Genomic DNA, 72,089 nt, shown 5'->3' with positions numbered 1-72,089 from the left:
TATATATAAAGGCTACCGATTTATGAATGTTGATTTTGTAACCTGAGACGCTGCTGTATTCCTTGATCACTTCTAAGAGTTTTGTAGTAGAGTCCCTAGTGTTTTCCAGATATACAATCATATCATCCGCAAAGAGTGAAAGTTTGATCTCTTCTGACCCTATATGGATACCCTTGATCGCCTTTTCTTCCCTAATTGCAGTGGCTAAAACTTCCATTACAATGTTAAAAAGCAATGGAGACAATGGGCAGCCTTGTCTGATTCCTGATCTGAGTGGAAATGATTCCAATTTAACTCCATTCAATATGATATTGGCTGTGGGTTTGCTGTAGATGGCCTCCATCAGTTTCAGAAATGTCCCTTCTATACCAATTTTCTTAAGTGTTCTGATCATGAAGGGATACTGGATATTATCAAAAGCTTTGTATGCATCAATTGAGAGAATCATATGGTCTTTGTTTTTTAATTTGTTCATGTGCTGGATTACATTTATAGATTTACGTATATTGAACCAGCCTTGAGATCCTGGGATAAAACCGACTTGGTCATGATGTATAATTTGTTTGATGTGTTGCTGGATTCTGTTTGTTAGGATCTTGTTGAATATTTTTGCATCTATATTCATTAGTGATATCGGTCTATAATTTTCTTTTCCTGTTGGGTCTTTTCCTGGTTTGGGGATCAGGGTGATGTTTGCTTCATAGAACGTGTTGGGTAGTCTTCCTTCTTTTTCTACCTTTTGGAACAGGTTAAGTAATATAGGTACTAATTCCTCTTTAAAGGTTTGGTAGAATTCAGACGTGAAATCATCTGGTCCTGGGCTTTTCTTTTTAGGGAGGTTTTGTATGGTTGATTCTACTTCCGAACTTGATATGGGCCTGTTCAACATTTCCACTTGATTCTGGGTAAGTCTTGGAAGGTGACGTGCTTCCAAGTATTGGTCAATTTCCTTCAGATTTTCATATTTCTGAGAATAAAGTTTCTTATAATATTCATTAAGGATTTTTTGGATTTCTGAGGAGTCTGTTGTTATTTCATCTTTGTTGTTTCTGATTGATGAGATTAGAGATTTTACTCTTTTTTTCCTGATTAGGTTGGCCAAAGGTTTATCTATTTTATTGACCTTTTCAAAAAACCAGCTTTTTGATTTATTGATCTGTTGTATTATTCTTTTCTTTTCAATTTCATTTAATTCTGCTCTAATTTTGGATATTTCTTTTCTTCTACTGGGTTTGGGGTTGGAATGTTCTTCCTTTTCCAGTTGCTTGAGATGTCCCATTAAGTTGTTAACTTCCTCTCTTTCCGTTCTCTTGAGGAACGCTTGCAGTGCTATAAATTTCCCTCTTAGAACTGCCTTTGTGGTGTCCCAGTGGTTCTGATAGTTCGTGTCTTCATTGTTGTTTTGTTCCAAAAAATTGGCAATTTCTCTCTTAATCTCATCTCTGACCCAGCTATCATTCAGCGTAAGGTTATTTAACTTCCATGTTTTTGTATGAGTTTGCAGATTCCTGTTGTTACTCAGCTAAAGTTTTATTCCATGGTGGTCCGAGAAGATTCATGGAATAATTTTATTCCTTTAAATTTACTGAGGTTAGACTTGTGACCTATGATGTGATCGATTTTGGAGTAAGTTCCATGGGCTGATGAGAAGTATGTGTATTCAGTTTTGTTGGGATGAAATGTTCTGTAGATGTCTGCTAAATCCAAATGTTGGATGGTTAGGTTTAAATCTAAGATTTCTTTGCTCAGCTTCTTGCTGGAGGATGGATCCAACACTGCCAAAGGAGTGTTGAAATCTCCGACGATTATGGAGCTGGAGGAAATCAAGTTGCTCATGTCTGTTAGAGTTTCTGTTATAAACTGAGGTGCATTCTGGTTGGGTGCATAGATATTAATAATTGAGATCTCATCATAGTGAGTACTACCCTTAACAAATATGAAGTGACCGTTCTTGTCCTTCCTTACTTTTGTTGGTTTAAAGCCTATTGTATCTGCAAATAAAATTGCAACACTGCTTTTTTCTGATTACCATTTGCCTGAAATATGGACGACCATCCTTTCACCCTGAGTCTGTATTTGTCTTTTAGGTTAAGATGTGACTCTTGTATGCAACAGATATCTGGCCTGAGTTTTTGTATCCAGTCAGCTAACCTATGCCTCTTTAGAGGACAGTTTAAGCTGTTCACATTAATGGAGAATATTGATAAGTCTGGTGAAATTTTGGGTATCGAGTTTTTCAAAAGTCCAGTGGCCATTTTTAATCCTTTCGCCAGTGTGGAAATTGGAGTTTGATCCGAAGTTTCTGAGTGAATTTACTTTTGTGGTATAGGATTGGGTTGGTCATTATAGAGGATAGGTCTGAGAATATCCTGAAGAGCTGGTTTGGTTATGGCAAATTTCTTCAACATATGAATGTCATTAAAGTATTTCATTTCTCCATCCTAAATGAAACTCAGTTTAGCTGGATACAAGATCCGGGGTTGAAAGTTATTTTGCTTTAGGAGATTAAAAGTCGGTGACCACCCTCTTATGGCTTGAAAAGTTTCAGCAGAGAGATCTGCAGTCATTCTAATATTCTTCCCTTTGAAGGTAATGGTTTTCTTTCTCCTGGCAGCTTTGAGGATTTTCTCCTTCATATTAACTTTAGTGAAGTTAATTATGATATGCCTGGGGATGTCTTATTGGGGTTGAGTCGTGCTGGGGTTCTGAAGCTGTCCACTATCTGAATTTCAGAATCTCTAGGCATGTCCGGAAAATTGTCTTTCATAATTTCATGCAGAAGGGCCTCTGTGCCCAGAGAGGCCACTTCATCTGTTTCTGGAACTCCTATGATTCGGATATTCGCCTTCTTCGAATTATCCCAGAGCTCTCTGAGTGAGTGATCCATTTTTGCTCTCCATTTCTCTTCCTGTTTGAGAGTTTGGGAGCATTCAATGGCTTTATCTTCAATGTCAGAAATCCTTTCTTCTGCTTGCTCCATTCTGTTACTGAGGGATTCTACTGTATTTTTCATATCTTTGAGGGCTGCAAATTCTTGCTTCAGTGTGTCTAAGTCTTTGGTGGTTTTGTCTTTAAATTCGTTAAATTCTTGAGACAACTTTTGATTTTCTCCTCGAATTCCTAATTCCACTTTGTTAATCTTGTCTGCAATCCAAATTCTGAATTCGATTTCTGACATCTCAGCCAGTTGTTTATGAATGGGATCTTCAATTGCATCTGCCATATCTTTCCTTGGGGGGGTTGATATATTCTGGTTATTCATGTTACCAGAGTTTTTCCGCTGATTCCGCCCATGGTTGTTTTACTCCCTCTGATGTTTTCCCCTGGGGCTTTGTCGAGGGCCCATACAGTGTTGTGGCCTGAGAAACTGGGGCCTTGTCTGGTGTGGTGGGGCTAAATGGTTCTGCCTTGTTTTCAGCTGGTTTCTGTTCCACCCTAGTGAAACAGATACTTTGGATTGAAGTCTCAGCTGTGGAGAAATATCAGCAATTAAGTCACCCCGCCCCCCACCGGCAAACAATTGGCAAAGAAAAATCAAACCTTCCTACCACCGTGCACCTAGGGCACCACCTGATTTGTCCTCAGGTGATTGGTTCAGTTCAAAAATGTCCAAATCAATTGTCTCAGTCTGCACCTGTCTCGGGTGAGAGAGTTTAAGAGGTCTCTGGGAACTGGATCACAGGGGTCTGGTGACTACTCTGGTGTGGCTTGCTCCAGTGCTGTGTGGATTCAGGAGAAGCCACCCAGCCTATAAATCAGTCTGGGAAGGTTGCCACCTCCTTCCCCACCTTGCTCCACTTCACACCCAGTCACTGATAGCCCTGCAGTTGGCTGACCCAGTTGCCTGTAGTGAATCGGTACTCCAGGAGTTTGTACCTGCCTGAATCACAAGGAAGTCTGCCAGGCCGCTGTGCTCTGCCTCTCTCTAGCAGGAGGAGGTGAGGCCTGACAACCTCGGGCGCTAGATGAAGGTTGAGGGGTTTTCACTCAGGTCCAGTCTCGCCCCTGATTAATGTTACTGACAGAACAGAACAGAACAACTCTGCGTTTCCCCTGCAGAAGAGAAGCTGAATTGAGTTCCAAATCAGCTTGTCTTTGCTCTTGTATTGTCTATAGGCTGACGATCCCCTGAGGGCCAGGTGCGTCTTAAGTTTAGTAAAGCGGACCTGTGGGTCAGCCCCGCCCTGGGAGTTTCCCTGGTTTGCAAGTTGGAGTTGCCTGAGGCAAACTCAGAGTCTCTGGTTGCCCAGGGAGACAGGGGGTGTGGCTTCAGAATATTTTGTAGTGAGCTGTATTGCTAGCAAAAGAGGGATGCTGCCTTATGGCTCAGGCAACCATTGCTCCAGTGTAGCTCCCCTCCAGCCAACCGTCCTCTCTCCGCTCCGTACCCTAGAGTCTGCACCGAAAGGCTGTAGCCCAGCACTGTCTACACCCCTCGAGCAATCGCCCAAGAGTCTGGACCCCTGGGGGACAGGCCTCTAGACCTTGGAGAGAGAGCAGAGGGGAGCGCGGGGAGCACTGGAAGCCTGGGGTTGCGGGCAGAGAACACACACAGCTTTACACAGCTTTATGCCTGGCCGCATTATCACCAAAAGTCTGCTGTCACACTGTGCCTCAGGGAACTGCCACTCTGGTGCAGTCCCCTCTCCACTGACTGACCAGGACTGGCCTCCAGACCCCAGTGTGAGTGAAGGAGAGCGCTGGGAGCTCAGAATTCCAGGTAGAGACTATGTACAGTTTATACAGTTTTATGCCTGGCAGGAGGACACCGTGGCACCCTAGTAGGGGAGGTAGGTCCAGTTTTTAGAGGGTCTCTCTCGTGGAGTGTAGTGGGGGACCTTTGAACTCTGAGCCGTTCTCATGGGGGAGGGGACTCCCGTCCGCTTGGTGATGGATTTTGTACCTTTTGTTTGTATCCTTGTGGTCGCAGCTCGCCTCAGCGGAGTTGACGTGCGTTCTACAACCTTCTCTCTTAGTGAAGCTCAAATCTACCAGGTTACTTGCTGAATTTTTGTCCTTTACTGTCCTTCTGAATGGGAGCCTCTGTGGAAAGCTGGCTTCAGTCAGCCATCTTGTTTCCTCCCCCCCAAGAGAGTCTCTTGAGCCCTGGAGTTTGAGGTTGCTATGAGCTATGATGCCATGGCACTGTACCTAGGGCAATAAAATGAGACTGTCTCAAAAAAAAAAAAAAAAAGCAAGGAGCAGAAGGGATGAGGGGTTGGGGGGGGGTTGGAAGGAAGAAACCTAGGTCAAAGGCTAGAGAAGAAAATCTAAAATTTTGCTTTTAATAGGCAAATAATAACCCTGTGTATGTACAGGGTATGATGTGATGTTTCATTTCGTGTGATGATGTGGGATGATCAAGTGAGGTTAACTAACATGTCCATCATCTCAAATATTTCTTTGTTTTGAGGACATTTAAAAATCCTCTCTTCTAGCTATTTTGAAATATACAATGCATTATTATTCACCGTAGTCACCATGCTGTGCAGTAGATCACCAGAACTTATTCCTCCTGTCCCACTGGAACATATATCATTGATGGACATCTCCCTCTTCCCCACCTCCCTGCCTCTGGGAAACACCTTTCTACTTTCTGTTTCTGTGAGTCAATTTTTTTTTAGATTTCACATATAAGTGAGAACACACAATATTTGTCACTCTATTCCTGGCGTATTTAATTTAACATAATGTCCTTTAGGTTCACCCATGTTGCAAATGACAGAATTTCCTGTTTTTAATGACTGAGTAGTATTCTATTATGTATATAAACCACATGTTTTTATCCGTTCATCCGCTGATGGGCACTACCATCCTTTCCATACTGTGGCCATTGTGAATAAAGCTGCGGTGGATGTGGGAGTGCAGATATCTCTTTGGCAAATTGATTTCAGTTCCTTTGAATTGAATATATACCCAGTAGTGGGATTGTACAGTAATTGTATTTTCAGTTTTTGGAAGACTTTTCATACTGGTATTTTTAGTTTTTGGAAGAGTTTTTGTTGTACTCATGTGCCACCTGCAGAACAACTCTGATCCCCACTTCAGGTATAAATCAGATGGTGATTTATTACACCTTCACAGGTGTGTCGCTGCCCTGAAGGGCAAATGGCCCCGAAGAGAAAAGCAGGCTGCCTTTTTTACCTTTTTTTGTTGCTATGTGGCAAGCAAGTGAACAAATACAGAAGCAGAATGTGGCTGGTTAGCCCAGGCGCGGGGTTACAGAGTTGGCTCAGGGGGGATACAGCGTGGTGGTTGGCACAAGGGTGGGGTTACAGTGAGTCAGGGGGTTTGGCACCAGTTACAGCGAGTCAGGGGGTTACATCGTGGCAGCTGGCATGGGACAAACTTGGCTTGGGAAATTTTGCTTGAGTAAGCTTTCCACCATTGTTCCACCATTGCTAGGGGGTTGGGGTAAGTTCCACCATTGTTTTACCTGTGGCTAGAAGTCTTTGGGAACTAAGGGAACTTCCTTGTTCTATTCTGAAAACTGTTTGAGGAATTAACCAAGGGTGTGTGTGTGTTGAGACATGCAGGGGACTCAGGTTGAGACAGTTTGGGGCCTTTAGAGGTCCTTTGGCTGGGTACTACATTCCCCACTGGTCTTTTTGGGAATCAAATCCTTGATTCATCTATGTTGCTGGGAAGGGGCTGATAAGACATTACTCTCCTCTCCAGGCACAAACTTTCTGAGCCTCAGCAAGGTCATGAATAAAGTAGTTCTAAACATTTTGGATGGCTCCACCCTGACTAAGGAGCACACGCCTTATTTCTTTTCCTAGACAAAAACTGCAGCAAAGACTTAATAACCAGGGGGGACAAAGTTGGATCAGGGAAGAAGGGCACACTTACACATTCGTTTCACCCATGAATGGCAGGGGGGCGGGGGGCAAAGTCCCACCTATTGTTATCTGTTTTAGTTATTCTCTAAGCACTCACATGTATACAATTTTAACCCAATTTTTAACCAAGGCAGCCTCGATTTTTACTTGAGCTGCTATTTAGCCATAGGAGGCAAACTAACACTCTCTTAGACCCTGTGAAGGGAGGTCTAACTCTACCTTCAGAGTTTTGTCAGTCATATTACATTTATACACTTTTTGACAGACTTGTTGGTGATGAGATCCTAATGTCTAAGGAGTTGGTTATACCTTGTCTTAATTTAGGGTCTCAATATCAGCTTGTTTCTGCAGGTGCTGATATTTTAGCACTGAGGTTTTAGTGGCTGTGACTCTTCTTGGGTTCTTTACTCAGGCCTTAATAGTACTGTGGTTGTGGGTTAATATACATATGGGTTTTTACTTTTCCCTGTGACATTTCCACCTTTTTCCCAAAGTCCAAAAGTCCAATTAAGACCAGTCCCTCGAGGAGTTTCCTCAGGCTTCAGCCATGCCTTGACCAGCCAGCTCTCAGTATGTGACCAGAGCAGGGCATGTTGACTGTCTCTGGATGTCATCTTTTAAGTCCAGGCAAGTGGGTCACTTGGTTTTTGTCAGCAGCAAACTCAGCAGAGTATACAGATTAGACACAGTAGGATGCAGCGTTACAGTTACATTATTTACTAGGAAATTAACATTTGATACTGTACAAATTCTCCAGTGTAGCCAACAAGTGATATTTGTTGAGTCTTAAGGCTTCAGAGTAAATATAAGTACTATATATAATTCTATACTCTTTGACCAGTCTCTGAGCCCCATTCAACAAATTAGTTTAGTAAAACAGTTATGTCTCATTTTATGAGTTGACATTACAGACAAGGCTGGGATTTAATACAGGTGGGTCACAGCCTTTTTTGAACCATTTTTCTCTCTCTAATCTTTCTCTTTACTAAAAACAACATATAGTAAAACTAACTTAGTTGCCAAAACAAACTATACTTTCCGTATACTGGGTCTGACTATTTGCATAGAGTACAGTAAGAATAATTAATTATTAGTTATTTAGGCTCTCTTTTAAAGTTGGCATTGCTGGACTTCTTTTTAAGGAATCTCAGGTGGACTTGAAGTCTTTCATGAGCCCAGGTTTCATCTGTGCCATTTGATACCTGTATGCATTGGGTAAATTCTTCTTTACTTGAGGTCCCCAAGCATATTTCAATTCCTGAACCCGTCAGCAAGTGACCTTCGTTACTTACCACAGATCAGAAAATGTTACTGATGGGTATCTGGCTGGTTTTCCAAAGGGCTTTTTTATTGGCTTTATAAAGTCAACCTCAATTCCTTAATGCAGTCTGGATACCTCTGGAAATGCTATTCCAGCCAAAGCCTTGGTAAAGTAACCAGTGCCTTTATCATGTCCTATTGAACAAAACAGATTCTTACTGAACTTATGCAAATAACTGTATTGTCAGGAATTAAGAATACTTACAAATAGCTTTTAAACTCTGGAGAAATCGAAGAGAGAGAAAAAAATACATGTTTCAAACCCTGCTCATAAGTACATACATTGCTTGAAAAATTACAAATAGCTCAAAAGACAGAAAATTATTTTCTTGACTTCTGGAAAACAGACCACAGAAAGAATCAACAATATTTTAAACAAAAAGCCATTACAAACTAGGCCAGTCCATGTAACTGATTTCTGTTCTGTTTGAAGTTTAGGTTAGCAATACTCATAGATATGTTATCTTTCCAATGAAAGTTAAAGGAAATACATAGTTAACTGGATTACGTGCAAACTTCTTTGTAAGTTGTATTTAACCTGCACAGACATTTTACAAATATTTTAGACCTTTTTAACCTTTGTCTTGCCTTCCATTTTTCTATACAACTACTGTTTCAGGACAAATTTATGACATAAGATATAAAGTTTCAGTAAAGTTTCTCTAAAAGTCTGTGATGTTAGAGGAGGTAGGTGTTTAACTTAACCTTAAGATTCTATATGAACAGTGGGGGAGAGTAGTTCAAGTGGCTGCTGTTTTAAGGAAGTAAATGGGTAATTGACTTTGGGTCTTTTGTTGAATGCCAGCACCTTATCTCAAGACTATTTGTAACATAGCAACCACAGTTTTCTAACAATACTTGAGAAGTGGGGGAGCAGTTTTACTAAACTTTTTAGTAACTCTTTAATTGCCAAAAGAGAGGGTTCCAACCTGCAAGTGTGGGCTATTTTCAACTCCCACCTAGAAAGCAATGTCAAGAGCAGTGGGAGACATAGGGGATACAAGAGAGAGGGTAAACAGGCTAGTTGGCAGGGTGAGGCAGGGGTACAGAGTTGGTCTTTCACCAGGGGCTGAGAAATTCTCAGCAGCCACCCCCTGGGTGAAAATTTGCTTTTGTGCCCTAGCCACAACGAGTGGCTGTAGCCTGGGTTTGACAGACAAGAAAACAGAGATGTTGACACCCAAACTTGAAACTGACCAATCTTTGAAAGGAATTCTGACAAAACTTTGGAAACAGCAAATACAAATTTGACAAACAACTTACACACACAAGGCTAAACAAACCGAAGACCCACCCTCTGTGAGTCCTAGGAAGAGACAAGACCAACAGACTCACATTCTGTGAGTCTAGAGAAGAGAAACTAACAGATTGGCACAAAAAGACTGACAAGTTTCACACCCATTCATTCATTTACTTGGAGACCTCAGGCTCACTCTTGTGAGTCCCCCCCCCCCAAGGACCTGGGACCTAAGTCCTACCAGAGACCTGGGACTCACCACGCTGTGAGTCCAAAACCCAGACAGACTCGACAGACCAGAGACTCCTGAGTCCAAAACTCGAACAGACTGGAGACAGACAGACAGACCAGAGACTCCTGTGAGTCCAAAACCCGAACAGACTGGAGGCAGACAGACAGAACAGGGACTCCTGTGAGTCCAAAACCCTAACAGACTGGAGGCAGACAGACAGACCAGAGACTCCTGTGAGTCCAAAACCCGAACAGACCAGAGACAGACAGACAGAACAGGGACTCCTGTGAGTCCAAAACCCGAACAGACTGGAGGCAGACAGACAGAACAGGGACTCCTGTGAGTCCAAAACCCGAACAGACTGGAGGCAGACAGACAGACCAGAGACTCCTGTGAGTCCAAAACCCAAACAGATTTGAGACAGACAGGTAGACCAGACTCACTCCTGTTAAGTCCAAAACCCAAACAGATTTGAGACAGACAGACAGAGACTCCTGTGAGTCCAAAACCCGAACAGACTTGAGACAGACAGACAGAACAGGGACTTCTGTGAGTCCAAAACCCAAACAGACTGGAGACAGACAGACAGACCAGACTCACTTCTGTGAGTCCAAAACCCGAACAGACTTGAGAGTCCAAAACCCAGACAGACTTATAAGTCCAAAACCCAGACAAAGATCCACCATGATGTCCTGTGGGGGCCTGGGAGGGGAAGTTAATGTCACGTCTGATCTTCCTTCATCCCCCAGATACCAGATGACTGCAGTCCCTAGACAGAAGCATAGAGCCGGCATTTTCTTACCTCTGGAGGTCAAATGACTTAACAGGGCTGTTGGTCCCTCCTCTAAATCTCTAGAGAACAGACAGATCTTACAAACTCACCCAGGTGTTACTGATTAATCACCAATTCAGAAGTTTTGGAAACCTATGCGCTGGCTCCACACGTCTGAGGACTCTGGGGGTGGAGGAACATCTCTCCAAGGCTTTTCCCTGGAGCCAGCGGGCAGTGGCGGGCCTAGGTGGGAGTCCGGGGGTGGAAATCTCACTGGGGCCTCCAGAAATGTTGTACTCATGTGCCATCTGAAGAACAACTCAGACCCCCAACTTCAGGTATAAATCAGATGGTGATTTATTACACCTGCATAGGTGGGTCACTGCCCTGAAGGGCAAATGACCCCGAAGAGAAAAGCAGGCTGCCTTTTATACCTTTTTTTGTTGCTATGTGGCAAGCAAGCGAACAAACACAGAAGCAGAACGTGGCCGGTTAGCCCAGGGGTGGGGTTACAGAGTTGGCTCAGGGGGGCTACAGCGTTGTGGCTGGAATGAGTGATTATTAAAAATGACTAAGTGCAAATGTTGTCACGTGTTAAATAAAGGTAGAGAGCAGTTGTTTTACTGTGCTCAAAGATGTATACATATATTCCAGAAAAAATGGTACATGTATTATTTTGTTGTTGTTACTAGAAGACTCCTCAAATCTTCAACACATGTGTATATTCCTGTAATTAAACTGTTAAAAGACAGTTTGGTTATTTACTATCAAAAAAGGGTGTCTTCATGAGAGTGTTGTCAGAGGGCTCCATTGAAATGAGCCAGCAGAGAAGAATGTGGCTAATTTCTTCTTTCAGAGAAGCTGGCTAAGAATGTACGGGCTTAGGTGGGTTTTCATCATCTTCTCTTTGTGTTTGTTTTTCACTTTTCTTGTAATAAACACAGAAGACTATAAAAAAAGAATGACTGATACCCCTAGAATTAACAAATACTTAAAAAATTAGCATCATAAAATTATTATGAGATTCAACTACGTCTTTAAAGTAACAAAACAATTGTGATAGAAAAAAATTAGCCACTGAGTACTCTTGAGGATGCACTTAGATGATCGTACGCAGGAACTGCAGAGGGAAGGCCAAACTGATGTGAAAATTTTGAAAATAATTGAGCCATATTTTAGCTCACTGATCTAGTAATTATACAACAGGAAACAAATCTTAATTCATTTAGAGACAAAGGTTTATATACAAACCTTTGTATATAAACAAAGGTTGCGTTGTTGAATTATAAAATGGCAAAATTGCAAAATTATCTCACAGTTGGGATTAGTTAAATGAATCCTAGCACATTTTTATGATGACATGCAAATCAGCTACTAAAATCATATGTGTGAATAATTATTGATTAAATTCATAAAATAAGCTGTTATTAAATATTTTTGATGTTCCAGGCACTGAATAAACATTTTACACTGGTTATCTCGAATAAGCTTGTCAAGAAATCTATAATAAGATTGTAATAATTATACCAGTTGTTTATTACACATACTTTATAGATGAGGAAATAGGCACAGTGGTGTTAACTTAATATGCAGTTAGATAACAGAGGTGGAATCAGGATTTAAACTCAGCAATTGTGTTTGCAGCACCTGGACTCAACCACTCTACCATATGCTTCTCCATGGTTCTCTCTCTCTTAAGCATTAAGGCTAATAATTATTAAAACCAGGTCCTGTGTCTGAACAGTAGCAAATTCAAAGACAGGTCCTGTAACCTGGTGCTTACAAGTGTGTCTAAAAATCTCAGATGAAGAGAAATCTGGTGGCTAAATTTAGGAACCAAAATACATGGTGTGGAAGATGGACTGGACAGGAGAGCAGAATTCCTACATGTAGACTGAAATTTTAAGTGAATTTTAACAAAGTGCATGCCATTCAGAAATCCGTCTAGGTATCAGGCGAGATGTTGTAAAAAGAAGCATAATGGACACATTTGGGTCAGAAGTAAAAAGATCTTCTTTTAGAGATTCTGTATTAAGAATTTCTGCTGAATTAATTTCAAAGGAAGGTGGAGCAAGATGGCAGCCGAGTAACAGCTTCCTTGCATCTGGGCACCGTGAGTCTGGGGAGATAGGACTCCAGGCATCTCTGGCTGGTGGGATCTGCCTATCATCACCCCTCAGAGGATACAGGGAGTCAGCGAGAGACTTCTGGACCCCAAGAGGAGGACTAAAACAGTGGAAAACCAGCAAGTGGTCGCGTGTGTTCAATCCGTCTAAACCCGCCCGCAACTGTAAGTTCAGTAGCAGCGAGACTGCAAACCAGAAAGGCCTTACCTGTGAACTGTTTTGGTGTCTTTGGACTTGGCACTCAGCTGAACTGCCTTGGGGAGAGCCTGAGCGGGAGTGCGGAGAACTTTGGCCTTTGTCTAGGGCCCCAGTCTGAGCCGTTGAGCCAGACGGAGCTAATGGTGTTTGGCTCTGGGTCACAGGCAGCCATTGTGAGCCATCTGCCCTGGCAAGCTCTGCCCTCAGGGTCGCAGAGCTAGAATCGGGTGGGAGCTGGTAACCCAGTGACCAAGTAGCCTAAGGGCGGGGTCTGAGCCGCCTTGCAGCCCTAACCCTTGGGGGCAGAGGGAGACCAGTTTTGGCCCACAGGGTAAGTGGATAGCCACTTCAGCAGTGATTCCAGCGACAAGCACTTCCCCTGGGAAAGCTTCTGCTCAGCAAGTGAACAAGTTCAAAGTGCCTTTTAAGTGGGCTGAAGAGAGATTTAGGGTGTCTACCTGCTGGGGTTTGAGAAACTAGCAGCCTCCAGTCGTATCAGAACTGTAATTAACATCTCATACCCCAGAAGACCATGTGTTGCCCAGACAATATTCAATAACATATACATACTGCTTTGGTTTTGGTTGTGTTTTTTTTTTTTTTTGTTTGTTTTTTTGTTTGTTTGTTTTTTTTGTTTATTTTGATGTTGTGGATTGTTGTTTTGTTTTTTAAGTTCAACCTTTTCCATACAGATCCTTTTTCTTTCTCAATTTTTCTAGTTTAATTATAATTTCCCATTGCTGCCTATTTCAATAATTAGAACTTCATTTCTGTTAGTGTTTCTACCACTATTATTTGGTTTTTCCAGCCAATTTTATCCCGTAAAGTTTTCTGTTTGCTTGTTTTGGTGTGATTTATAGCATTTTTGTCTTTCCTCTCTACTTGGTGGAGGTGGGGTACTGTGTCTGATCAGGTTAGCAAAGAGCTGCTGACCTCAAGGGAACCACCCAACTGGGCACCCCCAGAAGGTGGTTTTTTTTTTCAAGGTTGTATCAAAGTACCCTACTGTACACCTATATTGCTCTGTCTCCCTCTTTCTGTGCCTCTCTTCTTTTTGTCAATATTCCTTTCACCCACCCCCTTTCCTTTCTCTAGTTTTCTTTTTTTTTTTCTTATCACTCGGTCCTCCTTTCTTTCATCCCTTTTTTGCTCTTCAACTTTCTCACCCTTCTGGTCCTATAACCCTTAGTCCACAGGCACGAGAACTTAAACAGCAAGGGGAAGTGCAAGGAAAATTAGGGGAAGGAAACAGATAAAGGAAATCACTCATGAGGAAGAATCAGCAGAAAACTCCAAGCAACATGAAGAACCAGTCCAGAACAACCCCGCCAAGGGACCATGAGGTAGCTACTGCAAAGGATTCCACCTATACAGAAATGTTAGGAATGACAGAAAGGGAATTTAAAATACACATGTTGAAAACAATGAAAGAAATGATGGAAACAATGAAGGAAACTGTTAATAAAGTGGAAATTAACCAAAAGGAAATTCAAAAACAGAATCAAATAAGAGATGAACGATATGAAGAATATAAAAAGGATATAGCAGAGCTGAAGGAAATGAAAGAGTCAATCAGGGAACTTAAAGACGCAATGGAAAGTATCAGCAACAGGTTAGACCATGCAGAAGAAAGAATTTCAGAGGTAGAAGACAAAGTTCTTGAGATAACTCAGATAGTAAAAGAGGCAGAAAAGAAGAGAGAGAAAGCAGAACGTTCACTGTCAGAATTATGGGACTTTATGAAGCGTTCCAACATACGAGTTATAGGAATTCCAGAAGGGGAAGAAGAATGCCCCAGAGGAATGGAAGCCATACTAGAGAATATTATAAAAGAAAATTTCCCAAATATCACCAAAGATTCTGACACACTGCTTTCAGAGGGCTATCGGACCCCAGGTCACCTCAACTCTAACCGAGCTTCTCCAAGACACATTGTGATGAACCTGTCCAAAGTCAAGACAAAAGAAAAGATTCTGCAAGTTGCCAGGAGTAAGCGCCAGTTGACCTACAGGGGCAAATCCATCAGAGTGACCGCAGACTTCTCTAATGAAACTTTCCAAGTAAGAAGACAATGGTCATCTACCTTTAATCTACTTAAACAGAACAATTTCCAGCCCAGAATTCTGTACCCTGCTAAGCTAAGCTTAAACATTGACGGAGAAATCAAATCATTTACGGATATACAAACATTGAGGAAATTCGCCACAACAAGACCAGCTCTACAGGAAATACTTCAACCTGTTCTGCACACTGACCACCACAATGGATCAGCAGCAAAGTAAGAACTCAGAAATTAAAGGACAGAACCTAACCTCCACACTGTTGCAAAAGATAAAACTAAGCAATGGACTCTCACAAAATAAGATGAATAGAATACTACCACACTTATCAATTATCTCAATAAATGTTAATGGCTTGAATTCCCCACTGAAGAGACATAGATTGGTTGACTGGATTAAAAAACACAAGCCGTCCATTTGCTGTCTGCAAGAAACACACCTGGCTCCAAAAGACAAATTAAAGCTCTGAGTCAAGGGTTGGAAGACAATTTTTCAGGCAAATGGAATTCAGAAGAAAAGAGGAGTTGCAATCTTATTTTCAGATACATGTGGATTTAAAGCAACTAAAGTCAAAAAAGACAAAGATGGTCACTTTATATTGGTCAAGGGAAAAATACAACAAGAAGACATTTCAATTCTAAATATATATGCACCCAATTTAAATGCTCCCAGATTCTTGAAACAGACCTTACTCAGTCTGAGCAATATGATATCTGATAATACCATCATAACAGGGGACCTTAACACTCCTCTTACAGAGCTGGACAGATCCTCTAAACAGAAATTAAACAAGGATATAAGAGATTTAAATGAGACCCTAGAACAACTGTGCTTGATAGACGCATATAGAACACTCCACCCCAAAGATAAAGAATATACATTCTTCTCATCACCTCATGGAACATTCTCCAAAATTGATCATATCCTGGGACACAAAACAAATATCAACAGAATCAAAGGAATTGAAATTTTACCTTGTATCTTCTCAGACCATGAGGCACTAAAGGTGGAACTCAACTCTAACAAAAATGCTCGACCCCACCCAAAGGCATGGAAATTAAACAATCTTCTGTTGAATAACAGATGGGTGCAGGAAAAAATAAAACAGGAAATCATTAACTTCCTTGAGCATAACAACAATGAAGACACAAGCTACCAAAACCTGTGGGATACTGCAAAAGCAGTTTTGAGAGGAAAATTCATTGCTGTAGATGCCTACATTAGAAAAACAGAAAGAGAGCACATCAACAATCTCACAAGAGATCTTATGGAATTGGAAAAAGAAGAACAATCTAAGCCTAAACTCAGTAGAAGAAAAGAAATATCCAAAATCAAATCACAGATCAATGAAATTGAAAACAAAAGAATCATTCAGAAAATTAATGAAACTAGGAGTTGGTTTTTTGAAAAAATAAATAAAATAGATAAACCATTGGCCAGACTAACAAGGAATAGAAAAGTAAAATCTCTAGTAACCTCAATCAGAAATGATAAAGGGGAAATAACAACTGATCCCACAGAGATACAAGAGATCATCTCTGAATACTACCAGAAACTCTATGCCCAGAAATTTGACAATGTGAAGGAAATGGATCAATATTTGGAATCACACCCTCTCCCTAGACTTAGCCAGGAAGAAATAGACCTCCTGAACAGACCAATTTCAAGCACTGAGATCAAAGAAACAATAAAAAATCTTCCAACCAAAAAATGCCCTGGTCCAGATGGCTTCACTCCAGAATTCTATCAAACCTTCAAGGAAGAGCTTATTCCTGTACTGCAGAAATTATTCCAAAAAATGGAGGAAGAAGGAATCTTCCCCAACACATTCTATGAAGCAAACATCACCCTGATGCCAAAACCAGGAAAAGACCCAAACAAAAAGGAGAATTTCAGACCAATCTCACTCATGAATATAGATGCAAAAATTCTCAACAAAATCCTAGCCAATGGATTACAGCTTATCATCAAAAAAGTCATTCATCATGATCAAGTAGGCTTCATCCCAGGGATGCAAGGCTGGTTTAACATACGCAAGTCTATAAACGTTATCCACCATATTAACAGAGGCAAAAATAAAGATCACATGATCCTCTCAATAGATGCAGAAAAAGCATTTGATAAAATCCAGCATCCTTTTCTAATTAGAACACTGAAGAGTATAGGCATAGGTGGCACATTTCTAAAATTGATTGAAGCTATCTATGACAAACCCACAGCCAATATTTTACTGAATGGAGTAAAACTGAAAGCTTTTCCTCTTAGAACTGGAACCAGACAAGGTTGTCCTCTGTCACCTTTACTATTCAACGTAGTGCTGGAAGTTCTAGCCAATACAATTAGGCAAGACAAGGAAATAAAGGGAATCCAAATGGGAGCAGAGGAGGTCAAATTCTCCCTCTTTGCTGATGACATGATCTTATACTTAGAGAACCCCAAAGACTCAACCACAAGACTCCTAGAAGTCATCAAAAAGTACAGTAATGTTTCAGGATATAAAATCAATGTCCACAAGTCAGTAGCCTTTGTGTGCACCAATAACAGTCAAGATGACAAGCTAATTAAGGACACAACTCCCTTCACCATAGTTTCAAAGAAAATGAAATACCTAGGAGTATACCTAACGATGGAGGTGAAGGACCTTTATAAAGAAAACTATGAAATCCTCAGAAAGGAAATAGCAGAGGATATTAACAAATGGAAGAACATACCATGCTCATGGATGGGAAGAATCAACATTGTTAAAATGTCTATACTTCCCAAAGCAATCTACCTATTCAATGCCATTCCTATCAAAATACCAACATCGTACTTTCAAGATTTGGAAAAAATGATTCTGCGTTTTGTATGGAACCGGAAAAAACCCCGTATAGCTAAGGCAGTTCTCTGTAACAAAAATAAAGCTGGGGGCATCAGCATACCAGATTTTAGTCTGTACTACAAAGCCATAGTGCTCAAGACAGCATGGTACTGGCACAAAAACAGAGACATAGACACTTGGAATCGAATTGAAAACCAAGAAATGAGACTAACATTTTACAACCACCTAATCTTTGATAGACCAAACAAGAACATACCTTGGGGGAAAGACTCCCTATTCAATAAATGGTGTTGGGAGAACTGGATGTCTACATGTGAAAGACTGAAACTGGACCCACACCTCTCCCCACTCACAAAAATTGATTCAAGATGGATAAAGGACTTAAATATAAGGCATGAAACAATAAAAATTCTCCAAGAAAGCATAGGAAAAACACTGTAAGATATTGGCCCGGGGAAAGACTTCATGAAGAAGACTGCCATGGCAATTGCAACAACAACAAAAATAAACAAATGGGACTTCATTAAACTGAAAAGCTTCTGTACAGCTAAGGAGACAATAACCAAAGCATAGAGACAACCTACACAATGGGAAAGGATATTTGCATATTTTCAATCGGACAAAAGCTTGATAACTAGGATCTATAGAGAACTCAAATTAATCCACATGAAAAAAGCCAACAATCCCTTATATCAATGGGCAAGAGACATGAATAGAACTTTCTCTAAAGACGACAGACGAATGGCTAACAAACACATGAAAAAATGTTCATCATCTCTATATATTAGAGAAATGCAAATCAAAACAACCCTGAGATATCATCTAACCCCAGTGAGAATGGCCCACATCACAAAATCTCAAAACTGCAGATGCTGGCGTGGATGTGGAGAGAAGGGAACACTTTTACACTGCTGGTGGGACTGCAAACTAGTACAACCTTTCTGGAAGGAAGTATGGAGAAACCTCAAAGCACTCAAGCTAGACCTCCCATTTGATCCTGCAATCCCATTACTGGGCATCTACCCAGAAGGAAAGAAATCCTTTTATCATAAGGACACTTGTACTAGACTGTTTATTGCAGCTCAATTTACAATCGCCAAAATGTGGAAACAGCCTAAATGCCCACCAACCCAGGAATGGATTAACAAGCTGTGGTATATGTATACCATGGAATACTATTCAGCCATTAAATAAAATGGAGACTTTACATCCTTCGTATTAACCTGGATGGACGTGGAAGACATTATTCTTAGTAAAGCTTCAGAAGAATGGAGAAGCATGAATCCTATGTACTCAATTTTGATATGAGGACAATTAATGACAATTATGGTTATGGGGGGGAAACAGAAAGAGGGAAGGAGGGAGGGGGGTGGGGCCTTGGTGTGTGTCACACTTTATGGGGGCAAGACATGATTGCAAGAGGGACTGTACCTAACAATTGCAATCAGTGTAACCTGGCTTATTGTACCCTCAATGAATCCCCAACAATAAAAAAAAAAAAAGGAAAAAAAAAAAAAGAATTTCTGCTGAGGGGGCAGCGCCTGTGGCTCAAAGGGGTAGGGCGCTGGCCCCATATGCCAGAGGTGGCGGGTTCAAACCCAGCCAAAAAAAACCTACAAAAAAAAACAAAAAAAAAGAATTTCTGCTGAAGGAGAGGTTCTTTCAAATTCTAGGAGTCTACCAAAATGCCAGGATTCTTGAGAATTTTATGTTTAACAGTAGACATTAAAAACAAAGAGTATTTGGAAAGCACTTGGCATTATAAATATTTACCTTTAAAGATAAAATGCATCATAATGTTAGAAACGTATGTATCAGTATGTAATATGTAAAATAAATAAATTAAATAATAATTATAAATACATACAGAAGTACATAATATTATCTTTAATAATAAGTGGCATCCCTCACACAGGTCAGCAAACTCTATAACCTAATCTGACTGCTTTTTGTGTGGTCTATATGGTCAGTGTGCTAAGAATGATTTTTATGTTTTTAAAATTTCAGATTAATATAAGGTCACGTATGATTAGTTTACATTGTTTGCATTTGTTAGGTAAAGTCCTTCACCTAAGAAGTGTGCCATATACCCCGTACCAAATAGGCGAGTGCTTACCACAACACCTCCCCCCTCTTTGAATAAAATGTGTTTTTCTTTTGTGTGGGCATGCAGTCGTTCATCTACTAGTTTCATATTAATATTCAGTATATTGGATGCTTGCTTTTCCTATATTTTAAGGAATTGCTAAAATAAAACAAAGCAAAACACAAAACAAAGTCTGTATGTGTTCTGGGGTGCCTAAAATATTTAACATATGTCCGTTCCTGAAGGCATTTGCCGACCCCTGCCTTACATTAAAAAAAATAATATCACATAACAATTTGAAATATTTTTCCTCTAGAAGATAAAACATTTCGTTTTCCAAATTTCCTTGTCTACGTACTATCCAACAGAATTGTAAAATAACAGTTTGGACACTAGACGGAGACATTCAATGTTTCTTTTTGATTTTCACACACAGATTGTTCAAAGGCACACGCTTGTATTAAACTTGAGATAATTCCGGATTTATTTGATATTATTTTTGCCAAGGCAAGACACGGAAGAAGGTACTGGTAATTACAATTTTTCTTGAGTTTGCCGTTTACAGTTTCATAACGATGGTGTTTGTTTGTTTGTTTTAACTTTACCTGACAGCATTCATTGTACTAGGTCCCACTAGTCCTCCCACGCCCACTCCTCTGCCCCAGTCTCTCACTCTGGCTCTGCTTGGGGTGGGCTGCTCTTGCTGCAGGTGCCATCTGCCTTTTTTCATCTTCTGCTCACGCTGCACTCCTTGGCCTCTGTCCTGAGAGCTCCCCAGACATTACCAGGCGTGTGTACCCAGAATGTGAGCGGTTCATGTTCTAACAGGTGGCCCTCTGACTGCTGGGACGGGGAAGTGGTAGATAGATAAATGATTCCCACTTTGTCTCCTTTGAGGGACAGTCCCAGTCAGCGGTTGGCACAGCTTTCACAGTTCGATTTTCACATTCAGCAAGGGCTGGTCGGTATGCATCTTTGTTTTGGCTCTCCCACCCTCCATGTTTCACTGACTTTGTCCCTGGCTTCTGCTGGATGGGATTGTGCTGCTAATAAATAATAAATCCTAAGCTCTCTATGTTAGCCTAGCTAGGTATTTGAGCAACCCAGGCTAACAGAGGTTATGAAGGAGAAAAAAAGGAATCCGCTTCATTGCTCTGAAATCAATCTGGTTGCTTAGATTTTAAGGGTGAGATATATCTTATTTTTTCCTTCCAGATGCCAGGCAGAGTTCACTGAGCTTTAAATGTATTGTGCACTCTAATGATAACCACTTAAGAAATAAGGAAATAAGTGAACATAAGTATAACCGAAATGAATGTTACTTTTCCCTGGGAATTACCTTTTCTGTGTTTCTCACACGCTTCCAGAAGGACTATCTGTGATTATAAAACATGATCCTGCTCCCTGGCTGTGAACTAAAATAAAATCCTAATCCTCCAGCAGACTGAGTGGGCACTCCTCCCGTGGCTAAGGAGACCTCTCACAACTGAGTTTCCTCCGTAATGAGATGGTGTCAGATCCGCCTCTTGCACCAGGCTTTCTTCTGTAAGAGCTAAACGGAAACGAAAATCTCATGATCCACTCCTCCCTTCCGGCAGTTTCAACATACAACTGACCAGCATTCTTTCCTGATAAGAGACACCGTCCGCGGAGGTTCTATTCATTCTACAGACTGTAAACAGTGAGGTCTTTCACGTCCTCTGCTTCACGTTTTGACATCAGAGGACCAAAAACATCACCCTTGGATTATACCAAGGCTGCCATGTTCTGAACTTGAATCTGGTGAGATAGCGCACATTTCTCCTTTCATTAATATTCATGACTCTTCCCATAGCTTGTTAAATATGTATATTTGGCCGTCCAGCTCAGCATAAACTCCTATTCCTGTACCCTTCCCCTAGCGTTTGGCCCTCTAGCTCATCAGAACGGCTATCTATAGGCTGCAAACATTTATGAGAAATAAAACTTTCCAAATTTATGAGCCTCCTCAGGTCTTCAGGGGACCAACCCTAAACAGCTGAACCATTCAACACTCTTGCCCAGGAATTTGGAATTGGCGTTAAGAGAACACAACTCAGTTTGTGCTTAATCCGTGGCTCAGGTGAGATGCAAGTACATGTTCGGCTCACTTCAAAGCTGGGACTTCTATTATTAAAGTGAAGCTTACCTTTTCATAAACAAGTGAACAGCTGGCATTATATATTGCTTCTGGAATGAAAAAATGTAAAATTTTGCTACCATTTACTAATCCCTCAGTGAAAAAATTGCCTTGATACGTTTTCATAGAGACTCTTTTTTTTTTTTTGAAGGATAGAAGAAAAACAGAAAATACGCTTGCATATCCAAGAATAAATATAACTTGATTAAACTTCACAAAGTGAACACCCCCTTGCTACTAGTACCCAGATTAACAAAAAGAACACCACTATTCCCCAGAAAGCTTCCATTGTATTCCCTTCTAGACACTGCTTTCTTCTACCTCTGTCCTGGAGGACAGCCACTATTGTGACCTTTCTCACTATTCTTTTCTTAAACTTTAACTGGAATTGTATTTTCTCCATTTGACTATTGAAGGGCACTTGGGTAGTTTCTGCAGCATTAGCAGACATTGCCAACATTTTGTCTGAAGTGGCTGTACCAATTTATGTGAGCAGCATGTGAGAGTTCTAGGTGATCTGCACTTCTTTTGGGTGTGTAATGGTCCTGCATTTGGTTCTAATTTTTATTACTATGATTAATGAAGCAGAGCATCTTTTCATATATGAGTGGCCATTTGGAAGTGTTCTTTTGTGAAATGCTTAGCTTTCTACTGTTTTCTTCTTGTTGATTTGTAGAAGTTCTTTACATATTCTGGAGATTACATGCATTGTGAGTTCTAACTATTGCAAGTGTCTTCTCCCACCTCACAGGCATGACATTTCACTCTTTTAATTGCTTCTGTTGACAGACAGAGGTAAACGGTAGTCCAATTTATCAATGTTTTCTTTAATGACTAGAGCTGTTAGGCTTGAGAAATCTTTGTTTACTCCAAAGTTATGAGAATGTTCTCCTGTGTTTTCTTTACTTGTTTAATTGTTTTCCTAGTCACACTCAGGTTCCCATTCCATCTGGAGATTACAGCATTTTAAAATCAGCTAGAAAGTAGAAGTCGATGCTAACTTTTTTTCCACTTGGATGTTCAGTTGACCCAGAGGCATCATGTGAAAAGGCCATTCTCCCTTCCACCCTTGTACTACACTTTACTTCTATCATAAATCTGGTGTGTGAGTCTGTTCCTAAATTTTTGATACTGTTCCTCTCCTTTCACCTACATCACACAACCTTAACTACCACAGCTTTGTAATAGATCTTCTTAAGTCCTTAGGCTTTGCTCCTTGTCATGATCGCTTTGACTTTTGTTGGCATCTTGCATTTCTATGTAAAATTTAGGTTTGGCTTATCAAGTTATACACATACAGACATGCAACTTTTCTGGAATTTGAGTTGAGATTCTATACTTTGAGTGGAAGAATTCAAAGTTTTACTATATCAAGTCTTCTGACATGTAAACATGGAATATGTCTCCACTTAGATTTTTTTAGTTTATCACCATAATACCAGGCAGAGATTATGTAGGACATTTTTTGTTAGATTTATTTCTGAATATTTACAGTATTTTTGATTACTAAAATGCATATTGCTTTTGTGTTTTGTTATAAAAGGATATGCTTATTTTTGTATGTTGACTTGTTTTAGAATCTTTGTTAACTTGTTTGTTAATTGTAACATAGCTACTGATTCTTTTGGATTTTCTCTTTATATGATGTAACATCTACAAGTAATTGTAGATACTTTCCTTTCCAGTACTTACATCTTTTATTTTCTTACTCTATTACACTGTCTCATTCTCTAATTCTAAGTGGAAGGGAATTTGTTAACGTGGGGATCCTTGATCCCAATTACAACATTTTATTATCAAGAATTTAAGAAGAAAAAGAATCTTCACCAAATCAAAGAGTTTTTTTATTCACAGGTAAGTAGGTTAACAAAATTATAAACATTAAAATTTATCAAATGCTTTCTCTCCATCTGTAATCATTTTTTTGTTATTATGATGAATAGCATTGATTGATTTTTACATGCTAAACCATTCTTGTATTCCTAGGATAAAAAAGTGTTATAATCTACTTACCTATTATTGGATTTTTTTACTAATTTAAAAATATTTTTCATTGTTTATGAAAGAGATGGCCTGTAATACTTGTATGTACAATATCCTTTTCAAGATTTTATACCAAAATTATGTTGGCTCCATAAAATAAGTTGTGAAGTTCCCTTTTCTTTTCTGTGTAATTTATGTAGCAGTGTGTTATTTCTTACTTAATTGTTTTAAAAAATCACAAGTGAATCTTTCTGAGCTAGTATGTATCTTTGTGAAAATGTTTTCAAAGTCAGATTTATTGTATTTAATAAATATAAGAACATTCAGATTTTCTATTTCTTCTTAATTCTCCTATTACAAAGGTGTAGTAATTAAGGTTGTGTGATGGAGATGGCAGGAGAGACAAACAGACCAAGAAAACACAATAGAAAACCCAGAAACAGCCTCATCCATCTAGGAAGTTGAGTTTTTTCTTTAAAGAATATTAACTAGTTAAAGTTAAGTGTTCACATTTGTTGGAACAAAGTTTCTCTTCAGGTCCTCTTGTTCACTGTTACTGGTGCTTTCATAATACTCTCTTTTTCATTCCAGATACTGAAATTTGTGCATCCTGTCTTTCTGTCTTAATGAGCCTTGCTGGATGCCTATCAATTTTATTAATCAGTTCCCAAACACAACTTTTGGTGCCACTTTTCTTTCATTCATTGATTTCTGCGTTTATCTTTATTATTTCTTTTATTCTGCTTACTTTGCTTTTAATTTGCTGTTCTTTGCTTAACATCTTGAGATGGATAATTAAAACTTGACTTTCAACATTTCTTTTCTAAATATGAGCATCGAAAGTTATACATTTTCTGTGCAGCACGACCCAGAGTTCTCACGGGTTTAAAGTCCTATTGTTATTTCATTCAGTTGAAAATACTTTCTATTTCCTGTTTTATATTTTTTCTTTAATTTTTAAATATGTGTTACTTAATTTCTAATAGTTGGGTTTTTATATGTGTGTATATATATATTTAACATAACTTTGTTGTGGTCAGATTTCAGTTTTTGTCTTTTTTGAGATTTCCTTTTTAGCTAATCTTGTGGTCATGTTGGGGAAATATCCTATGTGTATTTGAAAAAAAATTTCATGTTCTGACATGTTACTTATAGTTTTTCTATTTGTCCATTAGGTTAACTATAAATTCCTTACATTCTAATATTTTTTTTGTTAATTATTTTGTTTGGTTATTCTTTTAGCTGCTGATAAAGCCTTAATTTCTGGTTGTGTTTTTTTTTTTATTCATATTAAATCATAGCTGTGTACATTAATGCGATCATGGGGTTTTTTATCCCTCCTTTTTAGTTTTCTTAATTTTTGATTTATATATTTGGAAGTATGTTATTGGGTATATGTTGATTTAGGATTTTTAATTTTCTATAAATGTAACTATTGATACATTTGGATTGGCTTCTATTCTTGCTATTGTTTTTTATTCAATTTGTTTTATATTTATTTTTTTATTTTATTTTTTTTGGGGGGCACCATACACTGGTTTTATAGACCTTTTTGACACATTTTCATCACACTGGTTAACATAGCCTTCCTGGCATTTTCTTAGTTATTGTGTTAAGACATTTACACTCTACATTTACTAAGTTTCACATATGCCCTTGTAAGATGCACCGCAGGTGTAATCCCACCAATCACCCTCCCTCCGCCCAATTTGTTTTATATTTAATTTTCTCTGTTCTAGCCTTATTTTGGATTAGTTAAGTATTTTTAATATAATATACCATATTGCTAATTATATATTCATATTTAATCTTTTAGTGATTAACCTTGAGATTATAGGTTATAGGCATCCCTGACTAATTACAGTAAAAATAAAGTTTTACTTTCCCATGTCCTTGACTGTACTATCATCCTACAATATTTTAACTCCATTTATCCCTCCACTGTGGTGCTATTTTTATTAATCACTTTGTTCTGTATACATTTCAGTTCCCCTAAGATATTATCATTGTAATACTTTTTCCTTTCTTCTTTTTCCCCTTGAATTTCTGGTACTTTTATCTGGAAATATTGTCCTCCTGCCTATAGAGTTTTTTTTTTTTAGAGACAGAGTCTCACTTTGTTGCCCTTGGTAGAGTGCTGTGGCGTCACAGCTCACAGCAACCTCCAGCTCTTGGGCTTAGGTGATTCTCTTGCCTCAGCCTCCCTAGTAGCTGGGACTACAGGAGCCCACCATAATGCCCGGCTATTTTTTTTTTGGTTGCAGTTTGACTGGGGCCGGGTTTGAACCTGCCACCCTTGGTGTATGGGGCCAGCACTCTATACTCACTGAGCCACCCGTGCTGCCCATGCCTATTGTATTTTGCTTGACATTTCTTTTAGTTTACATTTTCTGGCAACAAATATTTATTAGTTTTTATTTGTCTGAAACATTTTGATATCACTTCCATGTTTTGAGTGATGTTTTTTGATGGGTATAGAAAACTAGGTTGTTGGCATTTTAAAGCTATAACTACATTGCCTTCTGGCTTCTGATGAAAAGACAAAAGGTAATATGTTTATTTGTCCTACTTGTTTTTGAGATTTTGTCCTTTTCTTGGTTTTTAGTAGTTTGTGGCAATGCAGAAAGGAATATTTTTCTTTGTATTCAATCTTCTTCATATTTACAGAGTTGTAAGAATTTGTGCATTGATGATTTCATCAATATTAGAAAATTATCAGTCACGTCTTCTAATATTATTTTGGAATTTTTTTCTTTCTTTTTCTTTTTTGGGATTTCAGATATAAGTGTGTATTTATTTTTAATTGATATACTAAAGAAGTTCTGCTTTCTGTATTCCTGGGTGTTGAGAGGTAATTTTGGAGGTATCCTCACCAATGTGGTTTCCAGAGTGGGTTAGTTTTATATGCGTCTACTGTTCATGATGGGGTAGCTGTGGTATACCAGCCTCCCATTGAGAATCATCACTAGAGCTCCCTTAAGTCTCCACTGATTCAGTTGGCTTCTAAGTGCCTTTTTCTTTTTGGGTGTTTTAGCTGGTCCTGGAACATTCCTAAAAAATATCTTCATGTTGCCAGGAGCTTTCTGACCAGCAAAAACAGCTTCTTTATCTCTTTCCACATCTCACAGGACTATATCTAACTGGTGGAATCAAATTCATGAACTCTTTGCTGTAAGATACGCTGGGAAAGTAGCTTTTATCTTTCCATCCAGAAATAGAATATGAAATCAATGTTCAATGAGTCATTCCATTGATGTAGAAAGACATCCTTTAGCAAGATAGATAATCTTTCTTAGTCTCAAAAATAGAATGAAACTATGTTATTATGTGGTTTACAAGAAATGGAGAAATTCATGCATGATGATTGAAGAACTCTTATTTTCTTTGTGGAAGAGATCAATAACTATTAATAATTTCTCCATCTAACTTCTTTTGCTCACTTAATGACTGAGTAAACCACATAGCTGAGAACCTTAGATGGTTTCACAACTGCTGTCAAAAGAGCTTTTATTTTGCGCGATGGCATAGCATTAAGCCAGGGTGAATTGCTTAGGTTCACAGAAGGGAATTTTGGAAATCTCGAAGGGGAAGGAAAGAAATTCAGAATCTAGTTGACAAAAAGACTATGGGGAAGACTAGAAATGGCTAATGGAAATTTTTTAAAACTGATTTGTTGCAGAGCATGAAATGTATGCCATCTTATTTATCTTGCAACCAAAACTTTAATATTAGTCACTAATCAATGCACGTAGTAGAATTAGAACGATTATAATAATTTTTGATTGTTTGTTTTAAGGGATGTGCTAAGTCCCTCAAGATAGATAGGTCTTAAGGAGGCTTTCAAGCAGGGTGGAGGTTTGCAATGGACAAGTTTTCAAATCTTATTTATACAGAGTGTTTAGGATAGAGAAAGAACTCTTAAAGCTTTACAGAGTCACTTAGTAACTTTTATTTCAAATTTGTTCCTTCCTTTCCATTTCAAAAATTCTTTTAATGTAGGGATTAGACCACTGTTTTTATAAGATAACTTTTTTTATTTGTTTGTTTGTTTGAGATAGGGTCTTGCTCTGTCACCCAGACTGGAATGCAGTGGCATCACCATAGCTCACTATAACCTCTAACTCCTGGACTAAAGCAATCTGAACCTCCTGCCTCAGTGTCCCCGATAGCTGGGGCTATACACATGCACCACTTTGCCTGGATTATGTTTTTCATTTTTTGTAGAGAAAGGGTTTCAATATTGCCCAGGCTGGTCTTGAATTACTGGGGTCTAGTGGTCTTCCCACTTTGCCCTCCCAAAGTGCTAGGATTACAGGCATGAGCCACCGCACTAGGACTAGACATCATTATTAACCTTAATGGTACACACTTTAGCCATATACACAGCCCAATCAAAATATATAAGCTATTATATTCACAAATGTGAGAAAAACATTAAAACTCTATGAATTTGTTTTAAGAAGTACTTAAATCTGTATAATTTAACTTGAGTGTTTAAGAAAGAACAAATTATTTTTCACATAAGGTTACCGTGATAAATAATTGATTTTGTTTTTCTGTTTTTTTTTTCTTTCTTTGAGACAGAGTCTCACTGTGTCATCCTTGGTAGAGTGCCATGATATCATAACTCACAGCAACCTCAAACTCTTGGGTTCACAAGCCACCCAGTATGTGATGTTTTGTTACAGCAGCATGAATGGAGTAATACAGGGTCACTAGTGAAAAGAAGGAGAAAATAAAGGGGGAGGACCCTGACTTTGTGCACAGTAAAATAAATGTATGAGGAATTTTAAGGTTTAGCTTCAGGACAGTCTTCCTGGGTCATTTGCCACTTCCATGGTCTTACTGTGTCTATATTGGTGATAGGATATAGAATTTTCAAGAAATTATCTGGTATATGAGGATTAGAATTTATTATGGCAAGAGGAACTAAAATTATTGCCATTGGCTTTCATAATATTTTATTGAATTCTTGTCCTTTCATTTTTTTTTTTTTTTAAAGGAGACAAGATAAGATGTCCTCTGGGTAGACAAGCTGGCTATTCACTCAGGACCTCACTTGGTGGTAACTTTTTGTAGGGTCTGGTTTCAGCTTTGCAGGCTCACAAATCTGGTCCAGGGATAGCTCATTCTAACCAAATTTGCAAGAATGTGATGTATACAAGATTGATTATTGACCTTCCTTGTAACACTTTCAAGAAGTCTAACTCTAAGTACATTCTCTTACTGCAATGATAAGGGTGTTAGTTCACATTTTTTAAGTTTTTAGCAGACACTATTGTGAATACTTTATGTGTACTGACTCATTTGCTCTTCACTTAGAACTTTTGCACCCAGGCTGGCATGTCATTATTCCCATCTTACTCATGGGCAGATAAAATCACTTGACCAAGGTCATAAATTCACTAAATTCACTCCCTGGGAGTCTGGTCTCAAAGCCAAGCTCTTACCACTGTGTTGAACTGGCCACAGCAATTGCTACAGTAAACACTAAGTACTGGGGGCCAAAATACCAGCTGTAGATGTTAGTGGCTGTGAAGCTTTTCTGGACAATTCACCTTGAAGGGATGACCTGTGGGTATAGTTCACCATTTCCGAATCATTTCCTTCTGCTCATGATGGTCTGGGTGAGGAATGGGGGTGCAGTGAAAATAAAAGATTGCATGGTGCTTTTTTTTTGCAGTTTTTTTGGCTGGAGCTAGGTTTGAACCCGCCACCTCCAGTATATGGGGCTGGTGCTTACTCCTTGAACCACGGGTGCCGCCCTCCATGGTGCTTTTTACAGACAGTCACATGGTCCCAGATAGCTGTGGAGGAGGTTGGGAAACTTGCTCATGTGTGCACAAGGGGGAACGTGAAGAGAGAGCATTGTCTGCTGTGTATAGCATATTTCCCTATATGGAGATATTATTTGAATGCTTGAGACTGTTTTGTGAATGTGCCATGCTTTATGTATTTATCTTACATGTGGATCTTTAGGCACTTTCCAGGATTTTCTTCTATCAACTATGATGCTAGGAACATTTTTGTCCCCATTTGCTGGTGCAAGTATTCAAGGGTTTCCTTAGGATATATATACTTAAGTGTAGAATTGCTGGGTTGTAAATTACATGTCTCATAAACTTTAAGGATGATTCCAAGTTGCTTGCCAGTGTAGTTGGTGTAAGGGACAAATGGATTGCTGCCCTCAAATCCTGATCCTGGCCAGTTCTCACTGGTCCTCTCTGGCTGACTCACCCCACTACTTGCAATCTAAGGCAGCAGAAGGAGACGGTAGCTCTTTCAGTCTCCAGGTTGCAAAGGCAATCCCCAGGAACCAGGCTATGTGATCCTGTGCAGAAACACAGCAATACTACTTTGATTTATAATTTTGAAAATATTTAGACATTTGCTATGGGTGCCTCCCCCTGTACTCTTACCCAGGACCCTAGAGTGTTAAGGACAGAGTAGGGTCCACGCAGAGATGCCAGTACACAGCAGCAGGTAGATGTCCAGCCCTATTTACGAACTCTCAGAAGCAAACCACTGGGTGATTAATTACTCTTGTAGGCAGAGCGTGAGCTCTCTTTGTAGGAACTGCCAAGTCCCAGAGTGAAATCTGGGACATTTGCGTGGAGCTGCAGGCTCAGTCTGGGCGGTCACTGTGCTGCTGCTTCAGACACCAGCGTGTGCTCAGCCAGCCGGAGGCACATCTGCCTCTGTTCTCATCGCATCTGTGCTCTGTTCTCATCGTGTTCTGTCTTTATGAACTTACACATGGATTCCAGGAACCAGCTGGCGACATGAAACCGGCTGGACCACACTTCAACACCTTTCTCTAGAGCTATGAAGTGCGTTTAGTGTAAACAACCTCTTAAAGTTTAAATTACAACTTCACTGTGTCTCATGTCTTAGCTTTGTCTCTCCAGGGATGAGAAAAATACCTTTAGTTTGTTTATTTTTAAAAAATCTCCTGAAGTGGAAGTTATAAATGCGAAGGAAGGATGCGGGAGTGAGAACAGGCTGGAGGGTGTTGCTTAGCTGACTCACCCAGGGACTCAAATTTAAATGCTAGGAGTTAACTGCAAGGCAGATCGGGATAAGATGATAGGAAAAGATGAGAAGCATGGTGCTATGGAGTGTGTCTAAATGCATTACAAGTCCCTGTTTGCAACCTTTAGTCAACTTTCTGTAGAACTACATCTTACAAACAGGTAAGCATATAGCTCGTCTGTGTAACTGACATATAGACTGAGAGGCGGAACAGTTTCCACAGCCTGGGAGCCCTAGGAGCCCCTGCAGCCCCCTTGAGCCACTCCCTCTGGCATGTTGCCTTCACTCCCAAAGCATAGCCACTATTTTGAATTCTTACACCCTACATTAGTTATCCTTGGTTTTGAATTATAGATAGATAGGTAGGCAGATGTTAAATTTTATGCTTGGCTTCTTTGACTCGATTTACATTTGGAGTGCTCCTCTGTGTTGTATTTGGTTCATTCTTATCTCCATGTAATACTCCAGGGCATGAATATACCACAGTGCAAATATCTGTTCTGTGTGTATGAGCTTGTGGGTTATTGCTTACTATAAATAGTCAGAAAGTGCTTCTATGGATACTGCTGTAGATTTTAGGGCATGTATCTATTAACTGATATTAGGCAGGTACATAGGTGTGGAATTGCTGGTCTCTGGGGTAGCTGTATTTTGTGCTTTAGGAATCCCATCCATTTTCCACAGTGGTTGTGTTGAAGTATACTCTTCCCAGTGATGCTAGAGCATTCTGGCTGCTCCATAGACCCACCAATTCTTGATATTTTTCATCTTTTTCATTTTGTTCTAAAGCTTGATGTTTTGTTTTTCACATTTGGATCTACAATCATCTGGGACTGATTTTTGCACAGAGTGAGAGCTGGTGGGAAGGAAGTGGTTGTAGTGAATTCACAGCTCACTTTCTCCTCCCTTGTCCTTCACCAGAAGGCCTTAAGGACATTTTTTTTTAGCTGAAATCTCTGTGAACACACTTCTGGGATTTCCTAGCTGGGTGATTCTGGCAGAACTGTTGGGAATGCAATATGAGAAGTCATTACCTAAAAATAGTCCAGCAGGATAGGCTTGTTGTGATTCAGGCTGTGGGGAGCACTGCCCCGGCAGTGACAGAGAGTCACAGAGGTCCTCGGGATGTGCCATCAGGGAGGTGTGACCTGGAGAGCCTACACTGGTGCCTGATCAGAGCTGGTTAGCACTGTGCAGAGCCTTAGTGCTTAGCAGTGACTCCAAAACTGAAACGTCTACCGGGACAGAGAAGGGGCCTTTGGGATGCTGTTCCCGTCGGCCTGGGGCCCACTGACTGGCATCAGTCAGTGGCTGTTGTTTCTTTCTTCTGTCCTCTCCTAGTTGGGAAGACTCTCACTTTTCAGGAGTTTGACAGTTCCGACCTTTGGGCAGGATAGAAGAGTCAGGCTGGGCCCTTTCCCATGGGGGTGTGGAGTCAACTCAGCCCCAGGGTGTGTGGGGAGCAGCTGGCTACAGCAGGCTCTGAAGGTGGTGAGGCACCAGGAGAAACTGGCTTTCACTCAAGGTCACAGTCATCCCGGGTTGGGATCCCAGACCTGGGTCACTGTTGCTATAGAGGCTCAAGGGCATGAGCAGAGACACTGGTGGGAAGCCCTTGTGACTGATGGTCTGGGAGCCTGGAGCTCCAAGGGCTGAGTTGTGGTCCAACTCTGAATTGGTCCTGAATATAGATGAGATTAAGGTGGGCAGAATAAAAAGGAGCCAGGATTTGGGCCTGGCCATCTAGAGGGGAGCTTCCTTTTAGAAAGGGAGGGACGTGCACTGGGATCTGGGGCTTCATTGTTGGTTCTGTCCATTTGTTTTATACAGCCTTGGGCCAGTTACTTCTCTGTGCCTCATTTTTCTCATCTAAACATGGCATTAATACTGGTAGTTATTCACAGTGTGGTTGCAATGCTTTCTCTAGTTCACATATGTAAAGCATGGAGAAAATATGGTAAACATTGCAAAAACATTTACATTTATTGTTTGCTGCATGGGAGTCTTTGGGTGAAAGTAGGACAGAAGCCTAATTCTAATTGAAAGAAAACTTACTGACATAATTCTGCTTCTAGAGTAGCTCTTCACTGATGCACTTCTCAGCTTCACATGTCTGTGGGGCCCTGGGGAAGCCAGGAGGGGGACTCATTCTATGGAAACACTTTGTGTGGCCCATAACTGGGGGAAGGCCTAGGAAGTATCAGCTGAGGATGGAAAATATTTGAGGACCCTGGGGGCTCCAGGGCTGCCTGAGGGGGAGGCTTAACTTTCCTCTAGTCTTCTTAGTTCCCTGAATATGATGAACAGGGAACAACTTATGTTCATTGTCTGGGTCCTTTCAGATTATACTGACAAGAGACAGACTAAAAGGAGAAAAAAATAGATTGTTAGGTGGTGCACACATCACACAGGTGGAAATTCCATGATGAATAACTCACAGGGGTGGTTTGAACTTGGGCTTATATAGTATCTTGGCAAAGAGCAATAAATTTGTAAAGTGCCAAGACAAAGGAAAAGAGCTTTAGGTTTCCAAAGGCAGCAGACAGGTGGGCAGGTGAATATTGGAAGGAACTAAAGGAGTAAGGCTCATTTATGTAGGTCCATTTCAGTGCTCACTGTCTGTTCTTACCAGACCCAGAAAACTTCTCTGGGAGAGGGGTTTACAGTAGTCCTCATTTCTCAGAATTTTTGGGTTTTATTCAGATTAGGGATGTTCTGGGAAGGGGAACTCTGTAACTGTTGAATCTCATTTCCCTCTAGCTCAAAATAACCCTCATGCCAAATTGGCATATTTGGGGGTGGTATATTTTTACAAGCATAACATTGAAATATTAAAACATTGTGGTTGCCAAAGACATTAATTTCAGGGCAGCCCAAATAAATGTAGAATCCTGAGAAAAGGATGAGTAAATGCTGTTCAAAGAATTCTTTAGGAGACAAGATGGCTGACTGAAGCCAGCTTTCCACAGAGGCTCCTGTCCAGAAAAAGAGTTAAAGGACAGAAATTTAGCAAGTAACCTGGTGGATTAGAGCTGCACCAAGAGAGAAGACTGAAGAACGCACATCAACCCCACTGAGGCGAGCTGTGACCCCAAGGATACAAACAAAAGGTACAAAATCCATCACCAAGCAGATGGGAGTCCCCTCCCCCATGAGAATGGCTCAGAGAGCCCCACAAACAAACAAGCAGAGTTCAAAAGTCCTCCCACTACACTCCATGGGAGAGACCATCTAAAAACTGGACCTACCTCCCCTACCAGGGTGCCATGGCATTCTCCTGCCAGGCGTAAAACTGTATAAAAGCGTATACATTCTCTACCTGCAATTCTGAGCTCCCAGCACTCCCCTTCACTCTCACTCTGAGGTCTGGAGGCCTGTCCCCTAGGAGTCCAGATTCTTGGGTGATTTCTTGAGGGGTGTGGACAGAGCCTAGACAGCAGCTGGTCAGTGCTGATTCTGCGGCATGGGAGTGAGGAGAGGATGGTTGGCTGAGAGGGAACCACACCGGAGTGGCGGTGCCCCGAGGCGCAGAGCAGCAGATGTTTTTGGCAACAATAGAGCTCACTCCCGTGTATTCTGAAACCACACCCCCTGTCTCCCTGGGCAACCAGAGGAGGCCGGGCATCTTCTCAGGTGACAACCACCGTGGAACAGATCTGGGATGGAAACGCAGACCTCGTGAGTAAAGGGTTTGCCTGATGTGGTACTGGCCTGGGTGGAGTGTGGGGACTAGAAAATGCACGTGCAGAGCCAGGAAATTCCCAGGGTGGGGCTGATCCAGAGGATTGCTTTACTGAGCCTAAGACGCATCTGGCCCTCAGGGGATCATCAGCCTATAGACAAAGGAAGGCAGGAGGCTAGAACTGACAGCAAACCGAATACAAACCTGCAGGAGAAAAGACAGGGCCTGAGGCGCAGGCTCTGGGAACTCAAAACAGCTTCTCTTCTGCAGAGGAATTTAGCAGGGACAGGAACAAATTCCCACAAAGTTGTTCTGTTCTGTTCTGTCAGTAACATCCATCAGGGGCAGGGCTGGAACTGAGTGAACACCCCCCAGCCTACATCAAGTGCCCAAGATTGTCAGGCCTCACCTCCTCCTGCTGAATAGAGGCAGAGTACAGTGGCCTGGCTGAGCAGATAAAGATTTCCTTGTGATTCAGGCAGGCACAAACCCCTGGAGTATCTGTTCACTAGAGGCAACTGGGTCACAGCCCTGCGGGGCTATCAGTGACTGCGTGTGACAGTGGTGCAAGGTGGGGAAGGAGGCATCAACCTTCTCAGACTAATCTATTTGCTGGGTGAGTCCTCCTGACTTCATGGAGCACTGGAGCAAGTCATATCTGAGTTGTCACCAGACCCCTGCAATCCAGTTGCCAGAGACCTTTAAACTCTCCCACGTGAGACAGGTGCAGACTGAGACAATTGATTTGGACCTTTTGAACTGAGCCAATTGCCCAAGGACTATTCGAGTGGTGCCCTGGGTGTGTGGTTGTAGGAAGGTTTGGTTTTCCTTTTCTAATTGTTGCCTGTGGGGGGCGGGGTGACTTAATTGCTAGTATTTCCCCACAGCTGAGACTTCAACCCAGAGTAACTGTTTCACTTGGGTTGGACAGAGACCAGCTGAAAACAAGACAGAACCACTTAGCCCCACCACACAAAACAGGTCCCCAGTTTCTCAGGCCATAGAACTGTATGGGACCTTGACAAAGCTCCAGGGGAAAAATCAGATGGTGTAAAATAATCATGGGGCAGAATCAGCAGAAAAACTCTGGTAACATGAATAACCAGAATAGAACAACCCCCCCCCCACCCCCAAGGAAAGATATGGCAGATGTAACTGAAGATCCCATTCATAACAGCTGGCTGAGATGTCAGAAATCGAATTCAGAATTTGGATCACAAATAAGATTAATAGAATGGTGGAAAATTTGGAATTAGAAATTCGAGGAGCAATTGAAAAGTCGGAATTAGAAATTCGAGGTAAAATTCAAAAGTTGTTTCAAGAATTGAACCAATTTAAAAAACTACCAAAGATTTTGATACACTGAAGCAAGAATTTTCAGCCCTCAAAGATCTGAAAAATATACTGGAATCCCTCAGTAACAGAGTGGAGCAAGCAGAAGAAAGAATTTCTGACATTGAAGACAAAGCCTTTGAATGCTCCCAAACTCTCAAAGAGGAAGAGAAATGGAGAGCAAAATGGATCATTCTCTCAGAGAGCTCTGGGATAATTGGAAGAAGGCTAATATCCACTTCATTGGAATCCCTGAAAGTGATGAAGTAGCCTTGCAAGCCCTTCTCCATGAAATTATAAAAGAGAATTTTCCAGACATGCCAAGAGATTCTGAAATTCAGATAGCAGACAGTTTCAGAAACCCAGCACGACTCAATCCGAATAAGACATCCCCCAGGAATATCATAATTAACTTCACTAAAGTTAATATAAAGGAGAAAATTCTGAAAGCAGCCAGACGTAAGAAATCCATTACCTACAAAGGGAAGAATATTAGAATGACTGCAGATCTCTCTGCTGAAACTTTTCAAGCCAGAAGAGGGTGGTCATTGACTTTTAATCTCCTAAAGCCAAATAACTTTCAACCCTGAATCCTGTATCTAGCTAAACTGAATTTCATTTATGATGCAGAAATTAAATATTTTAATGACATTCATATGTTGAAGAAATTTACCATAACCAAACCAGCTTTTCAGAATATTCTCAGACCTATCCTTCATAATGACCAGCCTAATCCTCTACCACAAACGTAAACTCACTCAGAAACTTTTGATCAAACTCCAAGTGCCCATCGATCCACGAATGGATTAATAAATTGTGGTACATGTACACCATGGAATATTATGCAGCCATAAAGAAAGATGGAGACTTTACCTCTTTCATGTTTACATGAATGGAGCTCGAACATATTCTTCTTAGCAAAGTATCTCAAGAATGGAAGAAAAAGTATCCAATATACTCAGCCCTACTATGAAACTAATTTATGGCTTTCACATGCAAGCTATAACCCAGTTATAACCTAAGAATAGGGGGAAGGGGGAGGAAGATGGGCGAAGGGAGGGTGATTGGTGGGATTACACCTATGGTGCATCTCACAAGGGTACATTTGAAACTTAGTAAATGTAGAATATAAATGTCTTGACACAATAACTAAGAAAATGCCAGGAAGGCTATGTTAACCAGTGTGATGAAAATTTGTCAAAACGGTCTATAAAACCAGTGTATGGTGCCCCATGATCGCATTAATGTACACAGATATGATTTAATAATAATAAAAAAAGAATTATTTAGCCTCCCTGGTCAGCCTGAACTCCCCTTGTTATGTTAGGAAGCTGTAGCTGCTGTCACTGAGATGTGGCTCAGATCCTGGCTTGGATTGTTCGCAGTGGGGGTTCAGGCTGGTCAGTGACGTGTTCGGGGCTTTAGGGATGGGCAGATTTCCAATATGTCAGTTAGAGTCCTCTAAATTTAACAATGTCCTATTTTCTTTTATATGTTGGTACTGTTGTAATTTTGATGTTGAATAATTTAAGAATTAAGACCATTTTCTTTAGCATTTTAATAGTCCTGCTCTATACAGAATTAGCATAATGTCTATACGCTACTGGCCTTCCTTCCCCAGGTGCTTATTTTGGTTACATGTGGGAGCAGGGCAGGTGATAAGCTGGGTTCAGTTTTGTGGGCAAAGGATGGCTTCTTTAGACAAAGGCACTTCTCCTTCAGTGCTAACACATCCTATTCTAGGAGCATCCTGGGTCTGGCTCTCTCTTCTATTCCTGGTTCTTGTCCTCCTGGCTTAGATCATTGGCTATGCCCAGTGGATCTGTCCCCTCACCCCTATCACACCTGTCCCTCTACCCAGGCCTTTGATGGAATCTGATCATCACCCTCACTCTGGGGCAGGAACCACAATTTTATATTAGAAACTATACAATTTTTTTTGTGTGTATGTTTATATAGTTTCTATAAAGTTCATATGCAATTTAAAGTAGTTGTAACTTTGTAAGTATATGTCCTTGGAAGAATATGCAAAAGGATTAGAAAGAAGAAACACATATTTTATTGTTCTTGTTAATTTTCAACGTGTCTACCATCATAACTGATACAAGGGGTAATATGATTCTGTAGTTCTCAGAAAACATTTTCAAACTGATTTCCAGTAATACCAGCAATCACATCAGTTATCCTAGCTTGCAAGTCTTCTAAAGATCGAGGTTTGGTTGAATAAACATTAGTTTTCAAATGTCCCCATAAGAAGAAATTCAGTGGAGCCAAATCTGGCAAGCATGGAGGCTAAGAAAATAAATGGCCCACCTCTTCTAATCCATCTGTTAGGGAATTTCTCATGTAGAAACTGTGTAACATGCAAAGCAAAGTGGCAAGAAGAACCATCTTGTTGAAACATTGTATTGTCTAATCGTCTTAATTGTTTGAGCAGAGGAATAAAGTAATTTTGCAGCATTTCTAAATAACTATCACCATTAACAACACACCCTTCAAAAAAGAATGGCCCCATGACTCCATTTTTCACCAAAGCACAGCACACATTAACTTTGGGAGAATCTCTTTCATGTTCAACAGACTTATGAATTTTCAGTTCCCCAAATATGGCAATGATACCCATTGACCTTGACACTAATGTGGAGTGTTGCTCCATTGGAGAACATTAAATTACTCAAAAATGCATCATCGTTGCTAAGTTTTTTTGTTAAACTGGTGACAGAAAGTTAGTCATGCATAATAATCCTTTTCTAACAACATTCAATACACTTGAATTTTGCACACTTTTGTGTGAAGTCTTGTCCACAGAATTTTATGCACAGTAGGCTTTGAAAGCCTCAGCTCTCGTGATACCTGTCTTAATGACTTTCTTGGACTTATCTCAAAGTTTTCTTCTACGGATGCTACAGTTTCTTCACTAACACATTGCCTACCAGATTGTGGCTTATCATCAACAGAACCGGTTTCTTTTTTTTTTTTTTTTATTAAATCATAGCTGTGTACATTGATATGATCATGGGGCATCATTCACTAGCTTTACAGACGGTTTACCAAGTTTCACATATACCCTTGTAAGATGCAATGCTGGTGTAATCCTACCAATCCCTTTCCCTATACCCACCTCCCCCCAACCCTTTCCAACTTCTCCCTATTCTTAGGTTGTAACTGGGTTATAGCTTTCATGTGAAAACCCTAAATTAGTTTCATAGTAGGGCTGAGTACATTGGGTACTTTTTCTTCCATTCTTGAGATACTTTACTAAGAAGAATATGTTCCAGCTCCATCTATGTAAACATGAAAGAGGTAAAGTCTCCATCTTTCTTTAAGGCTACATAATATTCCATGGTGTACATGTACCACAATTTATTAATCCATTCGTGGATCGATGGGCACTTGGGCTTCTTCCATGACTTAGCAATTATGAATTGGGCTGCAATAAACATTCTGGTACAAATATCTTTGTTATGATGTGCTTTTTGGTCTTCTGGGTATATGCCCAGTAGAGGGATTACAGGATTGAATGGCAGATCTATTTTTAGATCTCTAAGTGTTCTCCATATCTCTTTCCAAAAGGAATGTATTAATTTGCATTCCCACCAGCAGTGCAAAAGTGTTCCCTTTTCTCCACATCCGCGCCAACATCTCTGGTCTTGGGATTTTGTGATATAGGCTAGTCTCACTGGAGTTAGATGGTATCTCAAAGTAGTTTTGATTTGCATTTCTCTGATGATTAAAGATGATGAGCATTTTTTCATGTGTCTGAAGGCCGCACACCTGTCTTCTTCAGAGAAGTTTCTCTTCAAATTCCTTGCCCAGCCTGCGATGGGATCCCTTGTTCTATTCTTGCTAATGCGTTTGAGTTCTCTGTGGATTCTGGTTATTAAACCTTTGTCAGAGATATACCCTGCAGATATCTTTTCCCATTCTGAGGGCTGTTTGCTTGCTTTACTTACTGTGTTCTTGGCTGTGCAGTAGCTTTTTAGTTTGATCAAGTCCCAGTAGTGTATTTTTGAAGCTGCTTCAATTGCCCGGGGGTCCTCCTCATAAAATACTCGCCCAGCCCGATTTCTTCAAGGGTTTTCCCTGCGCTCTCCTCTAGTATTTTCATAGTTTCATGTCTTAAGTTTAAATCTTTGATCCAGTGAGAGTCTATCTTAGTTAATGGTGAGAGGTGTGGGTCCACTTTCAGTCTTCTACAGGTTGCCAGCCAGTTCAACCAACACCATTTGTTAAATGGGGAATCTTTTCCCCACTGAATGTTTTTAATTGGCTTGTCAAAGATCAAATAACGGTAATTAGCTGGATTCATCTCTTGGTTCTCTATTCTGTTCCAGACATCTACTTCTCTGTTTTTGTGCCAATACCATGCTGTTTTGATCACCATTGATTTGTAGTATAGTCTGAGGTCGGGTAGCGTAATTCCTCCTGCTTTGTTTTTATTTCTGAGTAATGTCTTGGCTATTTATAAAAACCTATTATATCAGGTTTTTTCTGATTCCATACAAAAAGAAGTATTGTTTTTGCAAGATCTTTAAAGTATGACAGTGGAGCTTTAATGGGGATTGCATTAAAATTATATATTGCTTTGGGTAGTATGGACATTTTAACAATATTGATTCTTCCCAGCCATGAGCATGGTATGTTTTTCCATTTGTTAATATTTTCAGCTATTTCTTTTCTTAGAGTTTCATAGTTCTCTTTATAGAGATCTTTCACGTCCTTTGTTAGATAAATTCCCAAATATTTCATCTTCTTTGGCCCTACTGTGAATGGGATAGAGTCCTTAACTGTTTTTTCAACTTGACTGTTGTTGGTATATATAAAGGCTACTGATTTATGAATGTTCATTTTGTAGTAGAGTCCCTAGTGTTTTCCAGATATACTGTCATATCATCCGTGAAGAGCAAAAGTTTGATCTCTTCTGACCCTATATGGATACCCTTGATCGCCTTTTCTTCCCTAATTGCAGTGGCTAAAACTTCCATTACAATGTTGAAAAGCAATGGAGACAATGGGCAGTCTTGTCTGGTTCCTGATCTTGAGTGGAAATCATTCCAATTTAACTCCATTCAATATGATATTGGCTATGGGTTTGCTGTAGATGGCCTCTATTAGTTTAAGAAATGTCCCTTCTATACCAATTTTCTTAAGTTTTGTGATCATGAAGGGATGCTGGATATTATCAAAAGCTTTTTCTGCATTGATTGAGAGAATCATATGGTCTTTGTTTTTTAATTTGTTTATGTGCTGGATTACATTTATAGATTTACGTATATTGAACCAGCCTTGAGACCCTGGGATAAAACCGACTTGGTCATGATGTATAATTTGTTTGATGTGTTGCTGGATTCTGTTTGTTAGTATGTTGTGGAATATTTTTGCATCTATATTCATTAGTGATATCGGTCTATAATTTTCTTTTCTTGTTGGGTCTTTTCCTGGTTTGGGGATCAGGGTGATGTTTGCTTCATAGAACGTGTTGGGTAGTATTCCTTCTTTTTCTACATTTTGGAACAGGTTGAGTAACATAGGTACTAATTCCTCTTTAAAGGTTTGGTAGAATTCAGACGTGAAACCACCTGGTCCCGAGCTTTTCTTTTTAGGGAGGTTTTGTATGGTTGATGCTATTTCCGAACTTGATATGGGCCTGTTCAACATTTCCACTTGATTCTGGCTAAGTCTTGGAAGGTGACATGCTTCCATGTATTGGTCAATTTCCTTCAGATTTTCATATTTCTGAGAATACAGTTTCTTGTAATATTCATTAAGGATTTTTTGGGTTTCTGAGGAGTCTGTTGTTATTTCATCTTTGTTGTTTCTGATTGATGAGATTAGAGATTTTACTCTTTTTTTTTTTCCTAATTAGGTTGGCCAAAGGTGTATCTATTTTATTGACCTTTTTGAAAAACCAGCTTTTTGATTTATTGATCTGTTGTATTATTCTTTTGTTTTCAATTTCATTTAATTCTGCTCTAAATTTAGTTATTTCTTTTCTTCTACTGGGTTTGGGGTTGGAATGTTCTTCCTTTTCCAGTTGCTTGAGATGTCCCATTAAGTTGTTAATTTCCTCTCTTTCCGTTCTCTTGAGGAAGGCTTGCAGTGCTATAAATTTCCCTCTTAGAACTGCCTTTGTAGTGTCGCAGAGGTTCTGATAGTTCATGTCTTCATTGTTGTTTTGTTCCAAAAAATTGGCGATTTCTTTCTTAATCTCATCTCTGACCCAGCTATCATTCAGCATAAGGTTATTTAACTTCCATGTTTTTGTATGAGTTTGCAGATTCCTGTTGTTACTCAGCTCAAGTTTTATTCCATGGTGGTCCGAGAAGATGCATGGAATAATTTCTATTCCTTTAAATTTACTGAGGTTAGACTTGTGACCTAAGATGTGATCGATTTTGGAGTAAGTTCCATGGGCTGATGAGAAGTATGTGTATTCAGTTTTGTTGGGATGAAATGTTCTGTAGATGTCTGCTAAATCCAAATGTTGGATGGTTAGGCTTAAATCTAAGATTTCTTTGCTCAGCTTCTTACTGGAGGATTGATCCAACACTGCCAAAGGAGGGTTGAAATCTCCGACGATTATGGAGCGGGAGGAAATCAAGTTGCTCATGTCTGTTAGAGTTTCTCTTATAAATTGAGGTGCATTCTGGTTGGGTGCATAGATATTAATAATTGAGATCTCATCATATTGAGTATTACCCTTAACAAATATGAAGTGACCATTTTGTCCTTCCTTACTTTTGTTAGTTTAAAGCCTATTGTATCTACAAATAAAATTGCAACACCTGCTTTTTTCTGATTACCATTTGCCTTAAATATGGACGACTATCCTTTCACCCTGAGTCTGTATTTGTCTTTTAAGTTAAGATGTGACTCTTGTATGCAACAAATATCTGGCCTGAGTTTTTGTATCCAATCAGCTAACCTATGCCTCTTTAGAGGACAGTTTAAACCGTTCACATTAATGGAGAATATTGATAAGTCTGGTGAAGTTTTGGGTATCGAGTTTTTCAAAAGTCCAGCGGGCATTTTTAATCCTTTCGCCAGTGTGGAAATTGGAGTTTGATCTGAAGTTTCTGAGTGAGTTTACTTTTGTGGTATAGGATTGGGTTGGTCATTATAGAGGATAGGTCTGAGAAAATCCTGAAGAGCTGGTTTTGTTATGGCAAATTTCTTCAACATATGAATGTCATTAAAGTATTTAATTTCTCCATTATAAATGAAACTCAGTTTAGCTGGATACAAGATCCGGGGTTGAAAGTTATTTTGCTTTAGGAGATTAAAATTCGGTGACCACCCTCTTCTGGCTTGAAAAGTTTCAGCAGAGAGATCTGCAGTGATTCCAATAGTCTTCCCTTTTGAAGGTAATGGTTTTCTTTCTCCTGGCAGCTTTGAGGATTTTCTCCTTCATATTAACTTTAGTGAAGTTAATTATGATATGCCTGGGGGATGTCTTACTGGGGTTGAGTTGTGCTGGGGTTCTGAAGCTGTCCGCTCTCTGAATTTCAGAATCTCTAGGCATATCTAGAAAATTCTCTTTCATAATTTCACGCAGAAGGGCCTCTGTGCCCAGCGAGGCCACTTCATCTGTTTCTGGAACTGCTATGATTCACATATTCGCCTTCTTCGAATTATCCCAGAGCTCTCAGAGAGAGTGATCCATTTTTGCTCTCCATTTCTCTTCCTCTTTGAGAGTTTGGGAGCATTCAAAGGCTTTATCTTTGATGTTAGAAATCCTTTCTTCTGCTTGCTCCATTCTGTTGCTGAGGGATTCTACTATATTTTTCATATCTTTGAGGGCTGCAAATTCTTGCTTCAGTGTGTCTAAGTCTTTGGTGGTTTTGTCTTTAAATTCGTTAAATTCTTGAGACAACTTTTGAATTTCTCATCAAATTCCTAATTCCACTTTGTTAATCTTGTCTGCAATCCAAATTCTGAATTCGATTTCTGACATCTCAGCCAGTTGTTTATGAATGGGATCTTCAACTGCATCTGCCATATCTTTCCTTGGGGGGGGGGGTTGATCTATTCTGGTTATTCATGTTACCAGAGTTTTTCCGCTGATTCCACCCCATGGTTGTTTTACTCCCTCTGATTTTTTTCCCCTGGGGCTTTGTCGAGGGCCTGTACAGTGTTGTGGCCTAAGAAACTGGGGCCCTGTCTCGTGTGGTGGGGCCAAGTGGTTCTGTCTTGTTTTCAGCTGGTTTCTGTTCCACCCTAGTGAAATAGATACTTTGGATTGAAGTCTCAGCTGTGGAGAAATATCGGCAATTCAGTTACCCCGCCCCCCACCGGGAAACAATTGGAAAAGAAAAATCAAACCTTCCTACCACCGTCCACCCAGGGCACCACCTGATTTGTCCTCAGGCGGTTGGTTCAGTTCAAAAAGGTCCAAATCAATTGTCTCAGTCTGCACCTGTCTTGGGTGAGAGGGTTTAAGACGTCTCTGGGAACTGGATCACAGGGGTCTGGTGACTACTCTGGTGTGGCTTGCTCCAGTGCTGCATGGAGTCAGGAGAAGCCACCCAGCCAATAAATCAGTCTGGGAAGGTTGATTCCTCCTTCCCCACCTTGCACCACTTCACATCCAGTCACTGATAGCCCCGCAGTTGGCTGACCCAGTTGCCTGTAGTGAATCGGTACTCCAGGAGTTTGTACCTGCCTGAATCACAAGGAAGTCTGCCAGGCCGCTGCGCTCTGCCTCTCTCCAGCAGGAGGAGGTGAGGCCTGACAACCTCTGGTGCTTGATGAAGGTTGAGGGGTTTTCACTCAGGTCCAGTCTCGCCCTTGATTAATGTTACTGACAGAACAGAACAGAACAACTCTGCAGTTCCCCTGCAGAAGAGAAGCTGAATTGAGCTCCAAATCAGCTTGTCTTTGCTCTTATATTGTCTATAGGCTGATGATCCCCTGAGGGCCAGGTGCATCTTAGGTTTAGTAAAGGGGATCTCTGGGTCATCTCCGCCCTGGGAGTTTCCCTGGTTTGCAAGTTGGAGTTGCCTCAGGAAAACTCTGAGTCTCTGGTTGCCCAGGAAGACAGGGGGTGTGGCTTCAGAATATTCGGTAGTGAGCCGTATTGCTAGCAAAAGAGGGCTGCTGCTTTATGGCTCAGGCAACGGCTGCTCCGGTGTAGCTCCCCACCCGCCAACCGTCCTCTCCCCACTCCCGTACCCCAGAGTCTGCACCAACTGGCTGCAGCCCAGCACTGTCTACACCCCTAGAACAATCGCCCAAGAGTCTGGACCCCTTGGGGACAGGCCTCCAGACCTTGGAGTGACAGCAGAGGGAAGCGCGGGGAGCGCTGGGAGCCTGTGGTTGCGGGCAGAGAACACACAGAACTTTACACAGTTTTATGCCTGGCTGTATTGTCACCAAAAGATGGCTGTCACACTGTGCCTCAGGGAACTGCCACTCCAGTGCAGTCCCCTCTCCACCGTCCGACCGGGACTAGCCTCCAGACCCGAGTGTGAGCGAAGGGGAGTGCTGGGAGCTCAGAATTCCAGGTAGAGACTATGTACAGTTTATACAGTTTTATGCCTGGCAGGAGGACACTGTGGCACCCTAGTAGGGGAGGTAGGTCCAGTTTTTAGAGGGTCTCTCCCGTGGAGTGTAGTGGGGGACCTTTGAACTCTGAGCCGTTCTCATGGGGGAGGAGACTCCCATCCACTTGGTGATGGATTTTTTACCTTTTGTTTGTATCCTTGTGGTCGCAGCTCGCCTCAGCGGAGTTGACGTGCATTCTACAACCTTCTCTCTTAGTGCAGCTCAAATCCACCAGGTTACTTGCTGAATTTTTGTCCTTTAAATCTCCTTCTGGACGGGAGCCTCTGTGGAAAGCTGGCTTCAGTCAGCCATCTTGTCTCCTCCCTACTTTTTTTAGTTCCAGAACTGGGTTCTTTAAATGTTTTCATCCACTTGCATATGGAATTCCTGTGTGGTGCTTCTTTATTGTACTGGGTTCTAAACCTTCTTTGGACAGTAGTGGTAGATTTTAGTTCAATCAACCGAAGAACACAATTTACTTTCTTTTCTAGTGAAGTCATGGGTCAATAGTGATTCTGTAAAATAAGTAATTTTAAGATTAAATTTCTAAAAATAAAATTTCTAAAAATAAAAAAGAGCTAGATGTATCAAACTTTCTAATCCCTTTTACAAATTCTTTCCATTGCATACACTTACAACATTACAACTAATTTAAATCGCACATGAACTTTATGGTCAGTCTGTCTATCTATCTAACTATCTAATTTTAACTCTCACCATCATCAAGGGCCCTAGACATGATATAAAACTAAATTAATTTTGCATCTCAGTTCTGCTACTGTTTTCATGTGTGAATTTGGGTGGGTAGAAAGGCTATTCAGAGTATATGTATTTTCTGCTTCCTAAGGTTATAGTGAGGATACAATGATGATGTATGTAAAGGCTTTATCATAGTTTCTGGCATATAATAAATGTTCAGTATATGCAAATCTTAATTGTGTTATTATTATAGCAATTCCGCTAAGACAGACACCATGAAGGCTGGTCATTTGAAGCCAAAGCTTACAGTATATCCTCTCCTTCTACTAAGCAAGGGAAGAGAATATAATAAGTTATAAAGCATGTCACCTTTTAGAAATAGGATGTCATCTCTATAATTGACCTTGCTACTTTTGACTCCCTTTGCAAATCACTAAGTCAAAGAGGGAATGTGTGTGATGTAAGAGCAGCAAACCAGGCACCAGGGGTACAGGGTGTAGAGAAAGCTTAGTGTTCATGGACCATTGAACCATTGGAAAGCCAGTCTTGTGCAGAATTTTAGCTTCACGCTGGAGAAACTGATCTGGAGAGATTAAATACTAGGTCTTGGGTCACAGAGCAGAGTTGAGACCAGAACACTGGTTCTGTGACTCCAAGTAAGGTTAGTGACCATTATTCTTCATTACTACTTCTCAAATTATGGCCCCAAACCACCACCAGCAGCTTCACCTGGGAAGAAATCAGAACTGCAAAGTCTCCATTTCACCTTAGACGTGTTGAATTAGGAACTCTTATGGTCAGCCACAGGGGTCTGTTAAAACAAGGTGGTTCTGATGCTTCATCAAATTTGAGAACCACTGCTCTTTAGTATGTTGGATACTAAAGATTTTTTCTAACCCAATGAATATACATTTCTGAAAGTCCAGGTATAAATGAAAGAAAAATACGAATATAAGAGAACACCCAGAAAGAAGAGCAAAATAGAGTATCTGATATAGATATACGCACCCACATTTGTTTTCTCTCAGAAGGCAAGTATCTGCTTCTTTCACCAGTTTCAGGTCCCATTACTGAGATAGCTTTTGTCTTCTGTGATTTATTACAAAGATACAAGTGCATTTTCAGTTTCAGTATGATTTGTTGGATGTAGGAATGGACTATTGGTTCTTCCAAGCATGTAAACACAAATACATTAGAGCAGGCAGAAGGTGGATTTGTATGAGAAATATTATTGTTTGGTCCAACTATTTGGCTGTTATTCTCCAAAAATATGACAGCATGAACAAATAATGTGAGAGTGCTGAGAAATTGATGTTTCACGGCAAAGCCCACAGTCTCTGGAATGCTTAAATCATGTTCCATAGAGCTATCCTTTCTTTCTCCCCTAGCATCTGTGGGTGGTGTGTGAAAGTAGTTGAGTGTAATATAATAATGATTTCTTATGGATCTGTCTGGACAGATCTTTCTCACTCATCATCAAACCAAATAAAAGTGCCTGGTGATATTTTAGATCCTGGAGCATTTTGATTATTTTGGAAAGGATTTTATAGCAAAAGCATCGTTTTTTGGTTTTCTAACAATTTCACAACAGAGGAAAAATGGTTGGGTTATTTTATGAAAACTTTGAAATGAAATGGTTTAAAGCATTGATAGGCCCTAGAAAATACCACTAGGCTTCTACAGAAATTCTGTACAATTTGGGTAGGTGGGCTGCCGTTTTAATGCTTACATAGGAGCTGTAATTCTAATGAGAGATTACAGATGTGGATGATGGATTATGGGAAGAATTAAAAATGTTTGGAGCCTGATTATGTTGCGGCCACTTCACACGTGATAGTCATTATTCTTGCTCTTGTTCAGGATCAACATTATCATCATCAATATAATCATAGCTGACATTTATTGAATATTGGGATTGTGCTGGGCGCTGTAATCTGACTCTTTGTGTGTCTACTCCTACACCATATTTTGCCGTGTATAATGTGTACTTTTTGCCCAAATTGCCATGGGTAGTACAGCTCAGGAACAGGGGAGCCAGGTAGGCCTCCTAGGGCCTCCAGGCCCTTCCCTTTCCCTTCACTGTCTTGCCTGGGCCCACTGGGTACATGGGGTTCCAGTCTGGGAGGATCTGGAATTTGGTAGGAATGAACTGGAGCAGCCTCCACCAAGCGCTGTGATCAGGGGAGAGGGTGGTGGTGGGGCTGGTAAGGTGGGTCGTGGCTGTGTTGGGTGAGGGCTGAGGCCTGAGGCCCAGCTGAGTGAAGGGGACTAGGAAGGAGTCCTACACAGGCACAGGGACCTGCATGGCTGCCCATGGGCTGAACAGCCTCTCAAGCTCCTGCCTTGCCAGCCATGCATGTGGTCGTCTCAGCTGCAGCCCTAGATGTGGCAGGGAGGGAGGAGCACCTAGGGAAGAGGCAGCCTTGACAGAGTGGGTGGCTGCAGGAGGGTGATGTGATCTGCACATTTACCAGTGGGGGATTAGCCCTCCCTGGATGTGCCACTCCTGGCTGATAGCTGACCACTCTCTAGAAGTGTGTTTTCCTAGGGTCCAAAACATAGGTGTGCATTATACATGGGAATGCATTTCACATGGAAAAATACAAGATAATCCTCTATTCCTCACTAGAACCTTAAAGGTAAGTAATATGGTTGCCCATTCTACAGATGAAGGAATTTAAATGAGAGCTGTGTCATCTGCTCTCAGGATCACAAAGCTGAGGACACATGGTCGGGATAAAAGACCAAGAAGTTTGCCTCTGGAACCCCCTCCTCAGCACTACATGATGCTGCCTTCCCATTGTATTTAATCTGGACATCAGTGCTGAATTACATGTGAATTATTCTCTCAGTACCAAGGAGGAAAACCAGGCGCAGAGAGAGGTAATAACTTGCTAAGGTCAACAGGGCCAACAAGTGGCATTTGTGCCATTTGCGATCTCCACACAGCCTGCTAGCACCTCGCACACACCTCAGTTTTCTTGTGCTTTCCTTTGTCTTGTCTTTGGCTCCAGTGTGATACATTTTTATTATTATTACAGATTATTATGAGGATACAAATGGTTAGGTTACAATGTTTACATTTGTTAGGTAAGGTCCCTGTTGTAGTTGTTCCCCTCACCCAAGAGGTGTGCCATATACCCTTACATTGTGCCTATTAAGTGGGAGCATGTCAATCCCTCCCATTCCCCCTTCCTGCCCCTCCACCATCCTTCCAACTTGAATTAAATTGTGTTTTTCTTTTGTGTGGGCCTGTATTAGTTCATTTACTGGCTTCGTATTAGTATTGAATACATTGGATGCTTGCTTTTCCATTCTTATGATACTTTAGTAAAGATAATGTTCTCCAACTCTATCCAAGTTCACACAGAAGATATAAAGTCTCCATCTTTTTTATGGCTGAATAGTAGTATTCCATGGTGTCATATGCTGCAGCGTATTAATTTGTTCATGGATTGGTGGGCTCTGGGTTGGTGATTGTGAATTGAGCTGCACTTAACAATTTAGTGCAAATGTCCTTATGATGAAATAATTTTTTTTCTTCTGGATAGATACCTAGTAATGGGATTGTGGGATCAAATGGGAGGTCTAGTTTGAGTTCTTTGGGGATTCTCCGTACATCTTTCCAAAGAGGCTGTATTAGTTTGCAGTCTCGTCAACAGTGTAAAAGTCTTCCCTTCTCTTCACATCTGCACCAGCATCTGCAGCTTTCAGACATTGCTATGTGGGCTACTCTCACTGGGGTTAGGTGATATCTCAGGGTGGTTTTGATTTGCATTTCTCTGATGATTAAGGATGATGAGCATTTTTTGAGGTATTTGTTGGCCATTCATCTGTCTTCTTCAGATAAGGTTCTGTTCATGTCTCTTGCCCAGTGATAGATGGGGTTTTTTGCTATTTGTTGTTGATTTATTTGAGTTTTCTGTAGATCCTGGTTATCAAACCTTTGTCAGATTCATAACATGCAAATATCTTTTCCCATTTTGAAGGTTGCCTGTTTCTTTAGTTGTGCAGAATCTTCCAACTTAATTAAGTCCCATTTATTTATTTTTGTTGTTGTTACCATACTGATGAAGTCTTCTTCATAAAACCTTTCCCTAGGTCAATATTATTTATAATTTTTCCCATGCTTTCTTCTAGGATTTTTATCATTTTGTGTGTTACATTTAAATCTTTTATCCACTGTGAGTCAATTTGTGTAAGTGGTGAGAGGTGAAGGTCCAGTTCTTTACATGTCCAGTTCTCCCAGAACTATTTATTGAATAGGGATTCTTTTCCCCAGTATATGCTTTTGTCTGGTTTGTTGAAGATCAGATGGCAATAAGATGCTGGTTTTATCTCTATCTTTACTATTTTGTTCCATAGATGTATGTCTCTATTTTGTGCCAATATTATTCTGTTTTGATCACTGTGGACTTGCAGTATAACCTGAACTCTGGCAGAGTGATGGCTCTGTATTATTTTTTATTACTAAAAATTGCCTTGGCTATATGTTTTTCTTTTTTTTTTTCTGGCTCCATAAAGAACAGTATATATTTTTGAGTTCTTCAAAGTATGATGTTGGTATTTTAGTGAGGATTGTGTTAAATCTGTAGATTGCTTTGGTTGGTATAGACATTTTAACAGTGTTGATTCTTTGCAGCCAAGAGCTTGGTATCTTATTCCATTTTTTAATGTCTTCTGCTATTTCTTTCTTAGGGTTTCATAATTCTCTGTGTAGAGATCCTTCAGTTCCTGTGTTAGATATATTCCCAAGTATTTCATTTTCTTTGTAGCTACTGGGTAGCTATTGTGTTGTTGATTTACTTCTTAGCTTGATTGTTATTTGCATATACAAAGGCCAATTGGCATATACAAAGGACATTAATTTTATACCCTGAAATGTTAACTATATTTCTCGATCACTTCCAGAAGTCTTATGATTGAGTCTCTGGGATTCTCTAAGTACAAGATCATAACATCAGCAAAGAGTGAGTTTGACCTCCTGTGTCCCCATTTGAATGCCCTTAACATCCTTGTATTGTCTGATTGCATTAGCTAGACTTCCAGCCCTATGTTGACTTGTAGTGGTGATAGTAGACATCCTCGTCTGGTTCCAGTTCTAAGTGGAAAAGATTTCAGTTTTACTCCATTCAGTATTATATTTGCTGTGGGTTTGTTGTAGATGTCTTCAATTAGTTTAAGATATATCCCATCTATATCTAATTTCTTTTTTCTTTTTTTTAAATTAAATTAAATTTTTTTTTTAATTGTTGGGGATTCATTGAGGGTACAATAAGCCAGGTTACACTGGTTGCAATTGTTAGATAAAGTCCCTCTTGCAATCATATCTTGCCCCCATAAAGTGTGACACACACCAAGGCCCCACCCCCTCCCTCCTTCCCTCTTTCTGCTTTTCCTCCCCCCACCCATAACCTTAATTGTCATTAATTGTCATCATATCAAAATTGAGTACATAGGATTTATGCTTCTCCATTCTTGTGATGCTTTACTAAGAATAATGTCTTCTACTTCCATCCAGGTTAATACGAAGGATGTAAAGTCTCCATTTTTTAAAATAGCTGAATAGTATTCCATGGTGTACATATACCACAGCTTGTTAATCCATTCTTGGGTTGGTGGGCATTTAGGCTGTTTCACATTTTGGCGATTGTAAATTGAGCTGCAATAAACAGTCTGGTACAAGTGTCCTTATGATAAAAGGATTTTTTTCCTTCTGGGTAGATGCCCAGCAATGGGATCGCAGGATCAAATGGGAGGTCTAGCTTGAGTGCTTTGAGGTTTCTCCATACTTCCTTCCAGAAAGGTTGTACTAGTTTGCAGTCCCACCAGCAGTGTAAAAGTGTTCCCTTCTCTCCACATCCACGCCAGCATCTGCAGTTTTGAGATTTTGTGATGTGGGCCATTCTCACTGGGATTAGATGATATCTCAGGGTTGTTTAGATTTGCATTTCTCTAATATATAGAGATGATGAACATTTTTTTATGTCTTTGTTAGCCATTCGTCTGTCATCTTTAGAGAAGGTTCTATTCATGTCTCTTGCCCATTGATATATGGAATTGTTGGCTTTTTTCATGTGGATTAATTTGAGTTCTCTATAGATCCTAGTTATCAAGCTTTTGTCTGATTCAAAATACGCAAATTCCTTTCCCATTGTGTAGGTTGTCTCTTTGCTTTGGTTATTGTCTCCTTAGCTGTACAGAAGCTTTTCAGTTTAATGAAGTCCCATTTGTTTATTTTTGTTGTTGTTGCAATTGCCATGGCAGTCTTCTTCATGAAGTCTTTCCCCAGGCCAATATCCTCCAGTGTTTTTCCTATGCTTTCTTGGAGGATTTTTATTGGTTCATGCCTTAAATTTAAGTCCTTTATCCATCTTGAATCAATTTTTGTGAGTGGGGAAAGGTGTGGGTCCAGTTTCAGTCTTTTACACGTAGACATCCAGTTTTCCCAACACCATTTATTGAATAGGGAGTCTTTCCCTCAAGGTATGTTCTTGCTTGGTTTATCGAAGATTAGGTGGTTGTAAGATGTTAGTTTCATTTCTTGGTTTTCAATTTGATTCCAAGTGTCTATGTCTCTATTTTTGTGCCAGTACCATGCTGTCTTGAGCACTATGGCTTTGTAGTACAGACTAAAATCTGGTCTGCTGATGCTCCCAGCTTTATTTTTATTACTAAGAACTGTGTTAGCTATACAGGTTTTTTTCTGGTTCCATGCAAAACGCAGAATCATTTTCTCCAAATCTTGAAAGTACCATGTTGGTATTTTGATAGGAATGGCATTGAATAGGTAGATTGCTTTGGGAAGTATAGAAATTTTGACAATGTTGATTCTTCCCATCCATGAGCATGGTATGTTCTTCCCTTTGTTAATATCCTCTGCTATTTCCTTTCTGAGGATTTCATAATTTTCTTTATAGAGGTCCTTCACCTCCTTCATTAGGTATATTCCCAGGTATTTCATTTTCTTTGAAACTATGGTGAAGGGAGTTGTGTCCTTAATTAACTTCTCATCTTGACTGGTATTGGTGTACACAAAGGCTACTGACTTGTGGACATTGATTTTATATCTTGAAACCTTACTGCATTTTTTGATGACTTCTAGGAGTCTTGTGGTTGAGTCTTTGGGGTTCTCTAAGTATAAGATCATGTCGTCAACAAAGAGGGAGAGTTTGACCTCCTCTTCTCCCATTTGGATTCCCTTTATTTCCTTGTCTTGCCTAATTGTATTGGCTAGAACTTCCAGCACTATGTTGAATGGTAAAGGTGACAGAGGACAACCTTGTCTGGTTCCAGTTCTAAGAGGAAAAGCTTTGAGTTTTACTCCATTCAGTAAAATATTGGCTGTGGGTTTGTCATAGATAGGTTCAATCAGTTTTAGAAATGTGCCACCTATGCCTATACTCTTCAGTGTTCTAATTAGAAAAGGATGCTGGATTTTATCAAATGCTTTTTCTGCATCTATTGAGAGGATCATGTGATCTTTATTTTTGCCTCTGTTAATATGGTGGATAACGTTTATGGACTTGCATATGTTAAAACAGCCTTGCATCCCTGGGATGAAGCCTACTTGATCATGATGAATGACTTTTTTGATGATAAGCTGTAATCTATTGGCTAGGATTTTGGTTGAGAATTTTTGTGTCTATATTCATGAGTGAGATTGGTCAAAATTCTCCTTTTTGTTTGCGTTTTTTCCTGGTTTTGGTATCAGGGTGATGTTTGCTTCATAGAATTTGTTGGGGAGGATTCCTTCTTCCTCAATTTTTTGGAATAATTTCTGCAGTACAGGAATAAGCTCTTCCTTGAAGGTTTGATAGAATTCTGGAGTGAAGCCATCTGGACCGGGGCATTTTTTGGTTGGAAGATTTTTTATTATTTCTTTGATCTCAGTGCTTGAAATTGGTCTGTTCAGGAGCTCTATTTCTTCCTGGGTAAGTCTAGGGAGAGGGTGTGATTCCAAATATTGATCCATTTCCTTCACATTGTCAAATTTCTGGGCATAGAGTATCTGGTAGTATTCAGAGATGATCTCTTGTATCTCTGTGGGATCAGTTGTCATTTCCCTTTATCATTTCTGATTGAGGTTACTAGAGATTTTACTTTTTTATTTCTCATTAGTCTGGCCAATTGTTTATCTATTTTATTTATTTTTTCAAAAAACCAACTCCTTGTTTCATTAATTTTCTTAATGATTCTTTTGTTTTTAATTTCATTGATCTCTGATTTGATTTTGGATATTTCTTTTCTTCTACTGAGTTTAGGCTTAGATTGTTCTTCTTTTTCCAATTCCATAAGATCTCTTGTGAGATTGTTGATGCACTCTCTTTCTGTTTTTCGAATGTAGGCATCTAAAGCGATGAATTTTCCTCTGAAAACTGCTTTGCAGTATCCCACAGGTTTTAGTAGCTTGTGTCTTCATTGTTGTTATGCTCAAGGAAGTTAATAATTTCCTGTTTTATTTCTTCCTGCACCCATCTGTTATTCAAAAGAAGATTGTTTAATTTCCATGTCTTTGGGTGGGGTCAAGCATTTTGTTAGAGTTGAGTTCCACCTTTAGCGCCTTATGGTCTGAGAAGATACAAGGTAAAATTTCAATTCTTTTGATTCTGTTGATATTTGTTTTGTGTCCCAGGATGTGATCAATTTTGGAGAATGTTCCATGGGGTGATGAGAAGAATGTATATTCTTTATCTTTGGGATGGAGTGTTCTATATGCGTCTATCAAGCACAGTTGTTCTAGGGTCTCATTTAAATCTCTTATATCTTTGTTTAATTTCTGTTTAGAGGATCTGTCCAGCTCTGTTAGAGGAGTGTTAAAGTCCCCTGTTATTATGGTATTATCAGATATCATATTGCTCAGACTGAATAAGGTCTGTTTCAAGAATCTGGGAGCATTTAAATTGGGTGCATAAATATTTAGAATTGAAACATCTTCTTGTTGTATTTTTCCCTTGACCAATATAAAGTGACCATCTTTGTCTTTGACTTTAGTTGCTTTAAATCCACATGAATCTGAAAGTAAGATTGCAACTCCTCTTTTCTTCTGAATTCCATTTGCCTGAAAAATTGTCTTCCAACCCTTGACTTGGAGCTTTAATTTGTCTTTTGAAGCCAGGTGTGTTTCTTGCAGACAGCAAATGGATGGCTTGTGTTTTTTAATCCAGTCAACCAATCTATTTCTCTTCAGTGGGGAATTCAAGCCATTAACATTTATTGAGATAATTGATAAGTGTGGTAGTATTCTATTCATCTTATTTGGTGAGAGTCCGTTGCTTAGTTTCATCTTTTGCATCAGTGTGGAGGTTAGGTTCTGTCCTTTAATTTCTGAGTTCTTACTTTGCTGCTGATCCATTGTGGTGGTCAGTGTGCAGAACAGGTTGAATATTTCCTGTAGAGCTGGTCTTGTTGTGGCGAATTTCCTCAATGTTTGTTTATCCGTAAATGATTTGATTTCTCCATCAATTTTTAAGCTTAGCTTAGCAGGTTGAAGAATTCTGGGATGGAAATTGTTCTGTTTAAGTAGATTAAAGCAATGACCATGTCTTCTTGCTTGTAAGTTTCATTAGAGAAGTCTGCGGTCACTGTGATGGATTTGCCCCTGTAGGTCTACTGGCACTTACTCCTGGCAGCTTGCAGAATCTTTTCTTTTGTCTTGACTTTGTACAGTTTCATCACAATGTGTCTTGGAGAAGCTCGGTTAGAGTTGAGGCGACCTGGGGTCCGATAGCCCTCTGAAAGCAGTGTGTCAGAATCTTTGGTGATATTTGGGAAATTTTCTTTTATAATATTCTCTAGTATGGCTTCCATTCCTCTGGAGCATTCTTCTTCCCCTTCTGGAATTCCTATAACTCGTATGTTGGAACGCTTCATAAAGTCCCACAATTCTGACAGTGAACGTTCTGCTTTCTCTCTCTTCTTTTCTGCCTCTTTTACTATCTGAGTTATCTCAATAACTTTGTCTTCTACTTCTGAAATCGTTCTTCTTCATGGTGTAACCTGTTGCTGATACTTTGCATTGCATCTTTAAGTTCCCTAATTGACTGTTTCATTTCCTTCAGCTCTGCTATATCCTTTTTATATTCTTCATATCGTTCATCTCTTATTTGATTCTGTTTTTGGATTTCCTTTTGGTTATTTTCCACTTTTTTAGCAGTTTCCTTCATTGTTTCCATCATTTCTTTCATTGTTTTCATCATGTGTATTCTAAATTCCCTTTCTGTCATTCCTAACATTTCTTTATAGGTGGAATCCTCTGCAGTAGCTACCTCACGGTCCCTTGGCGGGGTTGTTCTGGACTGGTTCTTCATGTTGTCTGGAGTTTTCTGCTGATTCTTCCTCATGAGTGATTTCTTTTATGTGTTTCCTTGCCCTAATTTTCCTTTCACTTCCTCTTACTCTTTAAGTTCTCGTGCCTGTGGACTAAGGGTTAGATGAGTCCTTTTGGTACAGGACCAGAAGGGTGAGAAGGTTGAAGAGCAAGAAAGGGATGAAAGAAAGGAGGACCGAGTGAAAAACAGAAAAAAAAAATAGAGAAAGGAGAGGGGGTGGGTAAAAGGCATATTGACCATAGAAGAGAGGCACATAAAGAGGCAGACAGAGCAATATAGGTGTACAGTAGGGTACTTTGACACAACCTTTAAAAAAAATCACCTTCTGGGGGTCCCCAGTTGGGTGGGTCCCTTGATGTCAGCAGCTCTTTGCTAACCTGATCAGACACATTAACCCACCTCCACCAAGTACAGAGGAAAGACAAAAATGCTATGAATCAAACCAAAACAAGCAAACAGAAAACTTGACGGGCTAAAATTGGGTGGAAAACCAAATAATAGCGGCAGAAACACTAGCAAAAGTGAAGTTCTAGTTATTGAAAAAGGCAGTAATGGGAAATTATAATTAAACTAGAAAAATCGAGAAAGAAAAAAGACCTGTATTGAAAAGGTTGAAATTAAAAAACAAAACAACAGCAACATCATCAAATTAAACAAAAAAACAACCAAACCAAAACCAAAACAAAAACAACAAAAACAGAAAAAACAAAACACAACCAAAAAGAAAGCAGTATGCATATGTTGTTGAATATTGTATGGGCAACACATGGTCTTCTGGGGTATGATATGTTAATCACAGTTCTGATACGACTGGAGGCTGCTGATTTCTCAAACCCCAGCAGGTAGACACCCTAAATCTCTCTTCAGCCCACGTAAAAGGCACTTCGAACTTGTAAACTTGCTGAGCAGAAGCTTTCCCAGGAAAGTGCTTGTCTCTGGAATCACTGCTAAAGTGGCTATCCACCTACCCAGTGTGCCAAAACCGGTCTCACTCTGCCCCTGAGGGTTATGGCTGAAAGGCAACTCAGACCCCACCCTTAGGTTACTCGGTTGCTGGGTTACCAGCTGTCACCCAATTCTAGCTCTGCGACCCTGAGGCTGGAGCTTGCCGGGGCAGATCACTCACAATGGCTCCCTGTGGCCCACAGCCAAACACTATTAGCTCCGTCTGGCTCAGCGGCTCAGACTGGGTCCCTAGACAATGGCCAAAGTTCTCCACATTCCTGCTCAGGCTCTCCCCAAGGCAGTTCAACTGAGTGCGAAGTCCAAAGACACCAAAACAGTTCACAGGTAAGGCCTTTCCAGTTTGCAGTCTCACTGCTGCTGAACTTACAGTTGCGAGTGGGTTTAGACTGATTGAACACACGTGACCACTTGCCAGTTTTCCACTGTTTTAGTCCTCTTCTTGGGGTTCAGAGGAGGAGTCTCTCTATCCTCACAGGGTGATAGGATGATAGGATCTGCCTATCATCACCCCTCACAGATCCCACTAGCCAGATCCCACCATGCCTGGACTCCTATCTCCCCGGACTCATGGTGCCCAGATGCAAGGAAGCTGCTACTCAGCTGCCATCTTGTTCTCCTCTCTATATCTAATTTCTTAAGTGTTTTTATCAGAAAAGGATGCTGAATTTTTTTGATTGCTTTTTCTGCATCTATTAAGAGGATCATATGGTCTATTTTTTGCTTCTATTTATGTTGTGAATTATATTTATCAATTTGCATATGTTAAACCAACCTTGCTTCTATGGAATATAGCTCACCTGATCATGACGTATAATTTTTTAAATATGCAACTGTGTTTTATTTTCTAGGATTTTATTGAGTAATTTTTGCATCTATATTCATTGGTAAGATTGGTCTGTAGCTTTCCTTTTTTGCTGGGTCCTTCCATGGTTTTGCTATCAGGATGATGTTTGCTTCATAGAAGGCATTGGGAAGGGTCCCCCTCTTCTCAATAGTTTGGAATAATTTTTGCAGTATAGGTACAAGCTCTTCTCTGAAGGTTTGATAGAATTCTGGTGTGAAGCCATCTTGTCCAGGGCTTTTCTTTTTGGTGGTGGTGGGGAGCTTTTTTATTGTTTCTTCAATTTTGGTGCTTAATATTGGTCTGGTCAAGAAGTATACCTCTTCTTGGTTAAGTCTAGGGAGGCTATATGACTCTAAGTATTGCAATTTCCTCCTTGTCAAATTGCTGGGCATAGAGTTTTCTGTAGTAATCAGAGATGATCTCTTGTATCTTTGTGATATCTGCTATGGTTTCTCCTTTTTTGATTCTGATTGAGGTTATTAGAGATCTTTTCTGCTTCTAGTGAGTCTGGCCAAAGGTTTATCAATTTTGTTTATCTTTTGAAGGACCAATGTTTTGTTTCATTATTTTATGAATGATTCATTTGTTTTTTTATTTCATTTATTTATGACTTAATTTTGGTTATTTCTTTTTTTCTGCCAAGTTTGGGATTGGATTGCTCTTCCTTTTCCATACCTTGAGATGGCTTATTAGGTTGTTGATGTGCTGCCTTTCTGGTTTTTGGATAAGGGCATCTAATGCAATGAATTTCCTTCTTAGGACTGCTTTTGCAGTATCTGATAGCATTGGGTAGCTTGTGGCTTTGTTGTCATTATGTTCAAGGAATCTTATGATTTCCTTCCTTACCTCCTCCTTGACCCATCTGTCATTCAGCATAATGTTGTTTGGTTTAAAAAAGGGTGGAGGGGACTTTATGAGGGGATGAAGGCTTTTGTTGGAGTTGAATTTTACCTTTATTCCCTCATGGTCTGGAAAAGTACAAAGTATAATTTGAATTCTTTTAACTTTGTTGAGGTTTGATTTGTGTCGGGGGATATGACCAATTTTGGAGTATGATCTATGAACTGATGAGAAGAATGGACACTTATTAGTTTTGGGGTGGTATGCTTTGTATATTTTTATTAAGCCCAGTTTTTCTAGGGTTGAATTTAGGTCCCTTGTGTCCTTGTTCAGTTTCTGTTTAGAGGATCTGTCCAGTTGTATCAGAGGCCTGTTGAAGTCCTCAGTATTGTGATGTTGTAGGATATCATATTGTTCAGACCAGTGAGGGTTCATTTTATTAATCTGGGAGCATTTAATTTGGGTGCATAAATGTTTAGAGTTGAAGTGTCCTCTTGTTGTATGGTTCCCTTGAATAGCATATAGTGTCCAAATTTGTCTTTCTTTACTTTTGTTGCTTTAAATCCACATGTATCTGAAAATAAAATTGTAACCCCTCCTTTTTTCTGATTTCTATTTGCCTGAAATATTGTTTTCCTGAGTCTTGTCTTAGAGGTTAGATATATTTCCTGAATACATCAAATAGTTGGTGTGTGTGTGTGTGTTTAATCCATCAGCCAGCCTGTGCCTCTTCAGTGGGGGAATTCAAGACATTCACATTTATTGAGAGAATTGATAAGTATGGTGGAGTTCTGTTTGTCTTGTTTTGTGAAGGTTCATTGCTTAGTTTTATCCTTTATACCCATTGAGGAAGCTAGGTTTTGTCCTTTAGTTTCTGGGTATCTATTTTGCTGGTGGTCCATTATGATGGTTAGTATAAAGAACAGGTCTGAGTACTTCCTGCAGAGCTGGTGAATTTTGGTGGATTTCCTCAGTGTTTGCATGTCAGTGAAAGATTTGATTTTTCTGTTGAATGTGAAATTTAGTTTAACAGGGCCGAAAATTGTGTTGTGTAACAAGGTTAAAGTTAGATGACCACTCCTTCTGACTTGATAAATTTCACCTAAAAAGTCCACTGTCACCCTGATAGGTCTACCCTTATAAGTCAATTTGTGCTTACTCTTGGCTACTTGAAGAATTTTCTCTTTCATTTTGACATGGGCCAGGTTCATTTTAATGTGTCCAGGAGATGCTTTGTTTGTATTAAGACAAACTGGTGTTCAATATCCTTCTAAAAGGAGTGTGCCAGAATCTTTGGTGATGTTTGGAAAATTCTCAGTTATGACATCCTCCATGCCTTTGAGTCTCTCTTCTTCTCCTTCAGAGATACCTATAATTTATATCTTTATATGCTTTGTGAAGTCCTATCATTCTTTAAGAGATTGCTTACATTTGTTTTCTTTTCTGCCTCTTCAATTGCCTGAGGGAGCTCAAGAGTTTTATCCTCTACCTCTGAGATTTTTTTCTTCTCCATGATTTAATCCATTACTGATACTTTCTATCACATCTTTAAGTTTCCTGAATGATTCCTTCAATTCCTTAAGCTCTGATGTATCCTTTATAATTTAATCATGTCTTTCATTTACTTTTGGGGTCAACTTTTGGATTTCTTTTTGATTGTTATCTATTTTCCCTAAAATTTCTTTATTGTTTTTGCCATCCATACTCTTAATTCCTTTCTGTTATTTCTATAATTTCTTTATAGTTGGGATTGTCTATTATGACTGTCTCTTGATTCTTGAGGGGGAGGTTTATCTGTTTTTTCATGTTACCAGAATTTTTTTGTTGGTTCCTCCTCATGTGTGTTTTCTTCTTGTTCACTTTCTTCTCCTTCTTCTCCTCTCTTTTCCTTCTTTCCCCTAATTTTCCTTATTTCTGTGGTTGGGTGTTGAAGTTGCCTTGGCTCCTGGAGTCCCTCACTCTCTCACTGCACCTTCCCAACAATGTTTCCGGGATGGACAATCTAGTAAGAAGTGGCTGGAGTTTGTTCACCCTGATCTTATTGAGAGCAGTTGGCAAGGACATATGTCTAGCCCACCATCTTGGAACCACCCCATGTGTATGTCTTTTTTCAGTGTGTGAAACTTCTCACAACTTTTGTCCAAGAAACAGATAGGCTTCTGATAATCTGGCCCTTTTAGGAAGAAAATAGATAATTTGGCTGCATACTGAGGACTCTGTTAAGAGAGGCAGTATAAAATTTCTGATTCTATGAAGAATGTGAATAATGCTCCAGAAGAAATAGAAAGCTCAATTCCAATTTGAATCCCTGTTGTTTATTTCCTAGTTATGGGAGGCTGGTCATCAAATCAATCTCTGCTTGGATCTATATTGCTTGCTAACAGACACAATTTTGATATTATTTTGAAGTAACAAATAAGAGTAAATATCATCAACTAAAAGACATTCATGAATATGTGTTGAGCAATGTAATGACCTTGGACCATTCACTTCAACATTTTGGGTCTCAATTCCTGAATCTGCAGAAGTGACATGAACATCACTTACAGGGGTGCAGTGACATCCCAATCTTGTCTCCCAATCTTTCACTTTGTAACCAGATTCAGCATTTATTCAACAACATAAATCAAATCATATCAGTTCCTCTTACCCCTACTCCCAGCTTAAACTCTGCAATTGCAATTTATAACTAAATTCAAAATATTTGCTGTGACCTCTGAGGCTTGTGATCTGGTCTTCCCCACTTCAACCTTACCACCTGCTTACCTTCCTTCCTACTGCCTGCCCTGGGGTCAGCTTGGCTGTCTCTCCAGTCCTGGTTAAGTTATGATCTTCTCTGCCTCAGGATAGTTGCACCTATTTTGTCTTCTGAAAATAACTTTATTCCTGTAGCATATATACCTATATACCAATAGTTTTACATGTCTCATGGCCAGTGCTAAATGTAGCAACTCTATGTCACTTTAGAAGTTAAATCTGCATTAACAAGACCACTCCATTCCTAGAAGCTTCACCAGAGTCATGAGTTTTAATTATACCAAAGAAAATGAGCTATTTGGTATTTTCTGTTGTTATTCATACAACTTAATCAGCATACTAGATGAAATGAAGTTCAGGAGTTTTAATTACACCAAGATAAATGAGCTATTTGGATTTCCTGTTGTTATTCATATAAGTTAATCAACATATTGGATCAAATGATCAAGGTTTCTGCCAACTACATAAGGAAGAGGTGGACAGTTGTCATAGCCAATGTTTCTCATTTGCCGGAAAGAGTATACTCCTATTTCTGCCAGGTGAAGGCAAACTGCTTCTAATTGTCCCAACTAATTGCAATGGGAAGAAAGTGTATTTCAGGTCAGTATCAGCATACCAGGTGCCAGGGGCTGTGTGGTCTCCTCAGTGAATGCATTACATTTATATGACAGCTTGATTAAGTATATAATAATTCATAGTTGTTCTTATAGCATGCCATTTGGCTTCACCATTTTTTCATTTTTAAAGTCCTTTATGGTAAGTAAGCTTTACTGTTTTTCCTAGAAATGCAGTGTGGCTTTGGTTAACTATTTTGTCCAGAGGTGGAGCAGGCAGTTCTAGGGGTGTTCACTTGGCCTTTTCTGCTGTGATAATCCCTATTCCATAGGTCAGGGGATCTGTGTGGGAATTATGTATTCCAATTAGGCCTGTAGAAACCAGGGAAATAACCACAGGATGGCTGAATGAGTCCTGCAGGTTGAGCCTACAGGACTCCCTGTGAGACAAATTTAATTGACTTTAAGGAGTGTCTTTGCATAAACCCCCACTGTAACCATGCAGACACTGTGTCCCAGGGTAAGTGCCAGTTCAGAGCTAATATCTAATAGCCCCCTGAAGGTCTGGGCATCTTTCCTTCACATAGCGACCCTTTTGAAGGGGGGCTGCATGTTTCTCTGGGAAAAAATCGGGGAAGATTTACTGAATATACTCCAGGCCATGTTTCAAAGTCCTTCCCCAATGTTCCCACTCAAGGGGCTCAAGATCTGTGAGCTGGTTTGAGTGTTCTATTCCAATTGGATTCATACTAGCACCTTGGGGAGGCCCTTTGGTTTTCCGTTTTGTTGCCATCAGGCATCAAGATTTCTGGATCATATTAATTAAGTCATATCTTTACTGGTCACTCATCTATCTCATTCATAGAAAGCTAGTGATAAACCTCTATTCTTATTGCTACTGTTTCTCTGTGTGTACCATGAGAATTGGGACAACTTTATCTCCGGTAGTTAAGCCTCACAACTGGGTCTCTGTCACCCTGCATCTCATTATTCCCATTGAAATATGAGCAGTCAATGGCAAAATCTCTCTTTGTCATCTTAAGGCTATCTAGGATAGCCACAGGAAACTTTTGAGGAATACTGGGACCCTCATCAAGGTGTGTCTTTTTGCTTTGCTGTGTAGTGTGGGGGAGGAGAGAGCTAAGTGTGTTGTGCACGAGAGGTTCATTTCCTTCTGTGTAACCTTCCAGTTTCCTTTATTTATGATGTTCCAGGGAAGTCTCCATCTCAATGTTTTGTTTACATGCTACCTACCATTGGAGCCAGGCTTCAAATAATCAAGCAAACAAACATTAAAACCTCTTCCAGTTGTGTGATCTAACACAGTAAGTCCCATATTGTTTAGGAGTACATCAAAATCTCTTACTCTCACCACTCTCTCTTTCTCTGAATATATTTTTTATGCAAGCTTACATAGTATCCTTCTTGAGAATATATTCCATGATTCTTTTTTTTTTTAATTTGGCCGGGGCTGGGTTTGAACCCGCCACCTCCGGCATATGGGACCGGTGCCCTACCCGCTGAGCCACAGGCGCCGCCCCCATGATTCTTTTTATATTTATTTAAAAATATGTGATTCATGTAAGGTATTAATATAACATATGCAGTGTGTCCATACAGTTCATGTGCAATTTACAATGTTAAACTATTTTAAATTGCACACAAACCTTATGTCCACCTTGTATTAATAATACATAATATGTATCATATATCATGTTTAAGTATATATAAAATATCTCTGTATAATTATATATAACATTTTATGCTATATATTAGTAAAAGCTCTCTCTCCTTGGAGGAGTGATTAGATACCCAGAGACTAGTACTAGCATGAAACTATTGATAACCTAGTGCAGAGGAGCACAGGGAATTGCTGGAAGGACTGAAGGAGGCAGCTGTTGTGTGAAAGGATGTGACTATGGCCAGAGGAGTGGCACAGAGTGGGGCAGGAGATAACTGTCCTGCTCTCTGTCTTCTGGCTTCTGATAATAATTTGCTGGTTGCAACCAACAGAAAACCAGCCCTCCAGGGAGCCTGGTGCATCCTCTGTGTAGAGCAACCTCCCAGGATACAGTCTAAGGTAGAAAAAAATGGAAAATGGTCTAGAAAGGGGTATGCGAATGGAGAGTAACCAGCTATCCATTAGAAAATCAAAATCAGTGTGTGACATTCTGAGTTTAAATTTTAGAGGCTCATGAATTACAATTTTTGTTAATGAAACCCGAAAACTTATTTGGAATTTGTCTAAAACTTATAAAGTTGTTCTCTGACCAAGGAAAATCTTATGGCTTCCTGGCTGTGATAAACGGTAGGACACTTTCCCACAGCTGTAAGTTTTCTAACTTACCCTCTGGCCCAATACGTGTAGAAGGAGAAAACATTAAATCCGGAATTTTCATCTATTTTCATTTCTGCCATGCTAACTGGAAAGGTGAGGTGAAGGTAAATGCATGAAAGGAGTTTCCATCTGCACACTTTAATTATTTCTTTTTCTATTCTTTAAATCCATGCCTGCTAGAGATCATATTCCTGGAAGTGTCCAATTTTTATGCTTAATCAAAGTGTGATTAAGAGGTATTTGCTTGTTAATGGTAACTGGCAGTGTAAATCTGAGCACTGTAAGGCTCACACACACTCCTGTGTGATGGGATTGAAGGACTGCAGGTGGCTTCCTTACCTGCTTCACAAGTCCAGCTGGAGCTTTTGGTGCTTTATCTATATAAGGCCTGAGTCACAGCCCTTTGGAGCTCAGGCCACCCCAAGCATGACAAACGTGCTGTTATAGAAAGAGATACGCTTAAATTTAGTATTTCTTAAACCTCAGTAGGGATGCTAACATTTAATAAAGAGAGGCATACATAAAGATTAAAAAATTTATGGATTATAATTAGGAAGATTTTTTTTCTTATGTAAATGTTACATGTTGATTTAGGAATTTGAGTAAATATAAAAATATATAGGGAAACTAAAAAGTCACCCATAATTCTACTATGAGGACATTTACTATTAACATTTTTGTATGTAGGCTGGGCATAGTGGCGGCTCACACCTGTAATCCTAGCACTCTAGGAGGCCAAGGAGGGTGGATTGTTTGAGCTCAGGAGTTCCAGACCAGCCTGAGCAAGAGCAAGACCTCATCTCTAAAAATAGCCAGGTACTGTGGCGGGAACCTGTAGTCCCAGCTACTAGGGAGGCTGAGGCAAGAGGATTGCTTAAGCCCAAAAGTTTGAAGTTGCTGTGAGCAATGATATCACAGCACTTAACCTAGGTCAACAGAGTGAGAGTCTGTCTCAAAAAGAAAAAACAAATAAACAAAAGAAATTTTTGTATGTATTATTTAAGTGTTGTTTTCTAGATAATGTACCTATATGTACATTTCTATCTATACCTATATGTTGTTAAAATTATAACTCTTCCTATATGTATACATATATTGGACAAAAATTGAAATTAGTAAATTTGGAAACCTTTTTCATCATGTATTACCTGTATATATTTTTAATTATCTTCTAACATGTGGTTTTTAATGATTTCATGTTTTTACCTTGTTTTAGTCATATTTTACTAACCAATTCCCTATGTTTTTAAAAAAAATTATAAACAATACTTTATCAAACCCTTGAAATTCAGAATAAAATTTTATGTATTAGAATAAATACTTAGAAGTTTAATTACTGAGTTAAAAGGATTACATGGGTGGTTCATTTTTTAGCCTCAGCTATTTTAGAGGTAAAAGAAACACCATCAGCTGTTTTGTCTGCACTCATCCCAGCTGTTTTTGTATGCATTGCATATGAAAAGTGTCAGAAGGTTTGAAGCCCTGACATATTTGTCTTAGCAGAACATTTTCTTTTTTGACAGAATGGTTGGATTCTCTGTCGCTTCTTTCTGCTTCATTGAACAAGAGCGCCCATTCTGTTTGACTTCATCCATTTTAAAGTTTCACACAGTCAGAAACTCTAAGGCAGAGTGACAAAAGGCCATCAATCAACATAAATTGGTGTTCAAGCCAGGGGTCTGGTCCCGGGGGAAAAATGGTTACTGGCCAGTCTGAGGGATGTGAATCTGTCTGTCACGTTGATGTAGCTAGTCCAGAGGCAGCAGGCCATGGCTCATGGTGAGGATTCCAATGCTGAGTGCAATTTAGATAACCTGAACGTGCAGGCAGCTGGAATTTTGAGAGCATCCTGCCTCCTCCTAGTGACGCTGTTTACTAGTTAGCAGATCAATATCATTCTTGAAGGTATTGATTTTCAATGGGCCATACAACAATTCTCATGTGTCTGCCTCATAGGGAGAAATGATACACAGCTTGGATATTCATTTTGTTGTCTTTTTTAAAAAATTATTACCGTTGAACATCTGAAGGTCAAGCTGGAGAAGCAGCATTAAAATCAATGCCAAAAAAGAGCTTCTGGCTGGACTGTAGGTTTGGTAATATTAGAAAAATACAAACAGCTTTTGTCTTACATGAGTATAAAAATAACTTTTTCTGCATGTAATTCTCCTCATTCATTATGGAGAAAATGTCTTTAGCGAGGCTGGAAGGGAGCGGATGCATGACTGTGTAAGTGTATTACGTATTTTTCCTAGATGCTTCCAACAAGCTGTCTGAGAGAAGGGCTTTTATGATGACTGACTTCCTTTTCTGAAAGGAGTAGCTTTGAGACAGCAGTTCTCTCTCTCCCTCTCTCTGTTTCCCTTTCTCCCCTTCTCTCTTATTCTTCTGATGATCATTTACTGGTTGAAACTAACAGAAAACCAACCATCCAGGGAGCCTGGTGCATCCTCTGTGTAGAGCAGCCTCCCAGGTTGCAGTCTAAGGTAGAAAAAGTGTGCAGATGAAAGGAGGAATTCTTCTCTTCTTATTCTGCTTTCCCTACTTCCTGCTTTTCCTTTTCTTCCTTTCCCTCTTTTGCTTCTATTACCTTTTTTCGATTTTTTTTAAATGGCAGAAGTAATATACACAAATTGAGGAAAATGTAAAAATGTACAAAGCCATAAAGATGGAAGTTATGGAGCTATTTGTAATCCCATTTCATTGAAGGAATGCGTCACATCTGGAGTGAAAGAGAGTGCTTGTGTGCATAGTCTTTCTTGCACACACACGCACACACGTGTGTATACATCACATAATTAACCAATGTGTCCAGTGTCATCAGTGGAAAGTGCTCTTGTCATTTGAAAAAAATATATGAGGCAAATTCTTGAAAATAAATTCCCAACATGTGATGTAGAGTAGCTTCCATTTTGAGTATTGTTTTGAATATGCCGTGAGGAGGTGGGTGGGTCTCGAAGCCTCTCTATCAAAGGGTTGTTTTACTCCCAAATCCTTCTTCTCTCCCTTCCCCATAGAAGGAAGGTGCTGCTAACTAATGTGGTATGAAGAAGGGTCCAAAGAGGCTGCTGAGATATTGAAGCTAAGGTTGAGGATGTTTGAAATGTGTTCAGGAGTAAGAACGGATTAGGAGATCTTACTTGGAAGCATTTAAAGATATCATTAACCTCAGAGGTGGGCTCTAAGTGCTGTAATGCACCAGAGAAGGGTCTGTGAGGACAGAGGATGCACCACTAATAAAAGTGCCTCTTACAGGAAATGTCTGGGTCTCGTGATCTCCCTGCTCAACTTCAGCTGGGCACACAGCCTGCCCAGACCATCGGAGCTGGGGCCTGGTCATCCCTGTGCTGCTGAATGTAAAGGGACAGGGAAAGAAGCTGGTTACACATACCCAGCCACCAAAAGTGAAAATGCAGCAGCTCTTACCAGGATCTTACTCTATTTTCACTACATTTTTGTTTAATTGTAAATATGAGCTAGGACTAAAACAGTGAAATGACTTTCAAAGCTGTTATTATCTTCCCTCAGTAGATGGCACTGTTTTGAATGAATTGGGTTTGGTTGAGTTCATTTGGAAAAGTGATGTAGACTTTTTTTAAATGAAGAGGAGTGCACCGTCATACACTCCAAAGCTTTGCTACTAAAATAGAAATAGTACAGAAGCAAAAGTATCTTTTCTAGTTTCTAGACCAGCGTTATCCTATATAACAGAAGCTACATTTTAAAATTTTCTAGTAGCAACCCTGAAAAAATATTGAAATAAAAGGTGAAATTAAGTTTAGCAAATGATTTCATCTAAAACCAATATATCAAAAATATTAAAATTTCAACATTTAATCAATATTAAAATTACTAATTAACTATTTGATATTCAAATGACCCACATTTTCAGTTCTCCATAGCCAGTAAGTAGCGCCATGCTGTACTATGCAATCTGGCTGGTGGCTCCCTCTTTATTTATCTGTTTGCTTCAGAGGGGGTAAGTTTTTTTTCCTTTTATTAAGTCATATATACATAGATTATGAATACATTTATGCTTTTGTGGGGTACAATGTGTTGATTATTTTAGACAATTTGGAATGGTTACATCAAACTAATTAATATGGCTCTCACCTCATTTACTTATTGTGTTAGGACATTTATGTGCTATACTTGGTAGATTTGACTTGTAACCTTACAATATGCTCCACAGGTGTGGTCCCACCATTTACCCTTCCTCTATCGAACTTCCCTCCTCCCCTCCCAAACCCAGAGGGGGTAAGTTTTAAGAACAATTGGCCTGAACAAGAATCATATTTCCCCCCCCTTTTTTTTCTTTGCAGGTTTTGTCTGAGGCTGGGTTTGAACCCGCCACCTCTGGCATATGGGGCTGGTGCCCTACTTCTTTGAGCCACAGGTGCCACCCGTTTTTCCTTTTTTTAGAGTAAATGGATGTGCTAAATCTGATCCTTGCCAAAATAGGGTCTTCACCCATGCAGAGGATATCTGTACCAATACCGCTTTTGGTCTTGCATAGAAGATTACATCACCAGCATCCAGGATAGCTACTAGAACCTTCTCTGACATCTACTAAGCACTGTTAGTAGCTTAGTAGAGGTCTAGAACAGTACCAGGCACTGTTCTAAACTGCAAGAATCATCCTGTATTTCTAAACAACACCAGAGTTAAGTAGAACATTTGAAGAGGCAGAGTGTGATTTGCATTTTTCTTTATCCATTTGGTCCATTCAATTAACATTTATGGAGCTCCAAACCTCCCCGAGAAGTCTGCCAAGTGCTGAGGATGCACAAAGAACAAGGTTTCTGCCCAGAAAATCCCACTCTCATGGGAAATGCACAAGTAAGCAATCACACCAGTTGGGGTAAGGGCCACTGAAACACACTCAGGGTGTGCTGAGAGTTAAGAAAGGTCACCAGTACCCAGATCGGGGGTGGTCGTGGTAGAGCTGGAAGTTTCCTGCAGGGTTTGGTGTCTGAGCTGTGTCATCACAGGATGGGTGGGGCTGGGCTAGAAGAGGTGGAAATGGCATCCTCGGTGGGGTTGAGTGGGGGTTAGGGTGCATCATGCAAGGACTAGCACAAGCCTTTGCCTGGAGGAGTGACAGGGTGTTGTGTTTAGAGAACTCCAGTGGCTAAAGTTTTCCAGGGTGTAGGGATGGGATAGGCTGTAGAGTGACAAGGGATGCTCAGATGGATTGAATTTCACCATGAGTCATTGGATTCGATTTTGAAGACTGGAAGAAGGTTAAAAAATCCCTGTCATGGGGATGGCATGGCCAGGCTTCCACTTCAGAAAACTCATTCTGGCTTCCACGTGGGGAATGGGCAGTGGGTGGAGGAAATGCTGAGTCAGGGAGACCTACTCTTTGCTCTTTTGCAGTGACTAAAAGAGGATGGTGAGGACCTGACCTCTAGCTGCAGCAGTGGGGATGAATTAGTGCTGATTTTGAGAGATATTTTGGGAACAGAATCAACAGGAATGGAAGAGAAATTGCATGGAAGAGACAATGGGATGAAGAAGAAAAAATGTTGATTCAGAGTCTGTAGATTTACAAGCTCATATGATTTTGGCAGTTGTGTCTTCCAGAAAAAGAATACAAAATTATAAATTAACATGTGCATTGGCCCCTCTCAGGGCCTTGGGTTGGGGGCATGTGCATGTGAGAGCTTATGCCTCAGAGTTCAATGATGAGTCTGCCCCTAATCTCAGACAGATGTCTGGGACCACAGAGTTGAAAACACAGGAGAAGGAGGAGATTTACAGGGAATACAACAGAGTCTATTCTGGACTTGGTTCTGAGATGTCTGTAGAACATTTATGTGGTGATGCTGCATGCACACATGTGGAGCTCGGGATAGCTGGGGATTGCAGATGCATTCAGATGTCATCAGCACCTGGGTGAAACCACAGGAATAGATGATGCTGTCCAGGGTAGAGTAGAAAGAGGAGGGTGTGGCGCATCTCCCTGAGTGCTGGGAGGAAGAAGAGAATTATCCAGAGGAGAGTGAGCATGTTAGGCTCAGAGACTTGAGGAAAATGGGGCAAGTGTGGTGCTCTGGAGGTCTATGGAAAGGGAGCTTCTGGAATGATTCAGGTGGTGTGGTTTTCGGATTTGTGCCTTTCACAATGGCCGACACTCTTGTTTCCACAATCCAAACAGGCTGTAGATTTAATTTGCAAATATCTTCAGAGAAAAAACAGTCTACATTGAGTTTCACATGATTGATACCAGCCTTTCATTTGGAAGTTGTTCTTTCTCCTATTAGCTATGAACCACAGGGCTCAGGAGAAGGCTTGTGCTGCCTTCGCTCCTTACCAAGTCTTCCAGATCAACACTTTGACACACCCTTGTAGCATGTGCCATGTGAACATGCAGCCTTCTCCCTCCCTGTTGCTGGGCACCATTTATACATTCCTGGGTTGGGGTCCCCTCATACATGAAAGATGTTGATACCTTCCTTGGGGGCATCAGCTTCAATGTCCCCCACAGTATTGAATAAACTTTATAAGCTTATAATACTTATTTATAAGTATTATGTATTAATACTTATGTATTAATAAGTATTATGCCACTATTGCCTTCACAGTGACCTCACATCAATTCTGTGCTGACACTAGAAGCTCCCTTTTTGTAGCTGTGGTCCCTGATATTTCCAGTACATTGTGACAAAGCTAGAAATTGGTCAGGCACATGGACTCTGGCATATTTTATTGAAAGTCTGCTCTCTTGAGCTGGTTTCTCAAGCTGGTCACTGGCTCCATCTTCTAGTCTCCAAGTTTCATTCATCATATCACTGAAACAAAATAAGAAACTCCTCCCCTCATTAGTAAGGGATTGTGTCTCCTCTGAGGCCCTTGTCTCTCCTGGAGTCCTCTGGCACTACTGACATCTTTGTGTTGCAGGTTCACACAGAAACAAGTCAGGGCTTGGATAACGAATGTGGAGAATGGGCTTGGCCCATCCAAAGTCACTCAAATTCAAACCTCCTAAAAGACCATTTAGGTCAAACAGAACCAGCTGGGTGTCGTTGGTGGCTTCTTCCTTCTATCTTCAGCATCTGCACCCCCAAATGTGAATGAATTAAATTTCATTAAGCACTTAGAGCATCATCCGGCTCTCAGTAAGTGCTGTATGGGGGTGGTTAATACTTAAACACACCTGCTGCCTAGGTTTTATTTACCAGACTGGAGAAATATGCTCTTGACACTGTGGTCTTCTCTCTGGAGTGACCAAACTCACTCCAGAATGCTCCAGGCATGGCAACCTGGATCATAGCTCAGGACCTGGGGAGTGTCTCCTCCGTGTTACAGAGGAGGACAGTGAAGGCAGAGAGGG

The sequence above is a fragment of the Nycticebus coucang genome, chromosome 4, assembly GCF_027406575.1.
Source record: "Nycticebus coucang isolate mNycCou1 chromosome 4, mNycCou1.pri, whole genome shotgun sequence".
NCBI lineage: Eukaryota > Metazoa > Chordata > Mammalia > Primates > Lorisidae > Nycticebus > Nycticebus coucang.
Note: the sequence above shows the minus strand (reverse complement) of the source record.